General features: G+C 47.2%; 2 protein-coding genes across 4 annotated transcripts; both read right to left on the bottom strand.

The window, feature by feature from the left end:
* Positions 1 to 10,375: 10,375 nt before the first annotated feature.
* Positions 10,376 to 40,856, bottom strand: LLGL2 (LLGL scribble cell polarity complex component 2). The gene is made up of 21 exons (XM_041486497.1): positions 40,767 to 40,856; positions 33,473 to 33,580; positions 27,233 to 27,330; positions 26,165 to 26,246; positions 24,789 to 24,904; positions 24,036 to 24,194; positions 23,158 to 23,320; positions 22,851 to 22,983; positions 22,008 to 22,062; positions 21,673 to 21,827; positions 18,164 to 18,381; positions 17,622 to 17,689; positions 16,531 to 16,684; positions 16,329 to 16,433; positions 14,658 to 14,922; positions 13,805 to 13,955; positions 13,228 to 13,265; positions 12,725 to 12,772; positions 12,160 to 12,202; positions 11,395 to 11,456; positions 10,376 to 11,039 (listed from the first exon to the last, which is right to left on the bottom strand). Exons 2-21 carry the CDS (start codon positions 33,545 to 33,547, stop codon positions 11,032 to 11,034), a joined length of 2,196 nt encoding a protein of 731 aa, XP_041342431.1. The 5' UTR covers positions 33,548 to 33,580; positions 40,767 to 40,856; the 3' UTR covers positions 10,376 to 11,031.
* Positions 40,857 to 42,552: 1,696 nt separating this feature from the next.
* Positions 42,553 to 52,806, bottom strand: TSEN54 (tRNA splicing endonuclease subunit 54). Of its 3 annotated transcripts, none has more exons than XM_041486614.1 (12): positions 52,732 to 52,806; positions 52,019 to 52,171; positions 50,917 to 50,980; positions 50,695 to 50,778; positions 49,375 to 49,473; positions 48,369 to 48,421; positions 47,930 to 48,028; positions 46,197 to 46,825; positions 45,671 to 45,731; positions 44,863 to 44,979; positions 44,258 to 44,302; positions 42,553 to 43,817 (listed from the first exon to the last, which is right to left on the bottom strand). In XM_041486614.1, the coding sequence occupies exons 1-12, from the start codon at positions 52,758 to 52,760 to the stop codon at positions 43,667 to 43,669; spliced, it is 1,584 nt and encodes a 527-aa protein (XP_041342548.1). In that variant the 5' UTR covers positions 52,761 to 52,806; the 3' UTR covers positions 42,553 to 43,666. The 3 variants fall into 3 exon arrangements, with proteins under 3 accessions (XP_041342548.1, XP_041342549.1, XP_041342550.1); XM_041486615.1 differs by lacking the exon at positions 52,732 to 52,806 and adding an exon at positions 52,514 to 52,667; XM_041486616.1 differs by lacking the exon at positions 44,258 to 44,302.
* Between the last annotated feature and the right edge of the window lie 17,354 nt (positions 52,807 to 70,160).

Below are 70,160 nucleotides of genomic sequence, written 5' to 3' on the forward strand. Positions count from 1 at the left end.
GTTGATTCAGCTTCTCTACAGTGCCAAATGCAGGAGAAAATAATAAATAAAGGTCTGCTTTTATGTGCTGTCCCTAGTTAGTCATGTGTCTAAAGCCTTCCACAAAACAAAAATGCTGAAATTCTTGGATGAGGTGGAAGGTCAGGAACACTGCCCAAATTTGTAGGGAGCTTAGACACAGGAGTTTGGCTTGACTCATTGTAAAGTCAGGACCCCAGAGTGAATCTGGGTTAGAAAGTGAAAAACTGGAGTTGACAATTCTTCAGAGACAGGGCTTTAGAGCAGATTGGTTTGTAACACCACTGTTATTACTGGGAATGGGAAGCTGAATCACTGCTTATATAAACAGCTCCTTTGACATCAGACCTGCTCTGATTAACTGCCCTGGACCATCTGCCTGCTGGACACTCTGCAGCAGGTGAAAGATGATGCTCATCAGTTTTTCAGCTCCCCTCACCACACCAACTTCACCTAAATCACTACAGGAAAAAGAACAATTCGATGGCATTCTCCCTTTTTAGAAGAAATGAGAGAAATCAGAGAAAGGAGATCCTCAGTGCTGTCAAGAATCACAGCATGAACCTACAGATAAAAAGGAGAGCACGCTGCTATTTTAAGACCAATAAGGAATTGTCTGTCTTCCCTGGATTCTCCCAACTCATACAGAGGAAAGTACAATCATTAATATTAAAGGGACCTGCCTGGAACTTAATTCTTAAGTTTCTATTTTCATTCACTGTACAAATTGCTCCAACCCCTTCTTTTATCACTCTGCTCAGTAATTTTTTGTAACATACCTACACTGATTCCAGCTAGCTACCCCTTACCTGGATCACAGGTCACATCCATGCAATGGCAGCATATTCCCTCTCCCATGCCTTGTTTCCATGCAGCCCAGGGTCTGTTCCAGAGTTCTTGCAAGCCTGCCCAGCTGTGGAGTCTAGCAGGGATTCTGACTGGGCTGTGCCCCAGGAGCAGATAATTACACATATATGGAAGGAGAGCAGCATCAATAATTCAAGCTTTCTCATGGTATCTTTTGAACTTTTCAACCAGTAATATCAGCAGCTGGCTTGCAGAATTTGGGATAAAAGAAGAGGTGGGATTTCACCTAGGTCAGGGTCAGATGTGGTATGATTAGGAGCACCCCCCAAAAAAGACTGAAAGGGTCAATTCTGAAACCAAAACGCATCCACTACAATGCAAGAGGCTGCCAGACAAGGCACAGCAAAAACTACCTAAAATAAAAAGCTTAGGCCAGTGAAAAGAATGAAATCATAGGCCCCTTTCTTTTGCAGCCCTGGAGTTTTATTCCAGGGATCCAAGCACGGATAGCTCAGCCTCTGCTCTCTCCTCGCCAATACCAAGCTCTCTGCTGAAACAGGAAAGCAGTTTCCAGCTCAGCACTGAAAAAGACAGCAAAACTGGCACAATTTTTGCCCTCATTATGCCTAAATCTCAGTCCAATCAAGCAGAACGACTAAATCTCCTTTCAACTCGAATTTCCAAATAAAGTTGTTCTCCTCTTGCAGACAGGCTGAGGTTACTCACAGCCAGAGTTTGTGTCCATGAAACTCTGTTTAACTCAGTTTTGCCCTGTCTCAGCTGTTCTCAGGAAATCAGGTAAGAGCAGGCACAAATGCTCAGAGTGAGCCTGGCCCTGCTCTCCCCAGGCTGCAAAGGGACAGCACAGGGACACCAGGATTTAACAGCTCTGAGGGCGTCACTGGCTCCGTAAGGTTTCCTGCCCCCTCCCAAAAAGCCTTTCCAGAGGAGCTGGAGATTAAACAAAATGAACTCAGGTCTGGCCAGCCACCAGAACAAGTGACCAAACATGAAACGTGATAAGATTTTAGATGTTTTGCAGCATTAGTTTGGGTGGGACCTGTTTGTCCACCTCCTTCCAAGAGCCCCTGGCTGTTCTGTGCCTTGAGGACTCCTCCATTAAGAAGCAAAGATAAAATCCGGGGGTTGAGCTGGAGAACTTAAGAATTTTACCTGAGCTTTCTGTCCCTGGATGCTCCACTTCTCTTAGTTCACAAGAATGAGACCGTAGAGCAACAGTATAGTTAATTATTTCATCACTTTCTTTTATTAACTGTCCACAAATCACTCTCTATCCCTCTCTGCAGAAAAGAGAAATCTCTCCTGTAAAGGCCAGAATGACTGATGGCATGTGAAGCATCAATTCCTTAATGAGTCTTGGAGAAAAGCCCCGGGGCTCTTAGCTCTAAGCTTCTAATGTGTGTGGCAGGGAGGAGAAGCTGCTCTGAAAAATTCAACTCTTGAGGAGGAAATGGCTCTAACAAACTCCATCAGCATCAGCCGGAGCCTCTTCAAGGCTCTGCACAGCCCAGGCAGCACCGGAGCTGCTGCTTTGGTTTCTGTGCTTTGTCAGAAGCCTCGGACGTTTGGGTTTCACCCTGGGAGGGCTGAGATGAAGCCACTGATCACATTCACTTCAGACTCCTGTCTGCTCTGGGCTACCTGAGATGAGAAAGGCTGAACTGGTGCTGTGCAGATACTCCCTCCCCAGCCCAGTCTCCAGCCTGGCTGTCCCAGCACCTCTAACCTGAATTCTGTGCACAGAGTGAACACATTTGTTTGCCTTTTAAAGTGCTCCTGGCAAGATGCTGGCAGTTGGTTCATATCTTGTTAAGGGAGAGGCAGATAAGCACCAGGAAAGATGAAACCCTTCCAGATTTCAGCTCCAGATCCCCAGGTAGACTGGATAGTGGAGTTTCCTAAAGATTTCTTCATTTATGCAAAATACCTTTCAGGTCCTTTCAGGCAGAATTCAGCCACTATGATTTTGAAAACTTATTAGTGAGTGATAAAACATCAGAATCACCTTTTCACTGCAAACTCTTAAGTCAATTACATAAAAGAAAATCTTTTGATGCTATTGCATAAAAGAGACACGAAAAGTAACTCAATTTTTAAAAATTACTAAATCACACAAAAATCACAGCTAGGAACTAGCTGTGATTGATCAGAGAAAAATTTATGCAAAGAACATTTTGTATAAATTCCCAACCACCTTGTTTGCTTGGTAATAGCTCAGGTAAAGAGATTGGTCAAAGCTTTCTCAAGAACATGTTTTTAAGACAAACCCCCTAAACATATAAATAGGGTCTCCTCTTGGCTTGACTCCACAGCAAGTAGAATTGACAACCCAGTCAGGACACTGAAGCCTGGAAGACTTGTTTAAAAATATACATTTTTAATGTATCTCCCCTCCTTCCCACCACCCCCGTTGCATTAAAATAAAATATCTCCACTCTTGCTTGCATATCATATGCTGCCTCATATTGACAGAAAATATTCTCCTTTGGGCCTGTACCCCAGGTTACTGAGGGAGAATTCCTGACCTCTGGCTGTTTCAAACTGGGCTCTGCTGCTTTCTTCCAGCTATTTTAGGACAAGCCAAAAGGTCTCCAAGGGCCTCTTCCCCAGCCATAACCCGAGGAAGCCAAATAAAATATTCATTGCAAGGAGAAACCAAAACAATTAAGTCACACAGGTTTGAAAACAGCCCCCTTAAATATTTCAGGAGCACTTTGTTGCCCAATTTTCTGCCGTTCAGCAGGGCTGGATGATCCTGTTACACTGCAAGGCTGTGTCCTGTGGCCCCATCCCCGGGGTCAGGGACAGCCCCAGGGATGGACCCGAGCTGGGTGAGCTGAAGGACTCTGTGCTAAGACAGGGCTCAGACTTCTCCCTTCTAATCCCCTGAGTGACCTCTGTGGTTGTGTCTAAGAGGAGCAAACCCAGGAGGCAAGGCCAGGCAAGCCCACACCAAATCCAGTCCTGGTTTGGTAGCACCAGTGAGCTCCTGGAGAGCAGCAGCAGCAGAAACAAGCCCAAGGCTCATCCCACTGCTCCTTCCCTGCTGCTGTGCCCTGTGCTGCTCTGGGACTCAGGATGTGATTTTTGTTTCACTGGGCACACTGAGGACCCTGGGTGGCCTCAAATGAGCTATCCTTGCTCTCCTCCCCTGTTTCTGCATAGCTGGGAACCGTGGGTTTGAGAGAGAATTCCTCCGAGTCAGTGAAATCCTCTGGATTTAAACCAGGTTTCAACCCAATTATACATGAAAGCAAAAGGCTTTTTAATAGTGGGGGGTGGGCTACAGCCCCAGGGCTGTTCTCCTGTGGGAAATGAGTGCTCTGCAGAGAGCCCCCAAAGCACAAATCAAAGGCTCAAAGCGGAATTTTGCAGACTGAAATAATTACACCCAGGTAGCTGAAAATCCCCAGCAGATTCCAATAAACTTGCAGAGATAAAGGTAGAAGGAATCATGCAGCTAAGGGTGAGGTCTCACGTTACAGCCAAACTGACTTTGTGGGGCCACTCCTTCCTTCCAGTGTCTTCTGTATTCCCCAGCTGTTTCCTTTGCACCAGTGCTGGGGGTCACCTCGGTGCAATTTGATCTTACAGGTAAGTTGAGCTTCCTCATGCTGAGCTTCCTCCTAAATGAGAGGCCTGCTTGCCTGGAACTGCTCTTGCTGGTTATGCCCTTATTCGGGCTCATAAGGCATTAGTTAGTTAAAAATTAAATTTAAAAGCACACATGTGCTCCAAGAGAAGAAAGGGAGAAGGAACAAGCAACACAGGAGGGCAGAACAGACCTTAGCCACAAATGTGAAACTCTTCTGGAGCTCCTGAACTCTGGGGGGGAAAGAGGAGGAGGGTAGAGGAAGGCCACTATACCTGGAAGAAAGTTTGGTTTGGAAACTTGGACAGAAGTATAAAGCATATTATCCTATAGTGGAATAACAAACTTTCATGAGATATTGGGCCACTCACATTTTTTATGCCCTGTGATATTGTCTTTACAGTTTTGAGGCACAGGCACTGCTGTGATGCTGTTACTGAAGATCTGAAACAAACTGGGAGTTGTTTGCTGAGCCAGGCATTTGAAGACACTCAAAGACTCTTCTCAAGCTGACTGCTTCCAAAACATGACATTTATTTTATAGGATGACAAACATTTTCTCTTGTTTAATATTAACTACCCTGTATCTTATGCTCTGTTCCACTGCAGATATTTAACTCCCTTAATCTTCCGTAGATAAATCCTTCTCTATTTTATGAGAGGTCTCACCTCTCCCTGTGCACAGGAAAGACCCTCACATAAATCTCTCTCTCCAGATATCACTGTGACAAGGAAATGGTTTACAGAATTTGAGTCACTTCCATGCAGGACACATTCCAAAGGAAAGCTCTTTCTGTGCACAAGCAGATCCAGAACGAGCACATCAGTGAGCAAGTTCACCTGCAGAATCAAGCCTGGTCAGTCTTCTGAACAAGAAGTGATCACAGTTCCTTCTCCTCAAAGGAAATCAACCAGGTTAATGGTAGCACATCAGTGAGCAAGTTCACCTGCAGAATCAAGCCTGGTCAGGCTTCTGAACAAGAAGTGATCACAGCTACTTTCTGTTCCTTCTCCTCAAAGGAAATCTACCAGGTTAATGGCACCTGCATCCCATGTTATTAATTAATGAGGCACGTGGAGTTCTGATACATTAATTCATACCTGTGAATTGAGTTACTGAGAAATGGGCACTTTTCTTGCGCACTAAAAATTACTAGTTGAACATCTTACCCTCAAACAGGATTTTTTAGTGGTTTAAACAAACCTCTAAGGAATAGTTGAACGGGCAGAGAACTGTCAGGAGGAATCTGCCTGTGCAACATCAGTTAACAGAGATGAATTGGAGCAGGAGTGGTTTCTATCCAATTAAAGGTCTGAGGCTTTAAAAGGGCAAAACACTTCAGAGAGATGACATGATATTATTTCACTTTGAAATTCTCATGTATAACCACAGTTTCAAAACAGGGTGTTTTAAGGAGACCCTGGATGCTGCACAACAGGATCCCAGTGCCTGGACTGACACTGCTCTTAGCAAAGGGCTTTAGGATCCTTTAGGGCTGAGGTATTGCCACTTGCTCTGAAGCTTCAGTAAGTTAAATATAAAATTAAACCAATCTTTTTTAAAGATTAAATCCACAGTAAGTAACTATCACTTAATGCTTAAATTTTATTATTTCCATAAACTGTGCCTCATGGATCTACCTTGACAGAACTGAATTTCCTTGAGATGGATTTTTTTCACATCCACTGTTAATTTACATTTAAAACATCTTCCTGTAATGAAAGTACAGGCAAATATCACCAGCTCTGAACTGTGAGCAAACTGCCACAGCACTGACAAGATCACAGGTAATCAAACTGATTAAGGACTGTGATACCTACTTTGGTCATAGCCTGCATTTTATCTGCTCTTATCTATGTCAGAATAAAGTCAGGAGGATGTGTTTGTCTGCAGAACAATCACACCCTTGAAAAACACCTCTCCCAAATTCCACTCCTGTGGCTCACGTGCAGTTTAGAATAAAGCTCCCCCAGCTATAGCTGAAGCCACTTTTGTCTCAATGTACTGCCTAAGGAATAACACCAAGCCTTTTCTTATCCTGCCATAGTCTCTGCTTCCTTGGACTCTTACCCCATTCAGGGCTTGAGCTGCAATTTCTGACTTTTGGGGTGATGTTCAGCAGCTCAGAGATGTCCTTGTGTTGCCAATTAGGGTTTTTTAGGAGCTCAGCCTGCTTTTCTAGGGCTCAGCACAGCAATCTGACACAGGCAAGTTCCCTTTAAGGAAGGAGAGTGTGAGCAGAATCCAAGCTTCATTTCTTGAAGACCCTGCCTTAAGCATAAGCAGAGGAGATTGGCTTTAAACAAATGAACAATATGCAGAGTCTGCAGGAATAAGCACACAATGCACAGACTCATCTGCCAGAGGAGCCAACAGGAGGAGGAGATCCTTGTCTTTTGAAGGGCAAAAGTCAGGGTCAGGCTGGGCTCTGCCCTTGGAAATACAGGTCCTCCAAGCCCGGGTGACTCTGCCTGATGCTGTCAGCACGTGCTCAGGACCATCCATCTTAAAGAGGCTCCCTTGCCAAAAATCTCTCTTAAAATATAACTTAGCTCTGCATACAAGAGCTGTGTCACAGAGAGCTGGAAAAATCAGTTTCTACTCATTTAGCTGGGGAAGAGGTGAGCAGAGGGAAGAGCCTCAAAGTACCTTTTAATCTGTTTTCCTCCCTACTGAAACAGGCCACAAGTGCAAGGAGCCTTTCAGCTCTCCTGTCTTGGTTGTGTTCCCAGCAAACTCATCCCTCCATCCCCATGGGTCAGCCAACATGCATAAAAGGCAAGATGGAAATGAGGAGTTTGGTGATACATCAGTTTCATTACAAGAAAATCACACTTGGGAAAGGCCATTTCTACCTGGGCAACAGCAGGAACAAATTAGCACCAGGATGATCTCAAGGACCATCCTACTGCTGCAGCAGCCTTTTCACACGGGGATTTGCAGGTCCTCTGGGAAGCTGCATCTACCCCAGAAAGCTTATCAGACACCCCCATCATCACCGTGCTGGAGAAAGAGGTTGGGGAATAACCCAAGCACTTGGGGCTTGTGGCTGTAAGTGCAGGCATTGAGTTTCCTGTGTCCAAGGGCTTGTGGCAGATATCGAAGGAATTTTTCCACCTGGTTTACCCCAGGGAATCAGCTACAGCTGCAACACAACCTTGGGCTTTGCTTGAAAGAGATAACGAAGTTTAACATGGCTTAGCAAGGACTGGTGGGGTTTAGAAGCAATTTCACACTAAAGTCTGTCTCATCTTTCAGCCATACCAATTCCTGCTTCTATTAAAGACATCCCAGTCCATGAGGCCACATAGGCAGTGGTTTGGAGGCTGAATTCAGGACCACAGTCTAGGCATGAAATCCTTTGAGCTGCCATAGACACAAACTATATTCTAAGAAACAGACCAATTAAACTGTAAAAAAAATTCATTCTCTCACTAACCAGACAGGCCTCAGGCTTCATTACCAAGATGAAAAGTACTTCTCCTTCCAACATTATGTTCTTCTAATAGAACTGTTAGACAAATTCTGCAAATACTCAACTCCTAAACATCTGAGGAAAGTGTGTATTACTATTGAAAAGCAAAAGGCTCCAGGCCAAGCTTTTCTAGGAGTAGAGAATTTTGGCAGCAAACACACCACCCTACAAAAGAGCTCAAGTTACCAGAAAGCATTTGACCTAAAACTCAGGCCACTATAAAACAACATCCCATATTAGGGACCCAATGTGTACTCAGATGTGGAAAATTTGTTCTTTAGCTGTGATCCAAGACTGTCCCCTCTGCAGAGCAGCAGGTCTGTGGGGGTTAGGGAACACTGTGCCAGCATTGCTGCAAGGATTTTTTTCAAGTCAGTGTTAACAGCAACTCTGGTCCTGCAGCCAAGGGCCACTTCCCAGTGCCAGAGCCCTGTGAGGCTGCACAAAGCAGGAGAAGGGGGAAGCACTGCCAAAGCCTGACTGGCAATAACCTTAATGAGGGCCAATGAGCCCTCGGAGTGCTTCCAAGCATTAAAGCATTAGCTCTTGGAGGGGGCCAGCAAACTTCTATCAGATCCCAGACAAGGAGTTCAAGTGAAAAGTAGAGGTAGGCACAAAATTTGAGGGTTTGGCAGCAGCTGAATCCTCTGATCAGAAGCAGGCCATTATTTTTTAGTGTCAGCTGAGGGGCAGGCTAAGAGTAACCACAAGGCTCAGAAGGCAGTTCCTGAAAGGGAGAGATGAAAAGGGATTTTTTTTCCCCCCACTACATTCAAAAGCTGCCTACATTCATTCACTGAAGGCTCCACCTCTCATGATCATCTCATCCCATCACCGATTTTACTTGCTGCTCATTTTCTGACAGCACAAAAAATACACCCTAATTCTGTCACAAGCCTTTTCATCCCCTCCTGCTCAACTAGAACACAACTGAAAGCACAATTCACGAGTTCCAGCCTTGCCCTGTTTTGTCCCTTTGCAATTTCTCTTGTATTTTAGGCACACGAGCTCTAAAAGGATTCTTAAGATCCCTGCCCACAAGTCAGGGATCTCATTGCAGTGAATCCTTCAGTTCCAAAGCTCTGCTAGAAAAAAAAAAATCTGCCATAACACATATCCTAAACTACTCAATCCCATTTGTAGTCTGGCTTGTGCTCTGAAGAAGATAATAAGCCTAGATTTTTTTTTTTTTTTCCTGTTAGTTTTGAATCTAAATGCACTTTAGGGTTTACAAAAAAAATGGTAGCATTTTTGTGACTCTCTCACTCTTCCACTGGACCTACTGGAGTTGTCAAGTTGTGTGGGTGAAAATAGGGAGAAGATAATAAATTGCTTCTGCCCTTTCTGAGTAGGACTGTCACATATCTTCCCCCAAGCCTGCCAACAAATAAATACTCAGAAAAGGCTTTAGAATCACTCCATCTGTGAGGAGCAGAAAGAAGCAGCTGGGTGCACCAGGATGATGCACATGCACAGGGTCACAGCAGCTCAGAAGCTGCTGATTAAACCATAATTTCCTGTAAATTTGCAGCATCAATGCCTGGCACAAGAGGTGGAAACAGCAGGACACCTCCCTGCCAGCTTCAGTCCTGCAGCAAGAGACAAGGAAATAATGAAGCAAACAGAAATAAGGAAGTGAAAACTACTTTGCAAATGGAAACTGGAAGAGAAGGCTCTCTAAAACCTCATTAGCAATAAATTATGTCTCAAAGGAGGCATTAATAATTTCAGAAGGAAGGGTGCCTGAAGCACCAGCAGAGCAACTCTACAAGCATTTTTTCCTGCAGAACAGAATGTGCCATCCTAGTGCTGTAGGGAAGAAAGGATTCCTCAGCCTTGCTTGGGAAGATCAAGAGGGCTCCCAAGGAGAGGCTGAAACAAAAGGGCTTCCAAGGAGAGGTTTCCAAAGTGTGCCAAGGACAGCAACTCAGCTCCTTTCCAGGAGGATTTAGTTCTTCCTCACTGGCTATCACAGTGCTACAAACAAGTTACAGTAGAGAAATTCCAGAATACTTTGTTCTTTTTCTTAGCTGGAAAAAAAAAAAAAAGTGCTGTTAGATGAGGGATAAAGGAAAAGAAATTTTAAAGAGGACCAAACTGCTCTCTGCAGAGCTTCACCAGCTTCAATTCCAAATCCACTGGCAGACAGCACAGCAGCACTGCCAGATCAATCCTTCAGTGTTGTCATGCATTTTTATTCAGGACAAACCAGCAATGACCTTCCAGGGACTATAATCTGAAGCAGTGCCCTTTCCTGGCATCCCCATCCCGTATGGATTGCAGGATGGTGACACAATCTCTTTGCTCCTCCCACCCACCACCTTGCTTGCCTCCAGGAGTGCTCTTTGCCCCCCTCAGCTCAGGCAGCTCCACCTTCTCCCAAAGGATCTACGGGCGATATAAAAGAAGCTGTTGAAGGACAGAATAGATATGAGAGGAGACAAGGATCACAAAAGGGAATTCAGAGTTTTATTGAAAAAAAAAAAAAGCAATGTAGTGTTGAAACAAAAATCAAATTCAATTAGTTTTCCTCCGATTTGAATGGCTACAAAAATAGATTCTACCCAAATCCATAAAGCCAGTTAACAGTACCATAACAAACAAACCCCAAAATTACTCATTCAGATACCACATACAGCAGTCACAGGAATCTAGCATATATTACTTAATGTTTTTTTTTTCTTAAAGTAAATTTCTAAATGTTTCTGTTAAAACTGAAATACCCATAAGATTTTTTTAAAAAATGTACAAAAAATAATTGTTGGAGGTAACAGTGTGCGTTTATTAAAATCCTGCACCAAGGCAGTAAAACATTTATAATTTAAAACCCAGCCCAGTAGAAAAGAGAAATGTGCAAACATTTGAATGTTAGATGTACTCAGAGGCTTGTGGTGCATCAGACCTGGCATCCATTGCTGTGCTAAAGCAAGGTGGGCTCCAGCAGGAGAGGTCTCCAAGAGGCACTAGAGGGGAGGCAGAGGCAGAAGCACAGCACTGGGCTGCAGCTCCCCAGCCTGGCTGCTGGCAGCACTGGTGCCTTCTCCCCAGGGACGGTTTGCCCACTCAGTAGTGTTATGGCACTCGATCCAATGCCACGGTGTCCTCCGTGAGTTCTGGTCAATCTGCTGGAGGAGGGAAGAATGCAAAAGCCATTTGAAAAGGCAGGCAGTGAAAGCTAATCAGAGCTAACGAGCTGATACACTGAGATTGCTGCTGGGAGCTCTGGCCACCTCACCAGCTCACTCTGTGATAAGGGTCAGAGTCAGGAGCCTTCAAAGGATTTTTAGCTCTTCCTTTACCACTGGTGTAGCACATAAGGTGCTGAACAGTGCTCACACACCACTCAGCCAGCAGACTGCCACCCTGAAAATTCAGGTCAGAGTTCTGCACAAAGCACTGAAATAAGATGAAGCTTATTAAGAAATTTCATTCTACTTTCTGCTTCCTTTGGCTACTTCAGGTATCTTTAGCCTCACCTACCTCCTCCATTACTTAGTCCATGTCCTAGTGGACTTCTTGCCGAATTTTTTTCTGCATAGCTCCTGCAATGACACAAGAAGAGATTCCTTATTGCAGTGCAGTCTCATCCCATCCACTCCCAGACGCCGACAGAAGACCAGGATGAGGTAGTGTCCAGAGAAGTGCACAGAGCAGAGCATGTCAGGCAGTCACTGATCCTTCCACACCAGCAGTTACCAATCCCACCAAGCTTCCTGCATCCTGCAGACAGTAGTCCTTTGCCTACACTTGGTAGCCCCTGACCACTCTAGGGAGATGAGATAAAGCCCCGCAGCCGTGGTGGTAGCTCAGCTCTTGTACAGACAGAATGGGAGCAGAGACACTGAACACATCCAAGGGACAGTGTCAAGCCAGGATTAAAACTCCAGAGTCCCATCCTTGACCAACTTAGCCCGTGTGGCCTGCCCTTAGATCAGTATGGGTTGACACAAATAGAAACCTGTATGCGAATACTCAGAGTCCTGTTCCTTGGGGATGTGGGAATGTGATCTCTCCTGCTTTTCGGAGAGAAAGAGACAAAGCATTATTCATAAAAAATGTCAAGGGACAGCACGTGAAAGAGAACCTGCCTCTCATTTCTGCCCTTTGGTAGCTTGTGGGATGCACATGTGACCAGATTCCCGCAGAAGGATCCCTGCCATCAAGTGGGCATCCCCCTGCTGTCACCTCAAGCTGCCCTCCCCTGCCAGCCCCAGCCATCAGGAAGAGAAGTTGGTTGACACTCACCCTCTGCCCCCCTCCAGAGTACTCTGGATCTCCTTCAGCACTTCTGGAAAGCAGAGGGTTAAAGCAATGAGCCAAACCAGCGGGAATCTGCTTTCAGGCAGCTGCCTGACCACATTCCACCTCCCCACTGAACAGCCTCCAGAACCTGCCTCCCACAGCTCAGAGGTCAGTCCTTAGATCATCACTGCCTCTACAACCAGGTTTTTACTGGGCAGGCTGGCACACAGGACTGAAGCAGTCATTTGCCAGAGGAAATGTTGCCAATCCCTGCGTACCAGAGCCCCAAAGGAACTGTCTGTTCCAGCTGTCATCTTACACAAGTCCTATTGGAAATAAAGATCCTTCTCTTATCTCAGCAGGGAATGCAGCTCTGCAGAACAACCCCTGCCCGAGGGCATGGCTATCTGTCCAACCCCTCATTTCCAGGGATTCAAGAAAACCCAGCATTTCTACCAGTAATTACAGATCCCTGGGAACTGGAATCCACAAAATTCCCAGCAGCTTTCTTCTTTTCCCACCCAGAAAGGCACCTTCCCCCTCAGCAGCAAGACTTCATCTCACTCACTTTCGTCATTGAGTAAGGCATGTTCCATCAGCCTCCCAGACTTCCTTTCTAAAAAAGAGTAAGAAAACTTGTTTTAGCTAACACTATTTTCCCCTTTTCCTGAAATAAGTGCAGTTTTGCAGAAATGCACAATGGAACTGGATTTTCTCCCCACCTTAAGTACTTTTGGACTTCACTGAATGCTTCACATCTAATCCTTAAATTCCCTCACACACTGAACTGTTTCTTTCAGCAATACTAGTTTGGATAACAGAAGATCTGAAAAAGTTCAGACCTTTCCTCCAGCAAAAACTCTGTTCTATCCTTTAAGGGAATCTTCCACATGCAACTTACTCCAGAGCTATCAACTAAAATAGAGTCCAGGCAGGTCACAATGTTTCCCCCACATCCTTCCTTATTTTTCCCATTCTTAGGTAGAAAATATCAACTGCAGCAAGAGGAAAGACATTTTGAAGTTTACACACACCATGCTACCCTCAGTACACTTATTTTTTTTCACTTACCATCTTCTCCACAGTCACCTGGACTCATTCCTGGTCCCCTAAAAAAGGAAAGGAGACAAAAAACAATTACTGAAGAACAGGAGTGCAGAGAATTCCTGTGTGTTCTTGGCAGCTACAAGAGGCTCCAGTGCACATCAACTAGATGGTTTGCTGAGTGTGGGAAGGGCTTCACCACATGCTGGTGATGCAGAAGTCTGCAGGCACCACAAAACACTTCTAAATTCTTGGAATAAAATTCCTGTAGGATCTTTGTGAGTGTCAGATCTGCTGTTACTCACTGATGTTCCAAGAGGAGAGGAGGAACAGTGGATTTCCTTTCACAGAGCAACAGCTCAGCTTCAGCACTTGGGAGCAAGCAAAGCAACTCAGGGCTTTCTCTACATTTGTGACTCCAACTTAGGAATACCAGTTCCAAAGCTTCCTGCGCTGTCCTACTAAATGTTCTCCAAGTAGGAAAACCATCAGAGGGAAGGTTACATTTCCTGATGCCAGCCCCTCTATGGATGTTAACTTCAAAGGGGTTTTCTTTCCTCCCTACTCAGACACGGTCAGTGTGCAAGAGTGTTACAGACATTACCTGGATTTCCTTGCAGCATTCTCTGTGCCAGACTTGTGCACGTGGTTGTTGCTTGTCACTTCTGGCATGTCCACGATGCACCGGGGCTCCACCAACCATTTGGTGGAAAGGGAAAACCTCTCAAACTCCGAGGGCGAGATCAGATAGAAACCTACAGGGGATTGGGAATTTATAAGGGCAATTCTCAGCAAACAGTTCCAGAACCAAAGGTGATCCGTCTAAAAAAGAACAGATCTAGGTATGATCTGTGTCTGGCAGAAAGGGTTTGCTTTTCTTTCTATCTAAGCAAGGAGGGATCATTGAGGAAGATATTACCCCAGTTCCCCTCTGGTCAGCCTAGAGACTGTACAATTGAAGGTTATGCTGAGACATAATTCTGTTGTCCTGTGCTGACACTTGGGGAAAAGAGCACAGAAATATGCAGAAAATCAACTGGAAAGCAGTGATCCCTCCTCAGCAGCCACAGAATCCCAGTTTTGCAATGTGAGTGCTGAGACACAGGCAGTACAGGAGGCACAGTGGAGTCATTGCCCAGAGCCTGCTGCTGAAAGAGCCATTCACCCCACACCAGACAAGAGGAGGGTGGCCAGGTGGAAGTTATCTAAGGGGCACATCCAAGCTAAAAACCACTATTCACTCCTGTATTCATGAACAGTAATGGAACAAACTCACTCCTGCTTCTTCTAACTCATTTGTTGGTACCTGTTGGCAGCTGGTACTGCCCAGAAACACACAATGAACACATTTCTGAAACAGTCTCACACGTGTACACAGCCAGCTAAAAACCACTGAGCCGTTTCCCATTGTCTCAAACACACAACAAGAGGGATGATCTGGGAGAAGCCCACCTCACCTTGGCCATATTTGGTGAAGACACAGGATGCAATGCCGCTCACATCCTCCTTGCGGATGCAGGGGTAGCGGATCTGCAGCTTGAGGAAGGGCAGGGAGATGATCTGGATGTCTCCCAGGTTGGTCAGCACTGCCAGGTCGTTCTCGCTGTAATCGTCAGTCTTGCAGCTGCCAAAGTTGGCAACTGTCACCTTCCGAACCCTGCAGCCCTCCAGGGCTGTCAGCTTGAGCTTCAGTTTGGAGCTGACCTTGGGCAATGTGAAGACCTGTCACAGAAATGAGACACTGACACCTCTTCCTGCACAAAGGCAGCAGCAGCTCCCCAGGACATCTGCTGCTCCCTCCCTGAATAATGTTTCCATCCACAGGGAATACACACAGGTGTAACCAGAGCCAATCCCCTGCTCATGGCATAAGAACGAATCAGCCACAGGCACTGTGAAAATGTCTTTCTGTTCTGACATCAGTTTTACCCTTCAGGCTGTAACCACAATTCTCCCTCTTTTTTTTCAAAATTCTTCCCTATTTGGCTACAAATTAATACAGAAATAGAACAGGGTTTGAATTAGTGTGCAAAACAATAAACTTTTAAGCTACTTCACAAAAGTACCTACAAATTCCTGCTTCTGCACTAACAACAGAAATGCTCTTACTCAAAAGCAGAAGCAGCCATGTCCAAAGAGTATAATGTAATATAGGTAGAGAATTTCTATATTCAGCATGTGCGGTGCTATGCTGAACACCAGTTTTCCAGCACACACCTGATTTATGGACTGTACCAAACAGAAGTGCTGTCCCAGGGCTGTTCTTGAGGTACAGGAGAACAAGCACTCCCAAGAGCTCTCTCTCCACTGAGCAGTGCCCAGTGCCTTAGCAGATTTCATGTTTTCACACATTTATGTCACAGATGAGCAGAATAAACTTGTGCATGCTATCAGTTTGGGCTCTGATGCACAACCAGCCACCACCTTCACTAAAATTAAAAGGCTTTGTTGGAGACAGGGGTGAACTTCAGAGGAATGAGAGAAAAGTTTATACTAGAAAGTCAATCCCAGAACGGTTTGGGTTGGAAGGCACCTTAAAGATCACCTAGTTCTAGCCCCTGCCATGCACAGGGATACCTTTTCTGGTCAAAGCTCCATCCAACCTGACCTTAAACACTTTCAGGGACAGGGCATCCACAACTTCTCCAGGCAACCTGCTACGGTGCCTTATCACCCTCACAGTAAAGAAGTTCTTCCTATCTAATATCTAACCCAAACCTACAGTTTGAAGCTACTCCCCCCTGTTCTGTCACTCCAGGACCTTGTAAGTAGTCTCTATCCATGTTTCTTGTAGGCTCTTTCAGGTACCAGGGTGAAATTAAGTGACCCCAAACCTTCCCTTCTCCAGGCTGAACAATCCCAATTCTCTCAGCTTTTCCTTGCAGCAGAGCTGCTCTATCCCTCTAATGAACTTGGTGGCCTCCTCTGGACTCACTCCACCATCTCCATGTCCTTCCTGCACTGGATGCTGCGCTCAAAGTGGGGCCTCACCAAAGCAGTGTTCCATTAATCATTTCCAGAAAACAGATCAATTTACCATGACAGAAATGAGCACTTTGAATTTTAGCAGATTACACTGAAATCTCCCCAGAAAACAAAGTTTATGTTGACTGTTCATATTCCAATACCTGTCCTGCTGTACCAGCTACAGCCAAGTATCCACTGTATTTACACAGGTAGATCTTCTGGATCCCAAGTCTTGGATCATCACTGTAAGGATCGAAGGTACCAACCTAGGCAAGAGAACAGAGAGGGGCTGGTCTTTAACTGGGGCAGGAATCAGAACTCCCCAGGTTTTGAGGAAGTTTCTACCAGCAGCAGCTCTCTTACCTTGCGGAGGGGAGGCCATTCATCCTCCCCCAGGGTGTTCATGTTGTCATTGGGATCAGCATCCGTGAGGAACACTCTCACTGTGCTCAGCTTATAGAGAAGGTGCAAGCAGACACCAGAGGCATCCCAAAACCTCACTGTGCCGTCCTCATGGCTGGGGGAGAGGATACAGGAGCACACATCACACAGGAGAACAGCACATGGAGGGTAAAACAGAGGGGAAAATAAAGAACCAAAACAAAAAACCACAAGGAGACAGATTTTTGGCTTCTTGTGTATTTTTTGTGGGTTTTGTTTTTGTTTATGGTTGTTGGGTTTTTTTTAATTCAGGTGTTCTTGGTGATCTGACACCATTACACTAATTTAAGATTATGCCAAAAAAGACATGTAAAAGGCAAAAAGCTTAGCATATGGAAAGAAAAACTCATCCAGGAAAAAGAGAAAAAATAAACTAAAAAAAAATCAAGCTTTAATCTCAGTTCCCCAGGTGAAAATTTGCAACAGTCTTCCAACACAAGGGTAGAAGCTTCTAACGTGCTCCATCAAGAATGCAATCTGAGGAACAGACCACTGAAACTCTCAAAAGTGCTTTGAAAATAAAATGGCAGATTTTTATGCAATGAGACAACCTCTTGCTAGCTACTTTCAACTCTTAGCTAGATCTGTTCATGCTGATCAAAGCAGACAGGAGTCCAAGCTAACCTCTATTTTAAGATTCAAGGTGTAAGGTAGAGGGAAAATGCTTCAAAACATGGAAGATTAAGCTTCACTTTAACACTGCTGCCTTTGAAGCAGGCTGGATTAGCGCCTGCACTCCTACACACTTTGGGAGTAGGGGCAATGGATAACACATCAAAACTAAAAATCAGCCACTTTCTGGGTTATCTGTGGACATCATGACCTGTTTGCTCAGAAGCAGCAAAATAAATTGACTTTACAAAGCCAGCAGCACAGCTTTGAGAAGCTGCACTGTAAAGCTGCAGTCTCTGCCCCAAAAGATGAGCAGACTTTTGACTCCATGGGAAAATCTCAGTCAGCTGGAAAAGGGGAACTGGAACTGGCTCCCTGCTGGTTCCCAGGTGAGCACCTACCCTGTTAGCAGCAAGTCCCTCTGCGGAGGATCTGGAGCGATGTTGGTGCCACCATCAATCGGCCACGGCTACAAATACAGAAAGAGAAATGTGACTGCCTGGGCAGTGACAGTGTGCAGAGAACATACAGTCAGCAGGAGGGCATGAACTCCAGTGCAAGTAGCAGTGAAACAGTCCACGCTGTCAGCTTTTGTTGGGATTAGATGTTCCCATTCTGACACCAACTGTGCCTTTTAGAAGGCATTCTACACATTTCCCCGACAAGCTTCATGCTTTTACATGAGAACTTTGTTACCACCGCCAGCTGGGAACACTCAGGCTTCCCTCTGGCTTGTCAAAGCTTAAAAAATAGCACATTTTAATTCCCCAGTGTAGCTGTACTGCTTTGGGAAAAGGCCTCTCTCGATCCTGTTAAGAAGCAGGACAGTGTCTGCTGGGGCTGAACCCTCTGCAGATCGTCAGCAACACAGACCACCCACACCCTGGGCAGTCACACTGGCCTGAACACGTAGGAACACAGGGGGGACACACAGCTGCCATACCATACTGGAGTAGTGAATGTTCTGCTTGCTCCCAGCGCTGATAATCCGCTCCCAGAGCTTCAGTGGGATGTTGGAGACGTGGTGAGAGCAGGTGATGGCTGAGCAGTGCAGGGAGGCCAGGTATGGAGGGTGCACTGCTGGCCAGCCTGCACTTTTCAAGTCTATGACCACGAGCTCTTCTTCTGCCAGCACCACCAGGGCAGAGGGGTCATCAAACTCTGCAGAAATAACATTCATTGAGGCTGACAAAACCGACCAGCCAAGGCCAGTGCAAACAAGCTTCCTGTAAGGCTCTTTGAAAACTGTAATCACGCACCTCCGCATCAACATTTTTCTTGGAAAAAACCTTAAATGCTTCTGTGTTAACTGGGCCTTAAATGCTTCTATGTTAACTGGGAGTATGAGTGGATCTGAAGACACTGCAAATTTTACAAGACTTACAAAACGTACAAGATTTACTGCAAATTCGGGTTTCTTTGCATTACTCCTGGGGCTGTGACAGTGACTTTTAATAGATTCCATTGCAGAGTATAAAATTTTTTAACAACAATGACTGAATAACACAATGTTCACTCTTACTACTGTAACAGCCAGAATTCCAAAGATTTTACCTGCAGGTAATTAACAGCACGGGGTGGAAAGACATGTATACATCCCAGCAGTGACCCATTTAGTGCTGTGTTAGGACCACAGTCCATCCAGGCTAAGCTGCTTAAACATGCTAATGCCTTGGGTTCTGCAGAATGCTTCTCTGTTTGAACTGACAAGTATTTACAATTCAGGTCTTTTCATTTTTTCTTCTTCTCATATGTTGTGACACATCCTCTAGACTTTATTTTTAAAGACAGTACATCATCTAATAATTCTTATGTGTATTAGGAACAACTACACAGGAAATACGATCATGTAACTTCTGGTGACATCTGACACAAACAAGAATTATAACTCAAGTTATAATGGAAAATCTTGAGTGAAAAAAATTTAGTCTACAAGGACATTATTGCAGCAAGGTTGACGAGTCAGCCACAGCAGCAAACTGGTGGGGAAAACCAAAACCACAGACCAGTTCACAGCAGTGACAATTAACACAGCTACAGAAATCTGAGTGAATCTAAAGCTGGACTGGGGTTGATAAACAGTGAGCCATTAGCAAACTACCTAACAGCTTTTCCCTGACCTTCCCTCCTAAACTGTACTTTTACTTCCCTCCTTTACTTGGTTGATTACCTGGTATACACTTGCAAGAAGGCACATACCAACTCTGTTCACTCAGCAAAACTAAATTCAAGTAATTAGTACTGGGCATCACTAGTGAGACACCCCAAGTTTCACCTCTGACTAGGCCCAGCCACAATACATCACTAATTAGTTCAGTTTCATAATGAAAAAAAAAGTTTTCTAGTCACTTTTACTTTGCTTTCCTATGTACCATCATTTGCAGTTGCCCAGAGGACTTCACTATAAAACTAATAATATCATCCCTGTACTGTAACAGCCCTGCAGTTTATTGTTGCCAACCTTAGCCAAAAGTGCTCTGTTTGAACAATTTTTTTCCCTGCAAAAACACACATCATTTCTTGTGGCAAGAATCTATTTTAAGGCACAGTAAAATTTGTCACGATTGCCACACACTCACCCACCTAACTAAAAAAAAAATAGTAACAGGAAGGGCTGGCCTTTTTAAAAACTGTTTCCATAGCATATTCAGGGTAGTGAAAAGTCACCAGCTACGACCATGCTGCAATGCATAAGCTTTGTGCTTATTAAATTAATTGGCTTTGGTATACAATTAATACCCTGGTATTGTCATTGCAGGGAAGACTGCTTAAGGGCAAACAAGGCAAGCTATGTAGATCCACTAAGCTGAGGCAATCAGCCACAAGGAAGTTTGTCAACCACAGAAACCTTATTTTATTGTAAAAAACTTCCTCATCTGAGTGCAACAGTTTCAGTTTCCTGTAGCAGCTCCTGTCTGAACCCACCGGCAGCGGTGTTAACTGGATAATTCAATTCTTGGGAAGTAGAAATATAAAGCCTGTTTGTTGAGTTATTTCATCCTAAAGGATTTCTAATCATATCCAGAACCTGAACTCTAAGCAGTCCAACTCTGACCTAAAAAAGACTTCTTTCATCTTTAATGCTTTTGTTCCATCATCCAGAATCTCCACTCTGACAGTTTCATAGACAGTAAAAGGGTCTCCTTCCTTAACACCAAAAGGTATTGAACTCGAAGTATGAAACAGTAGCTCAAGTTTATCAGCACAGTGAGCTTGAAGATTTAGACCTGTAGGTTCTGCACACTTGGAAGATGCTTAGAAAGGGCAGTGTTGTGCAGGGAAAATCAGTAACAGACACATACAGGCACTTCTGCTCAGTTACACTTTTATTTCTCTGCTCTCTTTTCAGTGACCTGAGAGGGCCTGTTAAGATCTAAGAAGAGAGGCAAGAGGGAATCCAAAAGCTGTTTTTTTCTGCCTCTTTTCCCAAGACATTCCTCCCCTGGATCTGTGCTCTGCTTCCCAGAACAGGCCGGAGGGATCAACCGGCACCGACAGACCAGGATGTGCAGCTGTGGCTGTCACCACCCTCCCTGGCAGGACACAGGACAAATTGGTTGGAAACCAGTCCAGCAGGCAAATCAGAGACTAGAAAGCCTAAGAAGATCCAGTAACAGAAGATTTACTTACAAGCTCCTAAACAATTTGCAGTGTAGTCTGATCCTGCACATTTTTGGAGCTTGAAATAGCATTTTATACCCAGTTACTCCAGGTTAACCAGAAGCAAGAACTACACTAGCATTAAACAAACAGTTCTTGGGGAAAACCTTTACAGTTTAATGAAAAGGAAGAATGTAAAGTTACTGCAGAAGTAAGAGTAAGAAAGCTCTTCAACAGAAGCAAGAATCTGACAAGCTCTACACAATTCCAGGAATGAGAACTATTCAGTTTACATTCATGTTCACCAGCAGTAAGGAAATTAAGTTCTCCATATACTGACCCTTGGTTCTATGTCACCCTTTGCTGATTTGTTACCCAAAGCTCCAGACACAAATCCAGGTACTAATTAAAAGAAGCAATGTCTCAGTGGGAGTAAATTCTGGTTTTAATTATTAGCCTCCTTTGAAGTGCTATTTCCAAACAACAATATTCAGCTCCTCATTTCACGACCTGGTTACATCTAATGTCCAGCTTAAACAGATATAGGCTTAAAAGATCTTTTCTCATTAACAGAGTAGCCTAATTTTTTGAAGAATGTATGGCATTTGTAACCAGCCCTTTATTTACAGCAGTATTTTACATTTCACTTTTAAATGGGAGTCTTCCACAGCTCGACTCAATCTTAAGGGTCTTTGCCAAACGAAATGATTCTTTGATTCTCTGCTGAAGTCTCAGAAACTCCCCAAACAACTGACCTCCTTATCACATTTCATTATGCTATTTATACCAGGCAGATTCCCACACACGTCCACAGCTACCCTAATTCCTCAGTAATGCCCTTCCATCACATACCTGCAGCAGGAGCTGAACTGAAGATTATAAAGAAGTCTATCACCCGTGAGGTAAAGTCAAAGGCTGTTTGCTGGCTGCCGTGGATAACAGAGATACTGTGCCGGTCTCCATAGCTAGCCCGGGGCATTCCTCCTTGGAATATTATGTAAGGAAGCCTTAAGAGAAAGAAAGGGTTAAAGTGGTCTGTGCTGAAATAAGGAGCAAGAAAAAAATTAAAGAAATGCCAAAGAAAGTTTGACAACAAGTTCTTATAATGTTACTCTAAAGGGTTCATATGGCATTGCACACTGCACCCTTCCAACAGCTGAGATGGAAGGGATGCATCACAAACTCACCCATTTTTTGTTGTCTGCCAGTAGATCTTGGAGATGGCCTTGCAAGGAAAAGGACCTGAGAAAACAAGAGTTATTTGCTGCAGTTCAAGAACTGCATCTTTACATCAGAAGTTGCTGATTCTGCTTCAGCCAGGTCACTTTATCCTCCACCCCAAGGGGAGCCACCTAAATTAGTAGGAGCCAGCACCACCTCCCCAGACCAAGCCACATCAGACAAGTCTTCTGGGACACACTGACCACAGAACTCCACAGCAAAACACAGCTTAGGTTCAGGGGCAGCTCTAAGCCATGCTGCTGATGGCTACCAGGGAGTAGAAGTGCTGCTGGAGGAGCTGATTTAATAGAAAGGATTGCTAAAATCACAGCCATTCCTGAAACTAATATTAAGTGATAGAGCTTTAGAAGCTTCTTTGCACTCAAAAGGTGAGGTCATTCCCATTTGATGGTTTCCAGAAAATCAGAAGCTTCATTTAATCACTGCTCAGGTCAACAAAAAATACACTCAGCTCACTATTAATTACACAGGATCCAAGCAACTCCTGCTGAACAGGACACCAGCTAAAACAAAGAGCTGAATCACCAACACCCTTCTTCAAAAGGGGCACTAATACTGTCAGGACTTGCTCTCCATGTTGAGTAGAGATTTCAACAATGCAAAGAAGTTTCAAATCCAAGAGAAAATCTGGGCTGAAATCCCTTAGTCAAGGCTTACAAGCCATTCAAGAGGCACTTCTGCATTTTGCCATTAAACACTAGGGAGAATTGTGACTTGAATATCCTACACAAGCTCAGAATTAGTTTGGGTTTGGACAAATACACAACAGTTAAATCTCACTTACTGACCATAAGGCACAGTGTTTTCCAGAGGCTCTGACTGCCTGTTGTCACTGGATACTGGCCACTGGCTGTAACTTCCATCGTAGTGACAACTAATGAATTTACTGCCATCCCTCTGCCAGTAGAGGTTCTCCAGTTGCTGAAAAGAAAACCATACAAATGACTGCTCTCCAGAGAGCTCTTATCTCCCCAAAACAACCTGTTCTTACTAAAAAAGCAGCTTTGTCAGGCTCTCCCTGCACCTGATTTATCTTCAGTGAGAGCCCTTCCACCCTTCCTGCCCTACTGAACTGACTCTGGATTGAATCAGTACCTGGCTGCCCAGGAAATGGTGTGTTGCTTTGTTATTCTGCAGGTCCCAGAGGACAATCAAGCCCCTGCTGTATCCAATTAGGATCTGGTCAGGGTTCTTGGGATGCTCCTGAAGAGCTTCCACCAGTTCACAGGATCGTCTGTTGCAGTTATCTTCTGGTATCCTGCAGGAGCAGAAGAGAAAACCAAGAGAAGCTGATTCCAGGTACAACCTGAAAGGACTGTAATAAAAGGTGTAAGAATGAGAAATTAAGCAAGAAAGTTGAAACAGTTGATCCCACAAATCCTTCAAGCAGCAGAAATATCTCATGGGAGACATCACATCAGGCCTACCACATGGACATGCACCTAGTCCCATTTCTTCAAGGAAAGGCAAGGTTTACAATGAATTCCAGGACTGCATCCCAGGACTGTAAAGACAGTTTGAACCACACACCCTATTCTCTTAAGGAATAATGGTAAGATGGAAATGTCAGTAGAAGTGAAGTAGGACAGTTTTCAGCAACACTCAGCAGAGTGATAAGAACTTCATTTGAACAAAGCAGCACCAGATGTTCTGCCAGTGGTTGAAAAAATAAATGGGTAATTACAGCTAAAAAAATTTTTTTTTCTAAAACTAAACACAAAGGCTGGGGCACAAGGTTTGCAGATTCAGCCCAAGTGAACATGCTCTATCCTCCACAGTGGCAACACCAGGCTGGACCAGGACAGAAATTGTTACTCAACACACCAGGACCAAAAGTTACTTTCATGAGAGTCAGGCAGATATGGACAATGCTTAACACAACAGTGAGGCCCCAGTACATGATCTGGGGTGACATTTTAACAAAGGATGTGTCTGGTAATGGGATTCCACGTCTTGTTTGCTTACTCACTCACCGCTGCAGCACGGCCTCGGGGGTGATGGTCCTGTCCTCCAGCACTCGGAACGAGGGCAGCTCCACCACAAAGATGTTGCCACTCTCTGTGCCCAGGTACAGCACTTCCCGTGAGGAATGGGGAAGCACAGCTGTTACCTGGGTGGCACTTGGTGGAGAGCTGGGGATGCAAAGAGACTCTTGTTACTGAATTTGGGAGAGTTCACAACATAACAGGGAAATTTATCACTGTCATTTGTTTTGGAGGCATGATTTTTTTTAAGAAGGAAAAAACATCAGCTGACGCTCCTTGATTTTCCTCTTCGTGTCTTCAATCAGCTTTAAGACAAATTATGTCAGAAATTTTTGACAAGTGCATGGAGAAAGAACCAGACACCTTTTTTACAGAACCCTCTCTAAGTGTTCCTAAAAATAGCTCACCTAAAACTGGCAAGATGAAGTCAAACTAAAACCACAACAGCATTTCAATGTCTGACTTAAGGCATGGTTAGATTTACCTAACCTTAACAGCTCCTGTACTCACAGCAGTGAATGCACAATATTTTAAGATATGTCACCCTTTGCACTGGTTGAGCACATTTAAAAGCTGATCTCCCATGCCCTAGCCAGCTCTTGGTTTGTTTCCATGGATGTCTTTTCAATGGATTCAGAGGAGTGGCAGGCTGTAAGAACTGGACAGGCTCTAGCTTAAACAACAGCAGAATTTTCTGGCTGCTTATGCCCAGAGCAGCTCCAAGCCCCTGCTGTGCCTTACCCAGGTGGCCCTTTGAGGGTGAAGCGATGCTCCTCCCGCAGCTCGGACGTTCCTCCGTGCTGCTTCAGGCTCCAGAGGTGCAAGCTGTTATCATCCAGCAGTGTCACCAGCTGGCACTGCAAAAATCACACAACTTGCTTTTTTCAGAATGCCAGTATTAAATATAACACAGTAAATTTAGCAGTAGATTTGCTGCTGTTCATAATTCCCTGCTAAAACAGGACTGGGGAGCTGGTTCAGTTTTTTATGGCAGTGGACAAACACTGCAGCAATGGGATTTGGGGGGTGGAGAGAGGCAAGAAGTAGCCTAGAGGCTAAAAACCCTGTTATAAAGGCACAGGTTATCACTGAGGGGGATGACAAGGATTTAGGCTCCCAAAAAAGATCAGCCTGTGCTGTAAAGCCCAGCCATGCAGCTGCAGGCTGTATCTCACCTCCTCCTGGCTCAGCACAGGTTTGCTGAACACACCCCAGCTTTGGGTGGGGCTGATATACTCTGCTACACCACACTCCTCACATTCTTCATGTCCAACCTCATTCTGAGGGTTGTGTCAGAATCCTTTTATGAGCCCAGCCCTGCTGGCTGGATGTTCAAATTGAAGCATTTTACCTGCTGCAGCCACACCTGGTGCAACACTCCCCATGGGAGTTTCAGTTTATACCATTAGTTAAGCAAACAGACACCCAAAACCGCCTCAAGAATTAAATCCCTCTCATAAAGAGGCCACTTGTGCTACACTGGGGGCATCAGAGAACAACGTCTGCAACTAAGACACCAGTCTGGACTGTCAAGGGAAAGTGGTTAGACAGCCACCAGACATTTGGAAAATTCTGCTTTCCTATTTTTAGAGTGTGGCAATAACTGTTCAGCAATCCCCAGGAGCAACAGTCAATACCCCCAATCACAAAGGCAACAAACTTAACAGCAGATGAGGTTAGCAGTGCTGTTCTGAGCTCCTGAAAATAATTAAATCAGCTCAGCAGCAGCTCCTGTTCTATCTGTTGTGCAGAAGAAAGACTACTCAGTCATACTGAAAAAAATAGGGGCTGCAAAAGGAAAAGGAAATATTTGCTACTGCAGCAAATTGCCTGAACTGTCATGGCCTTATTACCATTCCCAGGATGTTACTGGAGATAAATGAGTAACAGTTATGAACAATAAAGCTACTCTTTAGTTTAAAGCTTCTCTTCTAGTTTTACTGAGCATCTCCACAGCAACAAGCACTGCTGAGAGCACAAAATACACTGGGATAAACATTCCCAACCAAACACTATTTGAATATACTTGGTAATAGGAGCCCAGATCCCCAGAATAAAATCAACACCTGTTTAGGAGAGATCTACCTAAGTCACAGAGGTACTGAAAATGCACTTACCTGATCAGGTATAAAGTGAATCTGCATTACAGTGTTGTTTTCTTCATGTAAACCCATGAACTCCACCCCAGGAGCACCATATCTGATGAGTTTGTTGAGGATCTACAGTATTTAAGGTGACCCACAGCTACAATTAATTGATAAGAAGCTTGCTAGCAAGCAAGACAAAAAGAGATTAGTTTGAAACCACATTTTACTGTTGGTGAGCTGGACTGCAAAGAATCAATGCAAATCTACTTTGCTTGTAAAATTTGCAGGCTGTGCTCACTGTGGAGAACAGGGAAGTTCACTTCTTCCTTCAGTATATGCAGAAGAGGTGCCTGGACCCGGTTTTTTCTCAGGGATGTTCAGTGCTTTCCCAGACATTACAATCCTGCTTAACTAATTTGTAACCAGGAGACAGATGGCTACTGCCTGCATGTGGAGTCCAGCCTCTGAGCACAAACAACACCAGCAGTGAATGATTAAGCTGGCAGAGACAGCACCAACTTTTCCTTTCTGGGCTGGGTGACATGCCTGTTTTACAGCTCATCTAACTGGTCTCTGTCATGAGAATCATCTCACACACACAAAAATAAGACTAGATGGCATTAGCTACAAAAAATAAATCACCACCTTCAATGTTTAGGTCTTTAATTCCTGGATGGTCAAAAACTCAGGAAGTAGAAAGCATTTCTGACTTCAGCTTTAACCTTTGAAATAGAATTGCTTTAGGAAAAAAAAAAAAAAGAAAAAGGAACCCTGCCCCAAATATTTAAACAACCCTGGAATTTACAATGTGAAGGACTGCTAAACTTAGGCTAGATCTAGTCTGACCTTCTGCACAGCAAGAGCAGAGTCTTGTTTAATATCTGCATCAGCTCAGCTTCTGTCACAGCTGTAGCCCAGCTCTTGGAAAGATAACCCCACACTGACCAGACCAAAATCACTCCAAACCCTCACAAACTGTTCCAGTGTTCCAGTAATCCTTGCTTGCAAATTCATACTTAATCTAACTTTTGAAGTGTCTTCAAAGCTGCAGTAATTCTGCTGAGGTTAGAGAACTCTCCCAGGGTGTTCAAAGGATACACCTTGATGGCTCCTGATCGTGTCCCAATGGCCATGAGACGGAGAAACGGGCTGTAGCCCAGGGCACTGGGCTGGTGGGGAAATCCATGCTCCACAGTCTGGGGGAGAGAAGGAAAAATCACGATCAGCAGCTTCTTTCATGGGCATCGTTGGGCAGAAATTCAACATGGCATGGCAGTCTGAGATACAGCACTTAATGGCAGCTTTTTCTGCTGAAAGGTGTTCAAACCTTTTTGATTTGCTGAACAACAGCCTAATGATGAATGTGTGCCAAGAATCCCTGGCTCCACAGCCAGGATATGCAGAAGTATAACAGAAATGAAAGAGAAATATTCTGGAAACAGTAGCCTGAGCAGCTCTTGATGTTAAGATTATAAATAACTCTGCATAAGCACAGCTTAGTCTGTCAATACAACACACTCCATCACTCCACATCAGCTGCACTGCTGTAAACCAACTGCTCAGCACAATTTCAAAGTCTGACACAAATACTGTGCGCTGTAAGACCAGCTTTATCTGCCAAATTCCACACAGGTCAGCCTTCTTGACCTCTTTTTGGTGACTGACATGAAGAAATGGTGCAAAGCAATGCAGAGCTATGAGTGAACATCAGCGCTCATCAAGGAAGCAAAACAGATTTCCTATGAGCAGCCAGGAAAACTAATGTAATCCATATCCATTTTCCAGAGGGAACAGGAGGAACACTGGAATTTAATGAGAGCAGGAGCCTGCTAGGCCACCTCAGAGTAATCCAAAGCCATTTGGGACTAAAAAGATGTCACTGTCACAGGGAGGAGTGTGGCTTGGCCTTGGTGGCTTCCCTGAAGTACAACATACAACTGCCCAGGAGAGATTTGGAGCATCTGTATACACCACACTGATGCATTTACACACCAGGGAATAATATCCTGCCATACTTACAGCATGCCACCAAGCTGCTTAGAAAACAGTTCAGTGAGGTTTTCAGAAGTGCTAATGCACAGCTCTTATCCTGGTTCAGGCAAAACCAGGATGCACCAACACACAGGTAAAGAGGACTGGTGTGTCCACAGATTAACCAGGAAAATTAAGAGGGATGCTTCCTGGAAAACACTGATCTTTAAAGGCCCAGCTTCTGGAAAATACCTTCTTCTAAGGCAAGCTGGCCAGCTACAGAATAGGAATTCATTACACTCACTACTGAAAAAAAAAAAAAGCAGAGAACTCTCCATCTGCGGCACTTGAACCTCACTCCCATCCTCATTTCCATCATGTCTGAAGCAAAGCTACCACATCACTTAAGTTTTATGCTTTATTCAGCCTAAAAGTACACCTGGACTTTTATTTCCTGCATAGTGATTTCCCAACTTAATCCCCTGCACGAGAATCAAATGGAGCTGGTTTCATTTCCGTGGTCAGGCCATAGCCCGAGGTGCCCCAGCTGCTGCAGAGCACTTTAATGTCCTGCTCAAAGACACAGCACAGGAGGATCCAGCTGACTCCAGAGTCTGCCAGTTTGCTTGGGTTTTACCTGTTTGATCACAATTCCTAAGCAAGAAAAGATCTCCCTCCTCTAAATACTGGGTACCCCAGCCTGAGGTTCTCTTAAGGGAAGATGAGCCTCTTTAGAAGATGAAACTGAAAATATTGGAGCATTTCCCAATTTTCTGCCTGCCAACTCATTAGGCTGGGCAAAAGAGTAGATAGTAATTTTTTTACCTTTTATAGGTAGTAAGCCAAGATTAATACTACAAGCTCCAAGACCACGGAGTTTACTTTCATTTTTGATACCTTAATCTCCAGCCTTAGCTCTTTATATTCTAAGAAGGTAATTTAAGTGTTAGGTTTGCATTATTAAAAACAAACTTTGAGAAGTCAATCTTTTTACTGTCACCCTTGAAGCTGCAGCTAATTTTTTGCATAGCTACATATATAAAACTTCCTAGAGATGGCTGTGAAGTTATGAATTTATGAATTTATCAATGGACTCAGAATTGAAACAGGGCAGTTTCCTAACACAGCATAGGCAAAGAGGAATTCCTCCGCACTGTGATAGCTACTGAGGCAACACAGAAAAGCTTCCTAATTGTCAAAGTTGTGGGAGTATTAAGCTATGGTGCAAAATTCTGGGAAGAAGATCCAAGGTAGCGTTATCTTAACAATAAATCAGACATTTAAATGAATCAGGTGTAGCACAGGCAATAAACACCATTCCACTCTCACCCAAAACAAAAGTGAGGAACTTGTTAGGGAGACACCAGTGTAACTCCCCGTGATGGTTTCAGTTTCAACTTGTTCACAGTCACTGCACTGTCATGTTATCAGCACAACCAGGTGCAATTTTCAGTGACACATCAATTAGAAACTGTGATTATTCTAAGATTTCATCCAGCCCAAAAGATAAAGCTTTAGCCACAACTCTCAGAAAACCATGACTTATACAATACTGTACTTCCAGTTAGGAAGCTGTCAACACCAGCCTTAATACTGGCCTAATTATATCCTGGGTTTGACGTGTTAATTTGTAAACACATTAGACAAGTCAATAAAAGCTTTAATTTTCAAGTATGAGACCTATGAACTGCACAACCAAGTGTGTATGATTCAGTCATAATAAAGGAGGGTGATTTTTTTCTCCTCCAGGTTTTCATTCAACCAAAAATGCGAAGCACCCCCCATTCCACAGACAAATTTGCAAAAGAGAAGTATCAGTAACAACCACAGTGTGCTACACGACTGCTCATGGAGACCAGGAAACGTTCTGAAGGTTTCTGGTAGCTCTGAATCTTCAACCAAGATGCCCCTAAGATGCAACAAAGATAAGTCTCTCTTATGTCATTTGTTTCCACAGCTGGGCAGTAAAGGCTTCAGGGTGGCTTTTGCTGCATTTGACACCACCAGGGTCAGGCATTCACATTCACTGTCCTGATTACCCAGATCTTTTCCGTGTACTTATTTGCACCCAGTTGTTAAATCACATCAAGCCAGCTTTGGGCTGCCCTCCCTCCCCTCGGCAGCTTTCATCGGCCAATCCTTTCACCTGCCCAGCAGGTAAACGCAGCAAGGGGGACAGAGGGGGGCAGGAGGCAGCAGAGGTTACAATGGAGCCTTTCAGCCGAGCTGAAATAAGAAACTGCAGTGCCCACAATGTGCCCTCCTTCTCAAAAGGGCCTTTGTTTCTATGGGGAAAGGTAGGAGCTTTTTCTCCTTCTCCACAGATTTGTCAGACGCAAGCAAGCCTGGTGTCAGCAGCACTGACAAAAATGCTTCGTGTCAGTCGTATTTACTGCAGGAAAAATGTGGCCAAACTGAACAGTTGTTCCCAGCCCACACTAAAGCTGTGCCGATGAAATTCAGCTCTGTCTTCCTCCTTTCACTTGTCTCGGCTTCTCCTCTCAGATTGTTTTATGACAGAGCAGAGACAAACCCAACCACAGGCAATACAAGCCCTGTCCCTTTGTTAATTCATCTTTTGAAGAAACAATGAAGTCTGTATGTGCTAACTCCACCTTGCTTAGACACTAATTCAGATTTAAGGTAAGGTCTCCATCACACCCATCAGCAAAGGGGCAGGAAGGCTGAAAACAGGGGAAAAATCATGAAGCCATAAATTAAATGCAATGCTCCTAGTTGGGTAACATTCAGCTGTAAGACAGGCTGGTTCACCTGTGTGTTACCCATCATCTAGTCTGACAATGCCAGCCTGAACATGTTTCCTCTGCAGGGCTTGGACTGAGCCAAAGGCATCCAAATACTACTTCCAAAAGCAGGATAAACTCAAAGAAGTAGACTGCCAAGTCCACATACCTTATCCTTCATTCTATCCACTGAGCTAAAAACAGATTCTTGCAACAGGTACACACAAGTATGGGAAGTTCTTACTCATACAGAGAAACAGATATGCAAAGCTAAGTGACTAGCAGAAGTTAGGAAGGTGTTTTTTGAAACAAACACAACTTTGAAGACAGTTTGAAGCTCTAGTCCAGTCATCAATCAGTCCTTTAAAACCATCTGGACCACCTCTTATGCAAAACAGAAATGCAAGAGAGAAGCAGTAAGAAGATCACAGCCTATTTATACCTGACAGAGTAAACAAACAAACAAAAATCCACCACCACCAATTAAACAGACTTTCTAAACTGAAGTCCATTCTAGGTCAGTGTCATCAAATACATTCCACTACACTAACACTAAATCTGTGAGGCATCATGCATTTATATTCAACTTCAGAGTAAAAATGAGGGCAGGAATCCCCAGCATCTTTAAGGTGCAGACCTTGCTTTAGTCATGGCCTGCATCACACACTGAAGAGGTGCAAATCCACCGTGCAGTTTCTCTGATCAGCAACTTTACAGGCCCACAAAATATTTCCCAAGCAGGTTCTTAACCAGAAGTCTTTCAAAGACCTCAAATAACAAGTGTTTAAAAACCTGCTTACCAGCACTAATGTGCTTGCTCTAATAGCACATTAGACCAGGACAGCCTTGGCACACAAAGCACTATGATTCTTGGCTCCTTGAAGCCACAACCTCCAACAGCTCAGAATTAAGGTCTGACTTTCCCAGATTTTCTGAGTCTACCCAGCTGTGAGTAGATGTTTATTGGATCAAAGGGTAGAAGCTTTCAAATGACCCATTATCTCTAGAAATACTGGAATGGGAGACACAAGTCTTGGGAGAAAAAAAAAAAAAACCCCTCACTTTTATGCAAGAAAAAAGTAGTGTAAAAGATTCTAGTATAATGTTCATTCCCTTCTGATTCTTATTAGAAAATAACAAGCTACTGTGGCTTAAAGGTGCAAATGAATTTTACAAGGCCTTTAATTACCAAGCTGTTAATGAGAGTAAACATTAGGAAGTGTCCAAAGTAGCTGTCTCCCTAGAAACAAGATGTCATATTTACCTTCAGGACTGAATCAAATGGAGTCACAAATCCTAATGTCAGCTTCTACTATATTTGAAAGTTTCCCTCTGCTGCAAAAGCTACCTCTTTCAACCCTGTTTTGCATTATCCAAATTAGTGTGTCTCTAGCAGGTAAACCTTAGCCAAACATTCTCCTAAGAGAAAGGCATATTCAAGGAAGAGCCATCCCTAAAATAGCAGAGTTTTTCCAAGGTATATATAATTTTAAATGCTTATAAGCAACTCTGACCCATCCCTGGGACATCTTTTCTCAAGCTGACATTGCATTTAGCCAGATGCAAACTCAAACCTGGTCTGCATTCACTGATTTTTCTACTGCATCTGCACTAGGATTTCCTGGTGGCAGCAGGCAGAAAGCAGACCCGAAGCACTCTTGAGTTCCTTTGTCTCCCCAGTGGCAGGGAGGTATGCATGGAATTGGTGTGCTTAGTACCAATTACATTAAATCATTTATCTCAAATATCCACAGTTCCACTTCAAGTATCCATCTACAGTACAATTACAATGAATCAAGGAGGTTATTTCCTAGGCTGATTTCATTTATCCATTACACTTTTCAGCAAAATTCCATTTAAACCTTAGAAACACAAAACCTACAAATATATTTCTGCTCCCCAAAGAAAGTGTAAGTAGCCATTAGCCTAGCCATGATTTAATACCAGGCATTTTCAAAGATAAAAGCATCATGCTCCTGGCCAGAGCTCAAAAGAAAAATGCCCAGAGTGTTGGATAGATAGCACAGCCATTGCAATTTCTTCTTCACAGGGGGAAGGAAAAAATCTAGAAACAGATTCAGACTAAGATAAGAGTAAATTCATTATTAATGGCCATTGTGCTGCCTAGGTGCTAGCACAGCCTTTTAAATGCACATTTAAAAGCAGGGGTACATTTGTAAATCCAAAGGATAATCAAGGACAAAGAACTCTGGCTTCAGCTGCATCACAAGCTGTGGCTTATGTGTATCTTTAGAAAAATGTTTATTTTCCTAACAAGGACTACCTATAACAGAAACAGTCCCAGCACATAGCAGGACAAGTGACAGACCAATCAGAAGACAGAAAAGATCTGTGAAGATCTCTTCTTTCAGCAAGTACCACTCAACAGCATTACAATATCCTTCCTCTTAAAAAAGGAGACAGAATTGAGAACATGCCCAAGACCTTAAAGGAAACTACTCAGGCACACTGGGGGAGAAAAAGGCAGAACTGAAAAAAAGAACAAACCAGCACCTCCACTAAATTTAACTTTTCCACCCACACTCAAGTGGTTTTTCCCTCCTTTTGGAGGATGCAGTGGCTCAGGACAGATTTGCCTTGAAGCCTGAGGAAAGCCCCGTACCTTGTTGAACTGGAAAAGGTCGCGCTTGAGCCTCTCTCGCACTGGATCGTGTCCGGGTCTTAAGAACCTTCTCATCTTCCTTGCTGTAGTATCTTGGCAACAAAAATCCTAACAAAATAGAAAAGAACATATAAACAAAAGCAGCCTGAGCAGAAAGCAGGCAGAAGTAGGTTATTTGTTTTGGTTTAGCAGGTAACAAATCAGCCAGAGCAGACTGAGACAACATCACTATCGAGTGACTAAAACCTGATACCAGTCTAGCACAGCTCTCTGGTGCAGCACTTCACAATTTATTTTCACATTGATAAAGCAAACTAGTACAGATAAAACAAGAGGATTCTAAAAAGGATTTTGCACTTGGCCACTTTGCAATCCCTGGAGTTGACCTTATCCAAAGAAAAGGCAAAACTGCAGCATTTGCATAAACATTCAGACAAACCCAACCTAAAAGCCAACTCCCAGGCTCAGGCATTATTGACTAGCATCAGTTTTCACCCCAGGTAACCCTCCAGCTATTGAGCCAAAGAGAGAAAGAATCCCATTTTCAGGTCTCTCCATGGGCGCAGCAGAAAGGGCGCTGTGCTGCCTGCAGGGGAGCTGCATTAATTATTAACTTGCTTTTGTAAAATATCAAGCCGAATTCCCTGCTCGAGGTGGGGGTAGGGAAGGGAATTTCGCACCTGCAATTCACTGCGCAGCCGAAGCACAAGGCAGTGTCCCAGTGCCTGGTCTCTCACAGCGACAGGAGGATCCAAGCAGGACAAATCAGACCTGACTGCCAGCCAGCAGTCACACGGGGGATCCCAGGCTCCAGCTTCCTACTGGCTGCAGCTCAGGAGGCTGTCACATCTCCCCTCTGCACAGGTACTAAGTGACAAGTGAACCCTGCCAACTCAAGAGCAAAGGCTTGAATTCACATCCTGACAACTTATTCTGGTGTTAGTGCTCCTGCCTACCCTGGCCACCTTTCACAGGCTGCAGTTTACAGACACTTCACTCAGTATTTTATTTTAATTTGCTGGACAGGGAGCAATTTGCCAGCTCTTTGTACATGACACACATGTGCAGTGGGGGCCAGAACGTCTGAGGTGCAATGAAGGCTCAGAATGGATATTATACATGGTCAGAAGATGTTCATACACACCTACAGCAAGGTGGGGAGCAGGGGGCCGACGTTGCATGAGAAAGAGAAGGACCAGGAGGACCAAAGAACCTGGCAAGTGAACAGAGGGGCTTGAATCCTTCAAACAGTGGAGCTGGACATGAGTGACTGAGGGGACAAGCTTTCACACCTGTAGAAATAGGAACAGCACAGCTGGAAACAGAGTGGCTGCCTCTGTGCTCCTGACAGCAACAATGGCCTTTGGATAATGACCTAAAGCAGCCACTCCTGAAGAGCTTGAGCTGTTTTTCAAAGAGTTCCAAGCAAGGCCTTGCACCAGCTGTGAAAGTCCAAAAGAAGGAAATGGTGTGATAAACAGGATGCTCCACAGGCATATTTTGAGAGCTCCCTTTAGAAACTCCCTGAGCTTGAACTTGTACCTCTTTGTTGCACTACTGCCCTTTTACCTTTCCTGCTCACACTCCAACATCTCCAGCCACCTGTGCAGCACTGGCCTGAGCTCACCAAAGGCCTGCAATGCAGCCCTGGTTCAGAGGACCAGAGGATCACAGGAGGATCAATCACCTGAGTCACGTAGTCCCTAGAATTACTAGGATCTACGTGACTGGAATATGTCACCTACGTGACATTCCAGTCCCCTAGAATCACTGGCAGCACCAACTTCCACAGAAAAGCTGGCTCTGAGCAGGGCAGCCACAGCTGTCGGTGTTTGTGGGCCACCAGCACACGCAGGGGTGAAGAATGTGCACAGAAACAAACATATGAGGACCTCAGAAAAGAGAGAGAGAATAAATGTGTAGTTTACTTGCAAAGTAAATTCTTCTACAATGATTTACCACCTCAACTGAAATTTCAAAAATAGTGTCAGATTGTAAGACTTCTTTTATGAGATATTCCTGACATATTTTCACAAAGCTACATTCGCTTTAAGTTAGCAGAAGTTACAGAGCAGTAACGAGGTGCTGTGCAATGGAAGGACAGCACACCATGCCCATGTATAACACACAACTTGCCCTGAGCCAGACAAGGAAAGGAAAGTGCCAAGGAGACGCACCCTTTCCCACTGTCAATCAATATCCTGGACCTGTTAAACGAGGCAAACCCACAGAGAAACTCTACTAATTACCCTCCCCACTTTGGAACAAAAGACCTCAGCTGTGCCAGCAGAGACATACTCAGTGTTAGGAGCAAAGAAGATGGGGCTTGTTTTGAGAGAGACACAACTTTACATTTTAAAACTTGCTAGAATGTTTTATCCTAAAATATTAATGGCATCCTGAAGCGTGCTCTCTGAGCCTGCTTATGCAAGAGCTCCAACATTCACACTCCAGCCCACAACAACTTGTTCAACAGGCTAAGAAGTGTAGTAGTTCTGAACTGAGCAGTAACTCACTTGAAGAACCATCACCCTAAAGGGCTGAGAGGATGAGAGAAGGCAAACTACAAAAGTCACCTCTCATAGACTGGTACCAGAGTTTCTTTCTGACCAAAGAACCTTTGAGTGTCACAGTATGGGAGAGGATGAGAGGACAAGCAGTTTTGAACAAAGGAAAAGAAGGAATAGCATCCACTGCAGCACAGGTTGTCCAAGAGTTATTATCACAAGTTTACAAGAATCTTATCAAAAAGAATTTTGGTTTTAGTACAATAAGCAAGTATCTCTTCCAATTCTAGAAATAGATTCCACAATCTGTATAATCTTATCTTCCAGATGCACATTTACATTTTCGCAGTTTAGTTTCTCTCCCACACACCTTTGGAGTCTTACATAAAACTCCAGCCCCATGTGCTCTGCAGTTGTCTGCCAGTCAGCATTTACAACCATCTGGTAACAGTTGTGGCTACCAGTAGCCAGAGAGGAATTCTCCAGTAGCCTCTGAAGCTATGCCAGGTCTGCATGTATCTAATGTTCTTATTTTCCAGGGAAACAATTCTTTAGGCTTTCAAAGACAAGTCTTTTACCAGAAACTATGTGCAACATTCTCTTCTTTTAAGATGCACTGAGGGCAGCTGTTTAGAGGCAACAATAGCCCAAGGCTGAGCCAACCCAAGTTTTGCTGGTACTCAAGACATGGACACCTGACAGCAGAGCTCAGAGTGCCCTGAACATCAAACTGCTCCTTCCTTCCTTACCTGAATGCTCAGCTAAATACAGTAAAGTCCCCTTTTTCACCTCATTGGATCAGATCCAGACACAAAGCAAAATCTCCTCACTATGGAAAGGCAATGAAAGCATGAGAGGCAAGACAATCCTGTTTCCAATCAGACGCTAAGGAGCAGTTTAACATCACAACCAGATTTCACTCTGTCTTCCTTGCTCAGCTCTATTAATTTCAGATGCCGTGAGACCTGGCATGTGAACCCATATTCAACAGAAACACAAATGCTCCTTCCCAGGAGCAGCATTAATTGTTCCTCACTGCTGAGTGTCACCAATCCAGAGCTCCACGTTTTCCTTTGGCTTCCTTGCTTCTGCACACAGCAATGCATCTTGATGCCTGTGCACAGCTTGCTGAGACACTCTCCATCATTTTCTCCATCAGCTTGGCACAGGCTGGCAGGGAACTATCATGTGCAGAAATTTGTTGCAATTTTTCCTTATGTCCTCTCATGAGAGTGGAATTTCCAGCCAAAATGTTGTAAGTCCCAATCACACAAGTTAATCCAGTCTTGCAAGAAGAGGAAGCCCAGGTCAGAAGTTTTTATTACGTAGACAGTATTAAGTGTGGATGCAGTCTCGAGTGAACCCCACAACAAAAACATACCCATAATGAGTTTATTTTGCTCACGTAGCAGAGTTGCAAGGTACCATCTGTATGCTTCCTTGGCAATCTTTACTCAGCTTGAACAGGTTTTCAACGGGATACAGTCCAAGAGCTTTCTTTTCAAAATGCCAGAAAGTATCTCAAGAACTCTTAAATCCTGCCTTGATTTAGGTTTCCTTCTCATTCCTTCCTCAGCACTCCTTCCTGCTTACAGGTCCTTAAAGGGAGAACATCTACCTATGCAGCTGATAACGCTTTATCAACCCTGCTAAAATAAAAAAGGCCTTATCGAGCAGCTTTGTTTGAACTCCAGGCAGTTGGTGCTGCTGTAACAAACCGTCACTCCCATGGCCTTGTCTGAACCAGGCTCTCTCCTGCACCCAGGAGTTTGCCTTGCTGCTGTTACCAACACAGCAGCAAGACAACAGAGGCTGGGTCAGCTGCACAGCAAAAAGCTCCCTTAAAAAAAGCTTCCTTAGCACCAGTGATCTCACACCAACAGAACTGAGCAAAGTATCACTTAAACACCACGTTTATCACATTTATCGATTACAGGTGCCATGACCCACTGTGAAAGGAGAAATTTAAGAACAATTTTAGCTTGAAATCAATGAAACAAGCCTGAGCTATTCTTTTAACTGTTCATCTCTACCACCCTGCTTGGCTGTGACACACTGTCAAGGCAGATACTAAAGAAGACAGCATAAGCCAAGCAGAACAGCTAAAGCAAGGGAAGGAGCAGTTGCAGTACACAGAGAAGTGTAAGACACCACCTTCTTTTCCCAGGAGAAGGAAGATGCTCTAACATTAATCTCAGTTTAATGAGACCATGCAGAGATCTCCCTTACACAACTGCTGAGCCACTGCTACCCCCCCACCACTTGCAGTTTCATAAACAGCAGTGTTCAGGTGCACCTCCATACAGTAGTCAGAGAGGAAAACCAAAATATTCTCTTAAAAGAATTTATTTCAGTGAGCCTGGAGAGGCAGACAGTGAAATGAACAACTGAACAGACTGTGGCAACACTATGTGCAGGTGGCTGCCCTCCCAAAACACAAACAATATTAAATAAAGTATCAGACATCGATTATCCAGGAACACTTTGAAAATAATTGAGAACTAATCACACAACTCAGGCAAGTTCATGTACTGCCAACAGCCTTGTACTTGGATTTACCAGGAACCGCCCACCTGCAATGAATTTGGGAATTGTGCAAACCTTGTGTGTCATTAGGACTCCTATTGTGTTCTCCTTGTCATGGGGGCATGACAACACAAAGTTTCAAAATGCTACAGCAGAACAAAGTCTTTGCACTGAACAACATTATTGCCCATGATGCAAAACCTTTTGTAGGCTTTGCTAAGGAGTGTGAATCAAACAGAAAAGTGGCTTGTAACTTTGGAGCAGCACTTTACAAACAGTGGGTCGATGGAGCAAATCACTAAAGCATTTGCTTCATAAAGCAACACAAAGAGATCCAGCTATGAGAAATGTTTATATAAGAATTGGAGTTTCACACAATTTCTGCATAGAAACCAAACCAGTGCCTCCTTTGGTATTTTAGAGAAAGATGAATGTACTGGGAGTATCACATACTCTTACTGCCAAGTATGAACTGCAAGACATACGTTTCAAACCTCCCTTGCTCTTTGACATTTCTCAAGCTTCTGTGTCAGCCAAGAAAAGACACACCTCTTCCATAAGCAATTCCCAGGAATAATTATGTTACCATACCAGAAGGCCACTGGAAGATAAAGGGCTCTCTACTGGTTTAACTCCTCCAGTACTTCTCTTCGGTCAGCTGTTATAGCAGATACAATTTGTTCAAAACCAAATAAAAGACATTCCTCAGCACAATTCTATGAAGATGTTTGAGAATTCTTCTCCCTCTCCAATACCATGAAGTGTATAGAGCCCCTTGACAGGTTACAAGCAGCACTGAGCAGGATTAGGGACTGCTCACTACCAGCACGGATCATCCTCATCTCCATGGGCCAGTCTATCCCTACAAGGAACGTGCCAGGATGCATGGAGGAGCCTTGGGACGTACCAGCACTTTGCATTCCACTTGCCCAGAAGCACCAGCTTCCCGAGTCAAAGCTAAGATCACCAGGCAGCTGCTATGGGCACACAGCTTCAGCTGGGACTTGGTAAAGCCAGATATTCCAGTTGACTGAAATGCTCTCAGATGACTACAAAGAGCAGCATTCACCATCAAGTAAGACATGACAATGGACAACTTTTACTTCCACCACCTCAGTGGAGTTGTCCCCCTGTCCTGTCACTATCCCCACACCAACACACGGCTTTGTGCCACTGGCTGCAGAAACACAGACCCAGGAGCCTGATTCAACTGCTCTACACCATCAACAAAAGTAAACGCAAACAGGCAAAGCTTTCTCCAACACCAAAGTTAAGCCTCAACTCCAGGAGGGGAGATACCAGCAAGAGCCTGTTCCCATGCCACACTGAAGGGCGACCTCAGACAAAGGCTGAACAACTTCCTTCACCGGTTTATTACACCTGTTTGCTGCCTGCTGGAAGTAACACGCTCCTTCATTCAGCAAGTTCTCACAACTTTGGGGAGGGGAAAGAAAAACCACTAATAGTGACAAGATGCATTTAATATGGGCATAGGAAAAAAAAAAGAAAAAGAGAGAGAGAGAAAAAAAATGCTAACAGAATACTATGGGCATAGGAAAAAAAAAAAGAAAAAGAGAGAGAGAGAGAAAAAAAAATGCTAACAGAATATCCCAAGTGAGTCAAAGTCACTGCAGTTCCTGTTCTTGTCTTCTCCAAGACCCGCTGCCTGGAGCCAGCGGCAGCACTGGAGACTGGCGGGCCGGGCTGCGGGCAGGGGCATCTCCGGCAGGAGCGCTGCCCGCAGCCCCCGCGGGGGCTCCGCGCCCCGGGAGCGGCCCCGGCCCGGACCCGCTGGAGGGCCCGGCAGGAAGTCCCGGAGCGGCCAGTGCCACCACCTCCCCCGGGGAATCCCGGGATGCGGTACCCGCGGGGCTGCGCGCTCCGGCCGGGACAGGCGCAGCGCAGCGAGCCCGGCAGCGGACACAACAGCAAACAAAACGCCAAGAGCCCTCAGCGCCGCGGCTGCAAGTTCCACGGGGAGACACTGCCGGAGTCCCCGGGTGCGCCGGGGCTTCAGGTGTGAGCAGCCACGACACGGCCGGCTCAGGCAGCGCGGAGCCCGGGCACCGGCGAAGTGAACCCCTTCGGGGGCGAGGGCACCGGCGAGCACCTGCCGGCCCCGCCGCGCAGCCCAGCACGGGCGGGCATGGCGGGGGCCGCCCCGGCGAGCTCTGCCGGGGCCGTGCCGGCCGGACCCCCCGCCGGGACCCCTCCGGGAGCCCCTCCCGCCTCCCCGCGCGGCCCTAGCGAGCGGCGCTCACCTGCGGGGGCTGGAGCCGGGCCGCCCCGGCCGCGCTCCGCTCCGCGCCCGCTCCCCCTCAGCTGCGCGGCGGCGGCGGCCTCGCTCCGCGGGCACCTCCGGGCGGGGCGCGGCGGGGCGGGGCCTGGGGCAGGACCACCCAATGGGCGGGGCCCTGGTATCCAAATTGCATGTGCGGGCGTGGCTCCGCATGCAAATAAGGTCGGGTGGCGGCTCCGCCTCCCTTTCAGCCAGCGCACTCATGAATAATTCAGCAGCGCGCTCGCTGTAGGGGGCGGGGCCTGGGGCGGGACCACCCTATGGGCGGGGCCCTGAGATCCAAATTGCATGTGCGGGCGTGGCCCCGCATGCAAATGAGGTCGGGTGGCTGCTCCGCCTCCCTTTCGGCCAGCGCACTCATGAATAATTCAGCAGCGCGCTCGCTGTAGCCAATCAGGGAGCGGCACCGCACGGCTCAGGGAGCGCGGGCGCCCGGCACCGGGAAAAGGCCGGGAAAGGCGGCCCAGGAAAGGGCGGCGGGGAAAGCCGGGGCCGGAGTTCAGGGCCCCTCCTCCCGGCTCCAGCCCCGCGAGGGAGCTCGCAACTTTCACAGCCTTGCCTGTGAAAATAGGCAGAATTTGCAAAAAGTCGAAGCCTTCGCTGGAGAGAGGAATACGAAGTCCCACCGCACAGCCACCCCGTGTCCTGCTGCAGGGAACAGCAGATGGACAAGGAAGCTGTAAAGGGCAATGGCAGGTGAAGGTCTGCCCACTCTGCATCCACGCAAAAGCTTGAAATTAGCTCTGACAAGGGTCCAGTAACAGTATTTCACCCACTTTTCCAAAAGTGATGTTTTTCAATTAAATATTCAGTTCTCTCATCTTCTTGCAATGCTCAGCCGATCTGCATCACAGGCCAAAATGGAGCAGTGGTATCAGTCTGGATCATGCTCCTGTTCTGGGGTGGGTAAAGGCACCATCAGATGTTACAGTGCTGAGCAAGGCAGCCACAGTTTCTCAATCCTCCCTGCAGTGGTTATTAAATTGTAATTGTCTTGTGCTGAATCAGGGAGTCTCTGCCCCAGTGAAACTCACTGGGTGGCTCTCGTAGAGTTCATCGATACAATTCCACCTTGGCATACAGAGATGAGACTGATTGAAATCAACAGGAGTGAGTTTGACCTAATTCCAGGACAAACACGAGCCTTGCGGGCCAGGCCGGAGTTCTCCTGGCTGTGCCTGTTCTTAGAAACTCCCTTCCCACTGCCTTAATCTGTAAAACAGTCTGGGAGAATGCTGAGGGCAGCTGGGAATGCCAACCCCGGCTTTAGCGAAAACTATCAGAGCCGAAGCCGTGCTGGAAGGAGGAAGAGGAAGGGGAGGGAGCGTGGGAGGAGCCGCCAGACCCCTCACCTCAGGAGAGCCCCGCCGACTTCCAGCATCTGATAACTGGGGCGTGTGTGTGAAACAGGAGCCGGCCCCGGCACCCTGGGCTACGATACCTGGCCACGCAGGAGGAAGATGAACGAGGAAGAGGAGTCGTGTGCCGCCAGGAACTGCACGCGGATGTAGGGACACCTCCAGGCTCTGAGTCACGCTGCCCTCCCCGGGAACAGGGCAGCGGCTGCAGCAAGCACAGACGGCGTAGGAGCAGGGTTACCAGGGCTACGCAGCCACAGGGCTGCATGACCTTGAGCAGGCATTCACCAGCTGCTGCTGCTGCTCCGGTCCCAGTAGCCTCCACAATCTCCCTCTGTACAACTTAACATTTCTAGGGGAATTAAGAAACACACCAAGGAGCCTGCATGCTTGGAAAAGGATTTTTTTTTAATTGCTTAGCCTTCTCCACATCTCCAAAAGGAATTTTTAAAAAATACAAAATAAAACACATCTAAACCAGTTGCTATTACAGTTCTGAAAACTTTTGATATCAAACACAGCCATGCTTAGCTCACTTCCACCCACTGAGCAGACCTTCTGGCACCTGGGACTTCTGGCATAGAGGCTAAAGCAAATTTAGTACCTAGATATCCTGGTGGAGAGGAGATTGGAAAGCTCATGAGGAATCTGTAGCTTTTTTCTTTACTCAGGGACCTCCCACGTGCAAGAGAAATAACAAAGATCCACAGCCAGGAAAGAGGATGTTGGGCTGAAAGAAAAGGGCTGCAGCCCAGCCCTGGTGAGATGCCAGATGCAGTGTGCTGATAGTGGTGGTCAAGTTTTAGCATGGCTTAACACCGTGTGGCCAAAATGCATCTCAGCACAGCTGCTGCAGGAGGCCAAGCTGCCATCTGCAATGCTCTGGGGCTTTCTGCGGTCTCTGGCTGATGAAATTGTGTTCAAGGCACAGTTTCTTGCTCTCGAGTGTCTGGAAACTTTCCTCCAGGTGACTGAGTTTATGGCTGTGCCCTTTTCAGACCAGAATCTGATTTGATGGTTGCTGGCACAGATGAATGACAGAGGCTCAGGCCACCAGCACTGATCAGCTTATTCTGTCCCTGATTGACCTCAGTGACACTCCAGCCATTCCATTGGTGTAGCATAGTGGTTCTTTACATGTGACAAAAGGATCACCAGCAAAGTGTCTTCTAACTGTCCACAGTCAGCCGAAGATGACTCAGGAAAGGCAGGCTGGTGGTCCATGAGGTGAGAAAGCTGGAGAGCCAGTGGCTTCAAGAACAAAGCAGTGTGTACTCCAGCCCAGAAAAGCCCAGCTAAGCCAAACAGACTTGTGTGCTGTAAATTACACATTATGCCTGAGCCATCTGGGTGGGTGAAATCTGTAACATCCAATAAAGTGGCCAACTTCCCAAAGTTCCAATTATCACAGGCTGTTTTCTGTAATATTTCATTAATCAGGAAAACAACTCCTGAGTAAAGCTCTTCCCTTTATCCTATCCCATTTCTGCAAGTGACAGCAACTTCACTGATTAACATCAACGGGCAGCTTGAACTCCTTCAGTGAATAGAAGGTGATTTCTCCATGTTCCACCAGCGCAAAGACCAGCGGGACGTCCCCACTCAGATACGTCACCTGCTTCAAAGCCCGCAGGGAGGGGATCTGCTCATCAAAGCTACAAAGAGAAAAAAACATCCTGTTTGTTCTCCAAGCAAGAGGAACACAGAGGCAAATCTGTCCTGGCCGGCCATCACAACAGCTCCCTTTGGCCTGAGATGCTGGTAGTGATTCTCCCCACCCACTGCAGTCCACCAGGAGGCTGCCAGCCCTGAGAGTGAGCACCCAGCATGCCTGGAACTGGGAGCTGTTGAATCCTTTGCCAAAAACAAAGGTAACTGCAGACTGCTCCACGCTGTGCCCATTAGATGCAGCTCACAGGGATACTGGCAAATGGTCAATCCACTGCAATCTTAATACCTTTGTGCTGGGAAGATCTTTAGGTTGCTGGGATCAACATCTGACCTGCTTTTCCCTCCTTTTAATTCTGCAGAGTCTTTTTGCTCATCAATGAAAATATTTAGGCAACAAGGATCATCCTACTGACTCATGACATACCTTGGTAAAACTGCATTACCACCTTCCTTGCTCTGTCTACTACAGCTGCAGAGAGCAGAGGGACAGTTTTAGTAAAGCAAAATGAGAAAAGGCAGGAACTGAACTTTGTACCTAGCTACAGAGTTTCAGGTTCTGGATCCACAAGAAAGGGGACACCTACCCTCTCTTCTTAGTGATTTTAACATTACACTTGACAAAAATACTGAACCCTCCCCTTCTGGGGAGGTTAATCTCTGCAGAAATCCACAGTGATCTGCACTGACTGAGGATTCAGCTCCCGTAGCATTGGGTTCTACCTGAATTCCACAAGCATTGCATAAAAGTTGTGGCTTCTTTCTCTTGACTCCCAGTGATAGTCAGACATGAGCAGATGACCAAATAGTGTGGGTTGAATGCAAGGGCAGGGGGAAGCTGGGGAACTGTCGGCCACAGCCTCCAACAAAGGATGAGGAACTGAAAGAAAAAAACTTCCTGGGCAGGACCACCATCAGAGACACTCTGATGATCTGTAAAGCTCACAAGATGCTGGGCCATTTACAGATCATTATGACTTCGTTTCCACAACAACTGCAAAGTTTCACAAACAGCACAAGACTCGAAGGTACCTCCGAACACACATCCTGACATGGGGCTTCCCAGGGTTTGTCTTCTTAAACTTGGACACAGCGTCAGCTTGATACACGTTGAAGTCTATCTTCATGGCCTCTGGGTCCTCCTGCAGCCTGCAGGGGAACACATCCACAATATGGGATCAGAACACTGCAGGGTATGGGTACAGCAGAGAAAAGAGGGAGCAAAAATTCCCTTTAGTTTGGGTCTAGTTTTGACTGGTTTGGGTCCCTTGAAAGTATTCACTCCTCAAAGGACTGACCCTGCAACTGTACTAATTACTTTCCAGAGCTTTCCTGTGGTCAGACCAGAGCAAGATCCTGGCTCACAACTACCCCATGCCCTCACAAGAAGCAGCACTAACAAAGACAGGAGCAAAGCACTGCAGGAACTGCTCACAAGCACCACACAGACTCTGAGGCAGGAGCAGAACCCAAAGTCCCAAAGCCAAGGTTTCATAACCACTGAAGCAGGGATGGCAGCACACTCCAGGGATGAGGCACAGGTGAAACCCAACCAAACCTCTGGCTGGGGTGCAGAGAGGGAAAAGCAGGATAAGAGAGGAACCCTGCTGCCTGGAAAGCCCTGGCTCTGTTGCTGCAGGACCTGCTACTTCATGGAAATGCCACCCCCTCACTAGAGATGCTAGGGGTCATGGAGCAGAGCACTGGGTTCTCTTGGCACCCTGGATGTGTGGTAGCTCCCAAACTGCTGCTGGGAGCACCTCACAGACCTCACAAGCAGGGACAGTCACAAGACACTCCTTCTCCCCAACAGCTCCAAGCTGACTGGCTGGATACTAACCAGGAGGCTCCATCCAGGATGTGGGAGGGCTGCAGCACACTGATCTGCTGGAGGAGCGCAGCTGGAGGGAGAAGGAACGGGAAAGGATCAGACCAGCAATTTCCCTCCCAGGGCACTCCAAGCACTCCACACCACCCACGAGCCTTCCTCCTCTGACAATGGCTGGCAGCTCCACAGTCACCACTGGCTACTTCAAAGACCTCAACTTCCTCATCTCCTCCCAGCACACAGCCCAGACACTCTGCAGTTGCTTTGCATCTTGCTGGCCCTGACTGCACATGCCTAATAGCCCAGCAGGAAGGACTGCAATACAGCAGGACATGGGGAATGGATTAGAAGCCCTCCCAAGGCCCTGTTTATCCTGGCACTTGAGTGGGCTATACAAAGATTCTCCTGCTCAAAGTACTGTCCCCAAAACTGATGTTCAGCTTCTCCATGTCACCCCTTTTGCTACTGCATATCAGACACTCTTTCTCAGAGCTGGGGGGGGAGAGACTGGTCCCTGTCAAGTTCCCAGAGCCACTACCTGGCGAGGTCACTTCTTCTGGCCGCAGCAGCGGTGTGACAGCTTGGTCCCAGAGGTGTGACGGTTGCTTCCAAACCCTCTGCTGTCTCCTCTGCTCCAAGAGGGCTTTGTACTCCTGCCAGTTGGAGCAGCGCCTCACCTCCTGGTCGGCATTGACACTGCTCTTGTACCTGCTCTCCCTCTCCCGCTGCTTCCTCTCCTTCCGCGACAGCTTCTCCTGTTTCTGATTGATCTGTGTGCACCAGGAAGCTGCATCCACCTCCCTGCCTGGCACGTTCTCTGGCAGGAGCCTGCTGTCAGGGGAGGGCAGATGTGTGCATGGCTGGTCTGAGGCCACGTTAGGAAAGGTGATGGTGGTAAAATCCCAACGGGATGCATTGGTGCCAGTGCTGCTCTCCTTGTGGTCTCCAACCTGCCTGCTGGAGAAGTTCAGAGAGTCCTTTTGTCCTGTATCAAGAGGAACTGGCATTGACTCCCCCTCTGCACTGCCAGCATCTGGTTCCTTTGGCTGTACTGACAAGGGCTTTTCATTCACTGGAATGGAGTCTCCATAGTCATCTCCATCTTTGCTAGAGGTCCCTTCAGCTTCTGGAAGATCCTCATACACTCTGTGTTTCTTCTCATGCAACCTAAAGAAAAAAGAACAGTAAGAAATTCAGGGAGAGCATGTGGTAGAGCTTACTTTCCTTTAAATTCTGCCTGCTCCCTGCTAACAGGAAGAATGCAGTCTGCCAAGCCTGAACCTGCAGGAAGGACAGCAAAGGTGGCAGGAATCCCCAGACAGGTCTGCAAACCCTTCACAACAACTTCTTTGTGAGACAAATGAGAAAAGAAAAAGGCAGGGAAAACTAAACAGTGAATGCCAAAGGCAGATTAAACTCCTGAGAAGTCAAACCTGCACAAGGTTTGACTTCAACACCCAAGAGAATCTCAGCCTTGATTTGTATAGACAATGTTCCCAACCTGCCATGCCAGGTCCACACCCCAGACACTGACCCAAACACCTCCATGCAAACACTATGGACTTCAGCCAAAGCAGCACAGGCCAGGCAGAAACCTGCCTGCCAGCACCTCTTATTGGTGTGAGATTCAGACCCTGATTCCAGAGAAGATGGGGCAGTTCTTAGACCAGCAGTTTAATCTCCTACAATTCCACAACTCCTTGGGCACTGATTTACTGTCAACAGAGACTCTCCAGCCTCATCCTCCCCTTTTCTGAAAGGCTGACGCCACCTCCTGGGAACTGTCAGAATTATGAGAAGAATTGCTCATTATCAGGTTGTGGTGATGTTTCAGACATGTGCAAGCCCTAGGACACAACTCTGCTCTCTACTGTCGAGTCTTGGTGGGTAAGCTGGACTGAGGAGGTGGATAAATGCAAGATGTGCGCTGTGGTAGCTGTGCTCCTGCTAAAAAAGAGTAGGAGGAGGCACATGATACATGTTCCTTTTGCACCGACCTCTCCACCCTTCTGTTTTGACATCTCAGCACCACAGGTAGAGGACTTGGGGGCAATTTGCCCCTCTTAGCCCTGGCATGACACACACATGTGACAAAAGGGAACACTGCAAAGCATTCAGGAAAAGTGCTGCACTGCCTGGGAACAGCCAAGAGCAAGGTGCCATACCAGGTCACTCCCAGCAGGAGGGCCTGGGGACACTGCAGCAAAGCAGCTGCTCCTGAGCCAGTGTGGCCTGAAGAGGATGGGAGAAGGTTTTGGACCACATCCTTACCAGGGGCTGGAACTTCTCCTCCTCTTACGATGGTGTTTCCCAGAGCTCTTGCAGCAACTTTCCAAGTTCAGCTGCCTCTCATAGGGAGACGGGACAGTGCTGGAAGGAGAGACCAACACGGAGGCTGAGAGCAGGATGATGTAGAGGAACTACCTTCTGCTCAGCCCCCAGGATACAGCAACCAAAGACACAGAAAATGCCCAAGTGGGACCAGGATGGCCCTCAGTTCATGCCCCATTTTATGTTCCAAATCAACTCCTCAGGAGGGAGGAGAAAGGAAGGGCAGATTGCCACTTTTAGCCTTTAATCCTCCCAAGACATGGAATGCAGGGCCGAAGTCCTCTTCTCTGGTCCCATTTCCTGGGGCCAGGTAGTGGGTACAGGGAGTCTCAGGGTCTTCAGGAAGGAGAAAGCAGCACGGGAAGGAAAAGTTGGTTACCTGGAGTCGAATCTCAGTACAATATAACCCAGCTGCTTCAAGTGGCTGAACACCTTAGAGCAAAGGAAAGCAAGAAGGTTAAATGACAGCTCTAAACACAAACTATTTACTTCAATTCCACTATGACTGAGTGATATCCTGGGGTGACTTTATGATGCTCATATCCCCGTTCATCTGTTTAGCCCAGAAATAAGTTTTGCACCTTTAAGATTGGTTCCGAGAGTGAAGGTGGGGGAAGAAGCGTGCAGTTTGTTTTCAGAAACTGCACTCACTCCTCCACATTCCTGCTCCTGGACTGTGTTGCCTGCAGATGGACAGACAGCGGGACAGAGCTCTCCTTTGCTTTTAGTTAGTTTTTAGCTAGCTGAGGCAGAGAAGTTCCCTGGACTGTGGTTTTCTTTTTCTTTGGACCTGTTTAAACCTGCTCTGGCCTGAACACCCAGAAGAGCACCATCAGCTCACATGTGTGGCTCACCGGGCCGGGCCTGGGCCGCAGCATTTCCAGTGCCAGAGGGAATGATGAGAGACTGAGTGAGCCCAGCTACTTCCCCATGGAGGGGACCCACAAAGGGGACTTTCTGAGTTTGTCTTCTCTTTTGGAGCAGCAAGAGATTTTAATGTTTAACATTGCTCTTCTTCTTGAATGCTTTGCCTGTTAAATAAATAGTTTTTTCAACTTTTCTTCAAGGAAATCCTTTCCCAAACCAGCTGGGGAGGGGCTGCTTGAATTTGCTTTCTAGAGGAAACCTCTAGGTTTTTCTCCCAAAATTGCCCTAAACCAGGACAGTGAACACAGTATGGCACTGGCAGAGGAGCAAATGCCAGGGTTAGGACCCAAAGCAAAGGTGGGGAAACAGGAACTGAACATCTGGAAGAAGGTGAGGGGGAACAGCTGAGGATGACTTCCCTCCCCAGTCATCCTACCCTCCTTCCAGCCACTGGAAGAGCTTGTGTGGCTGGGCTTTCTGTCTTCATCCTCCTCCAACAGCTGGAGGTCCCAACACACCTGGTAATGTGACAGGCTCATTGCCTCCTGGCACAACAGGGTCTCGTAGGCTTCCTGGATTGATAGGGGCACATCCCTGTAAAAGAGCTGGACAGAGCCCTGCAGGGCAGAAGCTTGGTGTGAGTCACAGGAATAAATCTATGCAAGCTCACACCCTGTCCTTTCCCACTGATCCTCACAGCTGGCTCCCTGACAGGATATCCATCTCCCCCTGTGCCACCTGGACTACTTACAGTCCCTTTCTCATACCCAGCTCCCCCATACCCTGGTTTGATCAGCCAGGTAAGAAGTTCCCACCCCACAGCTCTCAGCTCCTGCATCTCTTCAGAAGATGCAGCTGGAAGCAAAATGCTCAGCTGATAAAATAACCATTGCTTGGAGAGATAAATTAACTTTGATGATCTGAGCAATTCAGGATACAGCACAACAACAAAAGCACTTATGACCAGCGTAACTGAGAACTGGAGTAGAGGAATGAACAGCAGCTTCAGGTGGCATCAATTGGTGCCTACTCAGAAGCATTTATTTCCTTTACAGACCCAGAGATCCCACAGGTAACTTCCCCTGGGAATAAAAAATGACCTCCAGGAGGCTCTTTTAGGCTACACTTCTTTTCCCTCCTTTTTAAATGGTGTTTCCTCATAAAGAAAATAAAACCCTAGGAACTACACCTTTTCCATGACATAGGCTGAAGGCATCTCACTGGTCTTTTGTGCTTTTGGGGGGATTTTGTACTCAGCATCTGACTAAATCATTTTATTGCCATCAATTTGTTTACAAATTATTTCTCAGAATGCCAGGGGTGAAAAAGCCTCACCTTTGCTGCCAGGATTTAAGAGATGGCATCAGACACTCACAATCTGTTTGTTTTGCTGAGGGGTAAAAGTTCCCTTTAGATCAATGCACCAATTCTACTGATAGCAGGTTTTGGTGGAGAGACCAAAAAAAAACCCTCTCTAGAGCAAAGAAATCCAGTTGAGCCCTAAGAAGCATTTCTGCAAGCAGAGGACCACTGAACACAATGTGGTCTCACTACTCTGTTTGCCGTATTTAAATTTCTTTCTGACATACATACTGGAAAGAAATCCCAAGCAGCAACCCCAAAGATCTCTGCTTAAGCTGAATGAACTGGCCACAGATCCAACTAACACACTCTGTCAGTGACAGAGGCTCCTTTGAGAGTACAAGGAATGAACCCACAGCCTGGCAACAAACAGGTCCACCAGCAACACACTAAAAGAGACAATTCCTTGAGAACCAGCTGTTTATCAGTTACAGCTCCCCCAATCAGTGAGGACCCAGTGCCCTCATCCTACTTACACACTCCAGCAGGTACAGAGCTTCCTCAGGCAGCAGACATTGTTTGCCTCGTTCTGAGAACCCCATGGTGTGCCAGAACTTTCCCTGGAACAGGAGCACAAATCCCTGATTGGTTCTGGCTGTTCCCTGCTGACAGCCAGGCTCCCTTCCATTGCAAGAAGCAAATTAAGGAATCTGTGAGGCAGCAGGAGATGATGGCACAGAGCACACTGTAGCACTCACCGCAGGGGATTTCAGCTCCACGATGCCCTGCTCTGGTTTCCACTCAGCCTTCACCAGGTGCCCCCTGAGAAGAATACAGATTCGTTTGTTACTGCTAATGTGGCCTACAATCAGCTCCTGGTGCAGCAACACAAAACAAGCTCAGGAAGGTGTCAAAGGGCAAGAAGTTTCCAGGTGGCATTTACAAAAGGTATTAGAAAGCCATCATCCCCTGGATCTAGCAGCACCCCTTTATCAACACCAACCAGTTAAAAACGTCTTCAGTCAGCACCACAGAGACACATCCACAGGCTACAGCAGCTTGCTGGAGATGCATGGCCTAAGCCAGGATATGTGAATATTGAGGAACTAACATAGGTTGCCCAGAGAAGCTGTGGCTGCCACATTCCTGTAAGTATCCACAGCCAGGTTGGATGGGGCTCTGAGCACCCTGGTCTAGTGGAAGGTGTCCTTGCCTACTGCAGGGAGCCCAATGGGGTGATCTTTAAAGTCCTTCCAACGCAAACCATTCAGCTGATTCTGTATCATACAGAACTCAGCTGCTGCCAAGACATCCTCAAATCATTGTACCCCACCCACGGGGACTCACAGGGAAAAATTAATAGCTGCAGGCCAAGCAGAGAAGGTGTGTGTTGAGAGGTGGGTGTGAATGCCTCCCAAGTGATAAGCACCAAAGTCTGGCAGCACTGTTGAAACCACTAAAACTGATAAGTCAGGGACACTGACACCTGGCCAAATCGGCACAAGGCCACAGAGAAGCATCAACAAGACATTCTGTAACTTGGATCATGCCCAAGAAGGCAGTGGCTGCTACCTGCAAATGCTACAGGATAATACACGCACCTGTAAAAACCAAAAGCCCTGTGAGGGACTCTCTGAAGACACAGGTGTGCCAGCATGTCCCTGTGCTCCTTCAGGGACAGCCAGGCTGTGTCACACTGCCGCTGCTCCAGCACGGGCACCGAGTGCAAGTGAACTGTGTGGGGCTTACTGTGCTGACCAACACCTCCTGCTGCCACCAGCTCGATCGCACCCGTAACCCCCGAGCTGCGCTCTGCCCGGGGAAAGCCATTGCCAGCGCCGCTCCCAGGGATGGACTTACGGCCGCTCCGGGAGCTCCTCGCAGAGCAGCCGCCACTGCTCCTCGCAGCAGCGCCGCAGCCTCTCGGCCTGCCGGGCCGAGCCGTCGGGGAGGAAATCCTTCTGCCCGCCGGGGCTCCGCGGGGCCTGCCGACCCTCCGGCTGCTCCGCCGTGCTGCGGGCGACAGCGGGGTGGTGAGGGACGGGAGAGCGGCCGACAGCGGGGTGGTGAGGGACGGGAGAGCGGCCGACAGCGGGGTGGTGAGGGACGGGAGAGCGGCCGACAGCGGGGTGGTGAGGGACGGGAGAGCGGCCGACAGCGGGGTGGTGAGGGACGGAGAGCGGCCGACAGCCCCATGCAGCCGCCCAGCCCCGGGACCCCGGACCGCGGGCAGCCCCGGACTGCAGTCCCCCGGGGCCTCCCCGGTCGTCCCGTGCTTCGGTAGCCTCTCCGGATCCCCGTACCGGGGGTTCCCGCGGTATTTCCCCAGGCCCCGTACCGCGGGTCCCCCGGTACCTCTCCGGCCCCCTCATCGGCGGCTCCCGCCTGTGCTTCCTTTTCCCGGGTACAGCGGGTTCCGCCAGTGCCTCCCGGGTCCCCAATAGCGCAGGCTCCCGCGGTGCTCCCGCGGTTTCCCGTAGCTCGGGAGCCTGAGGTTCCCAACGGCACCTCCTCGCACCCCTCACCGCGGGTTCCCCCGGTGCCTCCCCGCTTTCCCCCCACCTCCGCCCCACCTGAGGCTGCGGGACCCGCCGGCCTCCATGGGCACGTGCCGGACCAGCGTCCTTCCGCCGCCGGGCACGAGCGCCGCCAAGAGGGGCGGGCTGCGTCAACGCGACTCCTGGCGGCTTGGAGGACTGCGAACGGCGGGGACCGGGCACCACGGAGGGGACGGGGAAGGGACGGAGCACCCGGGGCCGTGCACCGGGCAGGGCACGGAGCACCAGGGGCCGGGCACGGAGCACCCGGGGCCGGGCACCGGGTTTTGCCCGGGGATCTGGCCCAGGTCCGCCGTGCTGAGGTGCCCCCCATTAACCCCCTCTGCAAGAAGGGAGGTGAAACGAACCATGGGCTGGAGTAAAGGGCAGGAAGATCATGCACCGGTAAATGATACGGGTAGACAGGCTGAGTTTAAGTAAAAAAAAAAAAAAAAAATTAAAAAAAAATTTAAAAAAAAAATATATGTATATATATATATATGTATGTATGTATGTATATGTATATATTAAAAATTCCTAATTAATATTAGTCCCAGGCCATGCTGCTCACAGGGCCTTCTATCATGTTTTCCCTCTCTCTCCTCACTGCATTTTGCCCTTTCTTAAATACATTTCCCCAAATGAAAATACTTTCTGAAATAATAAATTCTTCGTAATTATAATACAAATAATTCTCAAATTCTCACAAATTCTTAAAAATCTTATCAGCTCGATAAATAAACTCTTCAGCACATTTCCCCAGCATCACTGACTGTGATGTCAGTGCCCTGCCGTGGGGCTGTCAGAACCTTGTGGGACCAGCCAGGCCAGGCGGGAAGATGCTGTGTCCTGCCCACCGGGGCAGGGGGATTGTCCCTTCGGTGGTGTCACTGCTTCTCCTGGCTCAGGCTGCAGCCGTGTCTGGTGCCTTTGGCTGCCTGGAGAGTGCAGCCGTGCAGTGAGGCCTCACACCCGTGCAGTGAGGCCTCACACCCGTGCCAGCGTGGCTGCCAGGGAAGGCACGGACAGCTCTGACGGGGAAACGCACCAAAAGTTCAGGTTTCACCTCAAACCCGTCTCCTGTTGCTGTGGGATATCTCACAGGAGGCACTGAGGCTCAAGGAGGAAAAACACAGCTTTTCTCCCCACCAGAGTCCCTGGGTCCGGCTGTGGTTTCCCAATAAAAGCCCTTTGACAAGATGCCAGCAAAGGGAGATTAATGTGAAAACCATTCCCTTCCATTTTCCACTGAAATGATTTAATTTTCGCTTCCTGCCTCATTATTTCCTCCTCCTGAACTGAGCCTTCACCTTGTGAGGGGGTCAGGTGATTTTGGCCAGCAGTGCCTCTCCACAGGGACAAGAACCCACAGATGGGGCGAGGGGTAGAAGGCTGGGCAGTGCTTTTTCACCCTGATTTCCAAAAAGCACATGTAGTTTGGAGACTGCTTGGACTGCCTGGTTATCAGATAATCCCAGGACCCCACATCCTGTGGCTTTCAACTTTTGGGCTGTCACCCCTTTGTTTAGCTCAGTCTTCTTAAAATAACCATGTTTAAATTGCTCAGGGAAAAAGCTCTGATCCAGAATTTGCTTTTGTCACCCACTGTGATTACAAGACCCAGAAATGTCAAGACTAATCTCAGTTCATGTTTCTTTTCAATACTGGGATTTTGGCTGTCATGTGGTGGAGGGGGACGTCCTGTTCCTCTCAGGGGCACCAGCAGAGCCTTGGTGGGATGGGACTCGTGTTCTCCCCAGCTGAATCCTCTTATCAGCCCTAATTCTGAGTGTCACCAGCTGGGTGTGGGTGGTCCTGGGGGCTGCACTTCCTATTCTCCACTCACAAATGCAGGGTGAGGTGGCTCTCTTTTTCCCCTTTATATATTCTGGGTTTGAGTTAGGATTTTTAGTATTAGGTTTTTGTCCAGCTGCTTTGAAATTATAACTGTGCTGCTTGTGGTGGGGTTTTTAATGTTTTTGGGTTTTTTTCCCTTAAATTTGGGGTCTTTTTGCCTTTGTTCAGGGTGGAACCTGAATGTATTTTGAGTGGAGCATGACTGTCCTGGGTTCTGGTTGTGGAAAGAAGCTGAACTAAGGGTCACTGAGCTGGGCAGTGGTGAAACCTGGCCCTGTGAGTGGATGGTTTGCTTGGGGGGTCCTAGGAGCTCAGATAATGGTGGATGTGGCACTGTGAGGTCTCACAGGAAGACTGTGGGTGTGTGGCACTAGGGAGCAGAGCAGGATCCAGCCCTGGCTGGCTGGCTGGCAGGGGAAGCCATGGGGGAAGATGATGGTGGGGACCAGAGCTGCTCCTGACTCCCCTGTGGGACATTGCCATCATCCCAAGTGACAAAGGGCTTGATTTGCCTGGAGAGACACCACACTGAATAAACCAGAGCAGTGCATGTGGGCTCTTGGAGCAGGTGAGTGTGGTGCATTTGCCCACTTTGCTGTGGTAGGGGTTTTTTTCTGATTGGGAAAAATGTTAATAAAGTCTAAGAAAAGTGGGAGCTGGCTGCCTTTTCTGAATGGAACAGCCTGTCCCTGGTTCTCCCTCCTGCTTCTGACCCCTCTCCAGGGGGGAGCAGAGCAGAGCTGTGGTGTGTGAGGATGGGTTTGAGTCCTTCCAGTCCTTTTCTGTTGTGCTGAAGTCGTGTTTGTGCAGTCCCTGTACTCACAAGTTCGTTGTGGTTAACTCCTGGATGAACTTGGTGTAAATAGACTCAGTGTTTTTTGAAAAAACAGGAGAAGGTTTGGCCTTAGGATTGTTTTTCTAGTTTCATGTAGCACAGCCAGGTGGGAATTGCATGCTCTGTGCTGGAGCAGAGCAGCTCTGCCAGGTACAGCTACCTGCTTTAATCCCTGTGTTAACAACTCCTGCAGTTCCTGGCAGGGTGTTTGGAAATATTTTAGTAATTCTGCAAAAAACCAGCTGTGCCTCAGACTTTACAAATGGTAACACTTGGAAAACAGTGTCTGAGATGGATAACATTGCCCATCCTTTTGCCTTCATTGCAACCCACGGAGTTTGTTCTGACACCAGGAGGATTTGTGTGCAGATGCTTCGTGTGACTTGGGACAGAAAAGAATGCTACAGATGTTGAAAACCAAGTTGGATGAGGCTTTGAGCAGCCTGGTCTAGTGGAAAGTGTCCCTGCTGAAGGCAGGAGTCTGGAAAGGGATGAGCTTTAAGGTCCCTCCCAACCCAAACCATTCTATGAAGCTCCTAAAACTGTCGAGTGCTTCAATTCTTGTGTGTCTTGCAATACCTGTGGTGTTCTCACAGTTGCTCTGAGCTAAGCCCACATCATGACTGCCCAACAAAGCTGTAATCATGGATTAGCTGTAGTTCAGCAATCAGTTGTCTGATTTTTATTATACTTAATTATATTCTAGTGGAAACATCTCAACTCTGAGCTTCCAGGGCATCATTTAGACAACTTTAACTTCTTACAGTAGACCATGAGAAGGGCTGGTTTGGCAGTCTGTTCCAGCAGGATCTGGCAGACCTTGAGCATACACTGAAGTATTTGGGTTTGGATGCAGAGCAGGTAATGGTGTCAGGTGTTGCAGCTTGTCTGGGAGGTGTGGGATCTGTCTGTTTTCTAGCCTCACCTGGGAGTCTTTTGGCAAATTCCTTATTGCTTTAGGATGCCTGTGATCATTCCCATAGCATGTCACAGCTGGGAGTTTGGGCAGGGCAATGGAAAGAGATTTTTGTCCAAACAGGAGGTTACTGAAGAGGGTTTCTGGGCTAAACCTCTGTTGTCACTCATCAGGACTGGGCTTGGAAGATAGAAGGAGATTTTTAAGAAAAAACCAAACAAACATGTCTTTGAGAACAGGACTTTGGGGATTAAGTTAATACCTCTCCATAACCACTGTGTGCTCTGGTTTGCTGACAGCTACCACTGCCTCCTGATGGCTGAGAAATGGAAAGAGCTTAAATTTCACCCTGTCTTCTAAATCTGTGGTAGAAACTGCCTTTGTGTGACTCTCCATACTGCAGGACAATACTTGGGGCTCTTCTTGGGAGCAGGAAAACAGAGTTAGTGTTGTTATGCAAAGCTGTGGTACACAATCAGCTACTGGAAACCCCAGTACTGATCAGAATCTGGGCCTTCAAATGCCACTGTGTGATTTTCTGGAGCTGCTGTCTGTTAGGCACCTAAGGATTTATTTGCAATCACTTGCTGGAAACTGCACTTTGCTAATTGTATGTGAAAACCAAGGAAACAATGGACCGAGTGCAGCAAAATTGAAATGGTCAGGAGCCTTTCTTGCCTCAGTGATGTGCTGGGCTGGGTTGGGAGAAATGCTGAGTTATTTCTGTCTGGAGAGAATGGCTAAAGCTTTCCTCTTTTCCCCCATTTGCCTTGGAACCCTGCTCCTGGTTCAGCTGGACAGACTGACACTGGAGTGCCTGCCTGGGGTGAAGGAGCCTCACTGTGCAGAGTTTGAGGCTACAGATTATGCTCCTTGCTCAAGTTTCATAACTTCTGCAATGTGTTTGTGCTCACCAGGTAGTTGGAAATGTCTTCCCTGGCTTTGGTCTGGAGAAGCATTCAAAATCCTGCTGCTTCTTGCTGAGTATTCCATGAAAGGAGATGCCTGGCAGGGAAATGCCTTCAGGTGGGAGACAAGTGACTGAGTCAGGACACCCAGGGTGCCTTTGGCTTGTGCTGGAGACTGAGAGGGACGATATATTGTTTAAGGCAAGGAATTGGGAGATTAAGGATCTGCTCTGCAGTGTCTCATTAGCTTGTGAAGCTTCAGGCTATTCCTTACCTGTTCTGTGCAGCCAGGCTTTAAACCAAATGGAATGAACAATTCACCAAATGAACAATTCACCAAATGGAATGAACAATTCCTGCCGTGCTGCTTGCATGGCTGAGTCCATAAGCAGAAGGAGATGTGGAGCAGCAGGTGATGGTGTGCTCAGAAGGGGTGAGGAGCTGTTCAGTGTCTGCACCAGCAGTCCCAGGACCACTGAACTCTTCTTCTGTGTCTGTGTTTCAAAGGTCTCTGCTTAGTTTATTTGTAATGCTGGTGTGCACCTCTCTGAGCTCTTGAGTTTAATTCAAGTGCTACAGCAAGACTTTAGAATAATGATGGTGTTTTAACAGCTCCAACAAACAAATCAGCCTTGTGAACACCGAGTGCCATCTACAGCTCTGTGACAGGTTGAGACCGCTTCAGTTGCAGCACTAGAGCAGGTTGATTTGTTCTTGGTACACAAGGCTAAAGAGGATGTTGCTTACTTCCTTTTCTTATGGGAAGCAAACTGCCAGCAGAGTTATTGGATGGAGTGAGAAGGGATTCTCTTCTCTGCCAGAAGAGTTATTGGATGGTGTGAAGCAGGCACTGGGGGGTGGGAAGTAAGGCTGGTTGTGATTATGCTTTGTGCTCTTTGAAAACGGGGCTGCTGCTTGAAAGTTGGCCCATGGCAACACTTGTGGGGTGAGCTGGCATGCCCTGGTCTGAGGAGGAAGGTGCAAGGAGGCTTCTTGTGATGATTGCTGACTCCAGTCTTTTGTCTGATCCTTCTGCTCTTTCTCCACCAGCTTTGACTCCGCAGCAGCTCTCCAACGCTGGGAGAAGGTTTGCCACTCTGTGACACTTGCAACCCCCTTAAAATCCTCTTTGGTGGTCTCCCTCCCTCCTGGGTGTGTGGCTTCAGGAGTCAAGCTGGGAGCCTGGTGGGGTTGATGTGATGGTCTTTAATCCCAAGTGTCCCACTGGCTGTGGGATCCTGCAGAGTGCCCTGTCTTTGGGGCCATTAAATAGATGTTAAAGACTCTGACCCCTGCACAGAGCTGGCTTTGACTGGACACTTCCCAGCCAAGTGCTGCTTCTTGCATTTGAAGCTGTACACGACTTCCAGAGCCTACACCAAGGCCATTTTGTGGCTGTAACTCCCTTTTGCTTTAAACTTATAACAAGAGAATTTTCTCTCAGATGTCTACATGGTATTCTGTGTGATTGGATTCCATCTGGAGTAAAAAGGCAGGTTTGCAGGAGTGGTGCATTTCTGCTCTGAAAGAACTGTGTAAATTGAAAAGCACTCAGTGCCTGAGGGCTGTTATCTTTCTGCCAGTCACGTGTGGGTCTGGGTGCAGATTGTAAAGGCAGTTGTCTGCTTTTTGCTTTTCAACAAGGCTTTATGCTGAAGGATAGAGTAATTTTCACCTGACACAGCAAAGGTATTTTTTTAAGTCCTCTGAAACCACACTGGGAGCTGATGTGTTCAATGGAGCACTTGGGGGAGATATGGAGTCCAGGCTGTGTGTGCAGCAGCCCTGGGACATTTGGATAAATATTTGGATAAATATCACATGTGGCAGCTCCTGCCACATGTGCAGGGACTGTCCCATAAATCTTTCCCAATAACCAAGCTGCTTTCCCCCTCTTCTCCCATAAATTTGTTGCTAAAAATTGAACTAATTTGAAAACCTGCATCCATGCTGGGCCCTACTGCCTGTGCTTGCCTCAGAGAAGTTGGTAGAGCTCCTGGCTGTTTTGGGGAGTAGTTTATGTGCTGACAGTGCTGCTGTTGGTCATCCTGGGGGCACTGAGCTTCACAAGAGCACTTGGGTGCAAGGGCTGTGCCTCTCCTTGCAAACCTCTGCACACCTGAGCTGTGCTTCACATGTGGTTCCAGAGCAGCTCTCATTGGTGTGAAGCTAAATTAATGCTTTTATTTAGTTTATTTCAGTTGGGAGCACAGAGAACTGGTGTCAGGAATCTCTCAGTGTCCATCTATGAGGTTTTAAAAGGTGTGTTCAGGCTGAGCTTGGGGGACAGGCTGGGATGCAGTCTTTGTATGTAGTCCTCTGAACAATTTGGAAAAGTGAGGGTGAAGCCACTGAAGTGAACAGCCATGCTCCTTTCTCCTGAAAGCCTCATTTTCCTTTTTCAGGCGTTGCTGGGAGCTGTCAGGAGCTGTAGGGATGGGTAGATTTAATCAAGAAGCTGTTCCAGCAGAAATGGCTGCACAGTGTCAACTTGAGCCAGGTATAATTTTATCCTAATGCAACTGGAGAGACTTTTATTTTTCCTTGGTAGACTCCTGAAAGGAGATGGAATTTATGCTGAAATAGCTGGCAGCAAGCTGCCCTGCATGCATGGGACAGCATGAGGATGGAGTTTAGCTGGAATTGATCTGCAGTGTGTGTGTGAGCAATGATCCCACCAGCCCAGCAGGATTTGTGCTGGGAACAGGCAAGGTTAAACCCCCTGGCTACACCTCCACATCCAGAGGTAAGGCTGGATACCGAAACCCTTCTGTTATCAGTGTGCAGAGCTGTAACAGGATCCCTGCCCTGGCTGATAGTGCCAGAGTGCAGCTCTGCTATCGATGGGTGAAAGGCAGGAGCCTCCAAGGGGGGAGGATTGGGAAAAGCCTCCCTGCCTTTGCTGCTGGGTGGGAAGGAGGGTGGGAGGCAAGGGCAGGGAGGTGATCTGTTCCCCTCTTTGGACCAGAAATGCTAAAGTGGCTGCTACAACTTTGGTATCTGGGGTTTTTTAAAGGATACTGAAAGCTTGGAAGGCATGTGGAGGGAAGGAATGCAAGAACTCAGTCGGCTTAGTGCTTATCAAATGAAGGACTGGGTGACTTAATTACACTTAAGTACTTTGCCAGATAACAAAGAGCACTTCAATCTTACAAAAAAAAGGCACAATGAGAGCTTGTCTGAAGGATAAAATCAGACCAATTGCAGCTAGAAATACTGTGCAATCTGCTAATGACTTCCACCCCAAAGAGGGAAATTCTGTCTCCTGGTGGGATGGCAAGAATTGGCCAGATTTGTCTTGCACATTGACTAAACCAAGCACCTCACTTGGCTGGAAGAGACAGCCATGGGAGCTGCCAGGTGGGAAGGGAGGCTTTTCCCACCATGGAATGAGGGCAGTGGGCTCTGTTTTCAGCACTGTGAGGCTGCAGGGTCCAAGTTCTGGGGTTTTGGACATCTGGCCAACACCTTTGTACTGGCTGACGAAGCAGCTGTGCAGGTACGTGGGATGAAGGTCCTGCCTTGGTCTCAGCATCCACAAACTGGTGTCCAGAGCCTGTTCAGTGGGACAGAGGCAGACCTGGTGCTCCTGAGCTTGCTGGAGGTGGTGGGTGGAAAGCAGCCTGTGCCCATATGAGAGCAGAGAAATCGCTTCTGCTGGCTCTGTTTTTGCACTTTTAATACCTCTGTTGGCATTAGAGGGGCATTGTATCCAGATTATTCATGCACTGTTAATAACTCCAGGCTGCTGTGTGCTGGATCTTGCTTTCAGTTGCACCCAGCACCTCAGCTATGCTGAAGCCAAGGGAGCTGTGCTGACAGATCTGAGAAAAGTCAGAATTTGATATTAAATAAATCTGCACCCGTTTCCAAAGCATGGCTATAGAGCAGGAACAGCGTGATCCCTGCTGCTGGTATAATTCCATTTAAATTATATATCTGCAGATGGAAAAGCTGCTGGTGGATCTGCCTAGTGGTGTAGAGAGAAATGGAGCAACAGGCTTAGAACACCTGGTAATATAAGTTTTTGTCTTTTCTTTATGGACTGGAGATGAAAGTTTTGTGGGTCAAGCTGCTCTCCTGCTGCAAGGAGGTAGCAGGGATTCCAAGGAGGATACAGGAGTGTGGAAGAGTCCACCTGCAATGCTGCTCACCCTGTGCCTGCCCCGCTGCTGGAGAGACACCAGCTCTGAGCCCTGTGCATAGGAGAGAGATGGGACGGTGCAGCACCACTCTGGGATGGAAAACCTCCAGGGAAACATTGCTCTTGATGAGATCCATTTGCAAGAAAATAGAGTGCCTCTCTCTGGCATTGGAAATTTCACCTGCAATTGCAGCCCTGGGGCTGAAGGCTGCTTGGTTCCTCTTTCAGCTCTAGGAAGGCTCCAGAAATCTGATGGTGCCTTTGAGGAAGGATCCTGGTTTAATTAAGTTGTAACTGTTGGGAGGCCAGTGAGTAATTTCCTTTGTTAGCTGCTGCCTTGCTTGGGGAATGGCTCACCTTGTAATTAATGAAACCTCTCCCTTCTGTGGTGCATGGAAAATTGTCTGGAGACTAATGAAGGCCCAGACCCTTCCAGAGGTGCCCCTGCTGCTTAGGGACACCGAGGATGCAATTGGTTTTTGTGGGGAGCAGACCATCTGGCAGCAAAGCAACCAGGTCCATAAACTGGATGTGTCAGCCCAAAGGGTAAATAATTCCTGGGGGAGAGTGGAGAGGTCTCCAAGAGATGTTGGAGGCCCAGGAGCAGGATTGCAGCTCTGGGACCTCACCGTGTGCTCAGCTTTGAGTGTTGCTTGGTCCTGGTGCTGCAGATCTGCTCCTCTGCCCAGCATGGGTGACTGTCTTCATCCTACTTGTGTAAACTTGTGTAAAACTGAAAATCTGAACATACCCACCCACTGCAGGTGGTGTTAAAGAGCAAGAAACCTCACAGGGGGAAGAGCCAAAGGCTCCAGTGTGGCGAGGTGAGGCTGAAACTCCCCACAGCAGGATGGAGAGCCTGGCTGGAACCCTGGGCAGTTTCTGTGGTCCCCAGGGTGATGGGCCTGTAGATCCAGCTGTGCAACCTGATGTTGATAAGGATTAAGTGCCACAGACACTCACACTGACTTCGGGTGTGGAGGGTGGAAAGCTCCTCTCTTTCATTGCTAATAATTCTCCAACCTAATTTCTCTTCCTCCAGACAAACCAACACGTTTCCCAGCAGCTGCCTGCTAAATCCCAAGCAGGTTTTGTAATTGGCCCCATTTCCCTGGAAGCTCTGCCACAGCAAAGGAGATTTTGTCATATTTTCATTCCTCAGGAAAGTTTTCCTTCTCAAGTGAAGAATGAACTTTTTTCATTCTGCCTTCAGTCCTTCCAGGTGTGGGTTGTGGGGGTTTTCTGGGGCTGGAGGAACAGTTTATCTCTGTGTCCCCCACCCCACATTGCTAAATTCCTGATAATGCAGATAATCAAGAAGCATAAATATGAATTTGAGCTTCCCAAACTTCCTTTTTGGTTTTTGTAGGCAGAGCTGCATTTGGGGCTCTTGCTGGTTTGCTGGGAGAGGGCCCTTTGGGTTGTGACCACTGGCTGCTGTCAGGGGCTGCTGTGGGGTTTTGGACAAATCCTGATTCTCTGGTGGAGAGATCATGTACACAGCAAATCCTTCTCCAGGAGTGTCCAGTCCATCAGAGACCTGCTGCTGCCAAAAGGCTGCATTTGGGAGTTAAAGGGGAAGAATGTGATGGAAACCCTGCAGTCGTGGGCTGCAATGGCTGCAGGACTTTAATGTTGGCCTGTTTTCATCCTGAAGAAGGATCCTGGTGATCCTGGTGTGCCTCTGAACGTGTTGTCAAAGGCAGCTGCAGCCCTGTGCTTCCTCTGCCTCCAGGATCTGCCTCAGGACAAGAATTTACTGGGAAACAGTGGAGAGTGATGGACCTAACCCTACTGCAACTTCAGACAAGTGAGGCTTGCTGCCAGGGCCCTGTTTGCTGGGATGGTGTTGTGAACTCCCCATGTGTGGAGATGCAAGGCTTGACTCCATTTTCACAAGGCTGGTTTATTATATCAATATATATATTATATTAAAATACTACATTAAAACTATACCAAAAGAATAGAGAGAAAAAGATCATCATAAGGCTTGAAAGAACAAGAATAGAAATGCATAACAAAATCTTGTGACTCTCAGAGTCTGATGCAGCTGCATCTGTGATTGGCTCTTAATTAGAAACAACCAAGATGCACCAATCACAGATGCACTTGTTGCATTCTACAGCAGCAGATAGTTATTGATTACATTTCTTTCCTGAGGCCCTCAGCTCCTCAGGAGGGAAAAATCCTAGCAAAGGATTTTTCATGAAATATCATGGTGACAGGATGGGATGTGTGTATGGGGGCTGCAGGCACCTGTGCCAGGCAAATGTGCTGCTTTTTCTTGGTGCATCCCATGCAGGCAGGGGTGCAGCCCTGTGGGGGATCCCTCCCTTACACTGGGGTGCCAGAGGCTCCTGGTTTTCCCTGGCAGCTCTCCATGGCTGAGAGCACAGGGAACACAGTGTCAGGTAAGAGCATCTCCTCCTGGGAGCCCGAAGGCTCACTCTGGATAAATTGGCAGTGCCAGCCCTCGTGTTGCTGAGCAGCTCTGGGGCAGCTGGCAGTGAAGGAGGGGGCTGTGAATTGGGGAAGGATCCACATCTGCTGGCTCTAATCAAGGTCCTGGCCCTGGGTGCAGACTGCAGCCTGTTTTGGCCACTTGTCTTAACTCGAGCTCTGGATGTGTGTTCATGGTGCTGTAAGTGTTCAGATTCCATCCAACAGTGTTTGCATGGTAATAAATCCCGGATCCTTTGGCAAATTGAATCTCACCTGGGGGCCTGTGAGAGCTGTTAACATTGATGGGCTGAGGTGCTGTGCTGTCTCTCAGCTTCCTCCAGCTCTGCAGGATGGTGCCACCTTTCCCCAGCCCATTTTGGGATCATGCCCAAGGAGGTGAGGAGCTCTGCCTCTTGGACTGCCTGTCCCAGCAGTGCTGCTGCTGTGCTGACAGGGAGTCCTGGGGCTCCAAGGAAGTGTCCTGGGGTGGGATTGGTGGTGCTGTGGAGGGGGACATCCCACAGGTGGGCCCCAAGGATGACAAACTGCTCTCCAAGGCTTGAGCTCTTCTACAGTGGAGAGAGAACTTCTAAACTTGCCTTGTTTCCCATTTGTCCTGTCTCAGGAAAGATAACACACTTGGGCTTGCTATTCTAAACCATTTCTAGCCTTGGGTGCCCCACAGCTTTGGACTTTAATTACTAAAGCTGAAAATCTGATTCCCCTGAAGGGAGGTTCCCAAACAGAACCAAAGCCTGGCACTGCTGGGCAGTGAAGCTTCCAAAAGCCAAGGGGAGTTTCTCCGTGGGTTTGTGAGAATTACACTGAGGTCAGAAACTCACCTGTTACTGCTCTGCCTCTGTCAGAAAGGAGCCACTGTGGTGGCAGGAGGCTGGTTCAGAGCTTCCCTGGGGAGGGTGGAGGGGCACTGTGTGTCAGTGCTCCTGAGAGAGCCCAGCTGCTCCCTGGCCAGGGGTGGGACACAGCTGGGGAATCATTGCTCGTGTGCCCCAAGGTCCCAGGGGCCCTCACCCTGCCCCAGGCCTGGGATCAGCAGGTCAGTGAGGTCTGCTGCATCCCAAGCAGGCTGCAAGGCAAGGGCTGCCAGAAGGGAATACTTGGCAGGACGGGGTGAGAAGTGATGCTTCTGAAATCCAGGCTTGTGGCAGCCAGAGAGCTTCATCTGCTGCAGCCTGCCTGTGGTTGGAAGGTCAGTCACCCTGAGCTCCGTCCATGCTGATCCTCACCCAGATCTGCCCCATCCCCCAGATCTGCTGTCCCAGCACTACCTGCAAGAAACCCCAGCAGCTTCCATCATCATTTGCTGCTCCCTGAAAATCTTGTGTTGGTTTAGCATGTTGTTCCCGAAGGCTGATTTGAATGTTTTTAAGTGTTTTGGCCTCTGGTTTTGTTTGCCACCCACTCCCCTGACCTGCTTTGCACTGTGACTTTCTTCTGCTGGCTGCAGCCTGCAGTTCCCCAGCACCAGTCTCCATTAGGTGACACCTCTTTACCAACATTTACATGCTCAATGTACAATCAGTTAATTGCTGTGCAATTTCTCACCCAGGTGATTTATTACAAGCTGAACCAGTCACAGGCTATAGTAATTAATCTGCAAATTGAGCTTGCCTTTAAATTAAGCCATACATTATAGTAGCACCATGGGTAAATGCCAGGTCTTTGGATTTAGAAGGCAGTGTCACTTCTCCCACCAAAACAAACTATGGTGGCTTTAATGTGGCTTTCCTGTGTCCCATCATCCCCAAACACTGGGAAGCCAAAGCAAAAATTAATCTTGGAGCACTGAGAGCAAAGGGTGAGTTCATTCAATTTACTGGGAGCCATCAGCACCAGAAACCAACTTGCCATGTGAGGCAGGGCAGCTCATGCACCTAATCCTAATCCCAAACTTTGCCTCTAATCCCCTGATGCTGGACTTGACTTAAAATAGCTTGAGAATAAGGGAAAAAGAAGATTTAGTTTTTCCTTGTTTTGCAGTTTCCAGAGGGCTGCATCTCTCTGATCCAGCTGGGAGAGTCAATAGGTCTCAAATGAGCAATGCTTGGTCTCAATTCCTCAGTGAGCACCAAATGCCTTTTTGGTTTTCTGAATCATTTAAGACTTGGGGAGGAAACTACTGTCATGTGAGTGGGTCCATCATTTAAAGAGGACAAAAGCTGCTGGGAACTGAGTGGTGTCAGCAGCTGGAAGTTGTGTTTCTCTAAAAACAGCCCTTCCAATGACATCTGTGATTGATCTAAGCTTTAAACCCTTCCTGCCTTTCCTTTTGCTTGATTTTGCCTTAAGTGAATCCTTTCAGAGATGATTGTTAATCTGTCCACATTTGAGCAGGGGGTCCCAGGGCTGTCTGTGCTGCTGAGCACTGGCCATACTGATTCTCTGCCCCTGGCAGTCCCAGTGTGTGAGTGTGCACCCCTTCTCCCTGCAGCTGGGAGCCAGCTCCCACCCATCCATTCATTAATCCTTTTCATTCCCTGCTCATTTGTTCACATCCTCTGCAGCGCGGGGAGAAAATTGCAATCCTGAAAACAAATAGGAATTCATCTTCTCTTTGGAAATAAAATCTGGTCCATTTAAGTGCTTTGTTCTTTTTGAGGTTTGCCTGTGTGCAGATGAGGCTGAGGTCTCCTGTAATGGAGTGGAAGCCTCAGTGCTGGGCAGGGACAAAGCAGGGACCCCATCCCTCCTCCTTTTGTATCACTGTCCCTGTGCCTCCCGTGCTGAAGGGGATGAGATGTATTTTCCAGGGCAGATGGGTCACTTTTAATGAGACACCTCTGTGCTGCTCTGGCCTCCAGTGCACATGATTAAAGCAGAGAGATTTGCTGATTAGTTTGGGGTTTTTTTTGAAGGTTGGGAAGGTATTGTGTGGCTCCTGCCAGTGATGTTTGTTCCAGCCTGTGCTCAGGGGAGCTGCTGAGCTGTGGGTCCATGTTATTGCAAATCTGCCTGCCAGGACAATGACTCTTTTCCTGACTCTGTGGGAGCTCTGACAGCTCTGGAGGGCCAGGATCCAAATCCAAGAAGCTGCTTCCCTCCTAAAGGCATGGGAGAGGCTCCTTGGATTCCTGGGAAGAGAAGGTGGCAGTGGCATCTCTCTGTCTGCTGCCTCGTTCAATCTGGTCCCTTCTCTTACACTTGTCCTTGTGCAAGTCACAAGCTTTGCCTGTGACTTTGCTGGAAGAGCAGACTTAATTCCAAGCAAAAGAGGCCCTGGAGCTCAGCCTGCCCAGCTCCCCATCACAGTCCCAGTGTGTATCTGTGGCTCAACAGGGTTTTCCTGAGCAGCTGAGCTGCTGTGACCTGAGCAAGGATGACTGTGAGCCCAAAGCTCCTGCTCTGTGTGGGGACATGGCTCCCTGGGGGAAGGGACCCTGAGTCAGGCTCCTGGCGTGGTGGGACAAGGTTTGGGGAACTTGCTTTGTTGTGTGTGAGTGGAGGCTGATTTTTTTTATTTCCTCACAGAAAGTGGAATGATTCTGTTGCAGAAGTGGAATGGAATAAGTCTACTCAGGTTGGATGTGAACAAGCTATTTAGCTCCTGCAGACCATTAAGTACCCTTAAAATGTAAGTTTCCCAATTTACAGAGATGTTGAGGTGCTCTGGAAGTGGTTTCTGCCTTCTGAAGTGCCTCAGTTTAAAGTGAGCAGATCCTTGAATAGCTTCTCCCTGTCTCATACAAGGAATTTCTTTTCCATCTTGAATAGGCTACATTTCCTGAAAGAAGAGCTTGTGAGAGTAATGAACTCTGGACACTGCTTATCTGCCTTTTGAAATAAAAATGCTTTTGGCCTGGAAGCCAAATGATATCTTGCACTTAGCAAAAATAACTAAAACATGCTCCATCTCACATGTCATGTGCTCACAAAACTGCTCTTGATCCACCTACAAAGCTGGAATTGTTTACTGTGTGACTGACAGGGTTTAGTTAGTATCAGTTTCTGGAGGGCAATATAGTGAATTAAATCTTGCAAAGTGAGCTCAGGAGTCTTTGCTTTTTGGATTTTACCATTTTGCCCTCATCCAGTCCAAGTGAAACAGTGCTGTTACTTCCCTAGGATGTAGCTTGCCTAATAGGATAACGGATCCTGTTACCCAGTGCTGGCAGTCTGTCACTGCCTTCATCCTCCAGTGTGCTTGGAAATGTGGATAATTTTGCCTGCCAGCCTGGGAACAATTTGTCTATCACAGTGCCAGAGAGGGAAGACCTCCAGAAGCCTGTCCCACCTCGCTGTCAGTGACGTGCTGGAGAGTCACCACTCCATGGTGACAGAGCCACTGTGACCCCCAAGGGCTCATGAGCCACTGCCTGCCTGCACAGCTGCTGCAAAGAGCACTGCTGGCTTTTTCCTTAGTCAAAACTTCTTGGGTTTGCTTTTTGCCACTGGAGTTCTCCATAGGCAGAAGTGAGAGCGTCCAGCTCGATCTGCATGCTGAAGTGAGCTGTTGTGAGCAGCCAGAGCAGGGTCCCCTCTGGAGGCTGCAGCAATGGGCCTGGGCTGGCCCCAGCAGAAAAAGGCATCCCTGGAGTTGTGCATTGCTCTGCCAGCTGGAGGCTAAAGCTCCTCCAAGCCTCACTGCTCTGCCTAATTCATCCCTTTGGACTCTGCATCACTCACCACTGCTTAAGGCAACAGCCCCCTGCTCTGCAGCCCTGGTCAGCACATCAGGGGAAAGTGCCATTTCTTGTTTAGAAAACACCAGCTGCACTAAAAACACCCCTGTCCCTGTGAGCCAGGGGTGGAGGGAGGAGCTGTGGGCTGCAGGGGCCAGCAGGCTGCCCGAGTGACCGAGCATCAGCGCTGGTCCGTGGGCAAGGCTGGGTGGCTGCTGGCTCACACCTGAGCCACAGGGCTCCTGGCTGTGGGGAAATGTTCCCCCCACCTGGAACAGGGGCAGAGGGCTGAACTGAACTTGAAATGTTCAATCATTTGGGTGTCCTTCCACAGAGGTCTCAGCAGGTGCTGCTGAGGTGTATCCAATATCCTTCTTGTGCGGCTGCTCAGCAAACTAGGGACTGGCCTGGGTTGGGTTCAGCATGTGCTAATTAATATTTAGCTTTAACCATACACAAATGCAGCTCTGTTGCCCAATCTTTAATGCAGGATGACCCGGTCCTGCTCAGCTGTGAAGGACTTTCCAGTTTTGCAGCTCTTTAAGGATAAAGAACATGAAAGGCTGAGCTTTAATTGTGCCTTTAAGTGCATTTAAATCTCTTGAAAAAGATGCAGGTTGAAGTAGGGACTTGGGAGGATGAAGTGCCTTGCTGCAGGGACAGCTGGTTTGGCAGGCTGGTGCTTGGGGTTTCTACAGAGATCAGAGCTTGTTGCCTTGCAAGGTTAAAATTGGCTGAGGAGCTACAGCGGGGCAGGGTCTTTATTTTGGCTGGAAGGTGGAAATAGCTGCTGAGGCCATCTCCTTCCTCCACTGTCTGCAGCAGCACTGCCAGGCTGCTTCTTCTCCTCCAGTTTAACTCATGAGAGAAATTAATTTCTGGAGCTGTTTCTTGCTGCTTCTTCTGAGAAGTGGAAAAATGCTAATGGGAAAATACAACATTTCCCCTCACCTGTCCTCTTAATTTTGAGTTCAAATGCATTCAGGCTCCTGGGAGGAAGAGCCTCTGCTGTGATAGTCTGTCTTGGTATTTAATTTAATGCAATTTCATGGCCTGTCTCAAAAGGTCTTATTAACAAGGTGGGTGTGAATTCAGTGTGAAGGCACTCGAGCAGCACTGCCTCCAGCAGCAGCGTGCCTGGCCATGTGGTTCTAGTCCTGGTCTAGCTGTCTGGTTTGATTTTTAGCTGCTGCTGCCTTGTTCTTCAGAGGCGGCTTCCCTCTCGAGGTGGAGGAAATTATATGAGATCCAGGGGAGAGATTTGTCATGCCCAGCACATACCCCACCAGTGCTGAACCTGTTATGGCAGAGCTAATTGCCAGAGGGTTAAAATCCCATCACACCTTGACCAAGAGTCAAGGAAAAGAGCCCAGAATGACTGGTGGTTGTAGGGTGGTGAGTGGGTGGAAGAGACCCCACAGGCACCCTCCAGGGATTTGGAGAGCTGATGTTTGTCCTTGTAGCCCCTGAAAGGCTGAGGAGAGCTGTGGAGGAGGAAGGATACTGCCTGTGCTCTTGGGTTATAGCTGGTGTCAAGGCTGATGCTGCTGAATCCTTGGGGTCTGCAACGCTGCAAGCATTAACTGGAACAAGTCATGTATTGATGCTGTAATCATGCCCAAAAGCCAGAACAGGGGTCCAGGATGGGAATTGTGTCTGACACACCAATAAGGTATAATGATCCTCTGGGCTGCCAGCCTTTGCTGTTCAGGAAGAGGAGAGG

The sequence above is a fragment of the Pyrgilauda ruficollis genome, unplaced genomic scaffold (assembly GCF_017590135.1).
Source record: "Pyrgilauda ruficollis isolate IOZ18807 unplaced genomic scaffold, ASM1759013v1 scaffold77, whole genome shotgun sequence".
NCBI classification, from domain to species: domain Eukaryota; kingdom Metazoa; phylum Chordata; class Aves; order Passeriformes; family Passeridae; genus Pyrgilauda; species Pyrgilauda ruficollis.

Excerpts from the sequence above, each read along its gene's own strand:
- LLGL2 (XM_041486497.1), bottom strand. The coding sequence starts at position 33,547 with ATGAGAAGGTTCTTAAGACCCGGACACGATCCAGTGCGAGAGAGGCTC. Across the intron at positions 22,984-23,157 it reads ACCATTTCCTGGGCAGCCAG|CAACTGGAGAACCTCTACTG; the intron begins GTACTGATTCAA and ends TTTTCTTTTCAG. Across the intron at positions 16,434-16,530 it reads AATGGCCTCCCCTCCGCAAG|GTTGGTACCTTCGATCCTTA; the intron begins GTAAGAGAGCTG and ends TCTCTTGCCTAG.
- TSEN54 (XM_041486614.1), bottom strand. The coding sequence starts at position 52,760 with ATGGAGGCCGGCGGGTCCCGCAGCCTCAG. Across the intron at positions 52,172-52,731 it reads GGCGGGTCCCGCAGCCTCAG|CACGGCGGAGCAGCCGGAGG; the intron begins GTGGGGCGGAGG and ends TGTCGCCCGCAG. Across the intron at positions 44,980-45,670 it reads ATCCTGGATGGAGCCTCCTG|GCTGCAGGAGGACCCAGAGG; the intron begins GTTAGTATCCAG and ends GTTCCCCTGCAG.